The sequence below is a fragment of the Amblyomma maculatum genome, chromosome 11 (genome assembly GCF_055883805.1).
Source record: "Amblyomma maculatum isolate TAMU_Amacu chromosome 11, ASM5588380v1, whole genome shotgun sequence".
Classification (NCBI taxonomy): domain Eukaryota; kingdom Metazoa; phylum Arthropoda; class Arachnida; order Ixodida; family Ixodidae; genus Amblyomma; species Amblyomma maculatum.
Genome location: NC_139354.1, coordinates 36,981,581 through 37,053,669, shown reverse-complemented (window position 1 = coordinate 37,053,669; position 72,089 = coordinate 36,981,581). Strand labels below are relative to the sequence as shown.

The 72,089-nt window shown below is 43.2% G+C and overlaps 1 long non-coding RNA gene across 1 annotated transcript; it reads right to left on the bottom strand.

The window, feature by feature from the left end:
- Positions 1–37,814: 37,814 nt before the first annotated feature.
- On the bottom strand, positions 37,815–69,103 carry LOC146173516 (uncharacterized). The gene is made up of 4 exons (XR_014702099.1): positions 68,874–69,103; positions 61,934–62,097; positions 60,550–60,662; positions 37,815–37,915 (listed from the first exon to the last, which is right to left on the bottom strand). It is a non-coding gene; the product is annotated as an uncharacterized LOC146173516 (long non-coding RNA).
- Between the last annotated feature and the right edge of the window lie 2,986 nt (positions 69,104–72,089).

Here is a 72,089-nt window from a genome sequence, read left to right as displayed (position 1 = left end):
TGCAAAATTTTTAGATATGTTGATGATTTTTTGGTTATTTTAAAACTTCCACCGAATGACTCTTTTCATGAGGTTGTGAACGACGTCTTGAAGGCCTTTAAGGCTTGCACTAACGCCCTTTGTTTTACGTACGAACTACCCAATGACCAAAAGATAAGATTTTTAGAACTTCAACTAACTTTTCTTGACGATGGGCATATCTGCTGGTGTTTTTTACCGAGAAGCAAGAAAGCGTTGTTACCGTACTCCTCCGCTCACTCTAAAATCGTTAAGAGAGGTATTGTTATGAATTGTTTTCGCAGTGCTCTAGAGAAAAGTTGTCACCACCAAATAAAAAGTAGCTTTGACAACCAGGTTGGCCGGCTGCTGGCCGCAGGATTCCCAAATGCACTTCTGAATGCTGTGGCAGAATCGCTGCTACAAAGAGTCAAGAGGGGCAATGAAAAAGTGCCCAAGCTTACTGAAGCTGAATGGAGGAATCTTGAGGTGATGCCTTACGTGCATGGACTTTCCCATAATATCAAAAAAGTTGCTGCGAGGCAAGGCGTTAAAGTTGTCTTCTCTGCTCCTTGCAAGCTATCAAGTCTTTGTTCCCGTGTTGCTCATGGCAGATCTAAGGCCCCTGTATGCTCGACGCGACATGATGATTGTTATATTCCTTGTGCCACACGTGTTATTTATAAGATCCCTCTAACATGCGAAAAAGTTTACATCGGCCAAACTGGCCGGTGTATTAATGATAGGCTGCGAGAGCATCACAACTCTTTGTCACACATCAGTGGAGCTAAAACTTTGTCTCGCCATTGTAGGGATTGCGGTTGTTATCCGCTGTTTTCAAATGTAACTTTTCTTGGTAGGGGCAAGGGTAAGGTAGAGCGCGAAGTTCTTGAAGCGTATCACATAAGTATGCAAGGAGATAATTGTATTAGCACAGCATCCATTTCGTTGATGCAGAAAGAAATAAGTTATTTATCTCAAAGACCCTAGTATCTTGGTTATCTCCGAAGCGTTTTTTTTGTCACTTTTATGCTTTGTGTTGGACGTCGAGCTGCGCATGCCTTGCAAGGTTTCTTGGGAAATGTTATTATTTCAATAAAGCACAGTTGTTAGTTCCAGCTTTCGTGTGTACATCGTCTTTCTTCGTCCTCGTCCCTTGGCTGGTTTTTATTCTTTGACTATGTACCAACTGACCCAGATTTCAACCCTCCTTAAAAGAGGATAGCTTGCTGAGCTCAGAATTGAGTTTGATATGCTGTAAGGTGAGATAGGAGGTGTTCGTCTGAATGGTGTAATTCAAGACATGAGTTTGTTATCGTAGGAAATGTCAAATGCTCTGGTGGCGTTCCACCCTACTGAAAAACCAAAAGTTCTACGGGGCAATAACCTCATAAAATCTCATGTAATCGCATAGACTCTCATACGGTGCACATCATTATCATAAAATATCGTACATAATTTATGATAATGTACAAGAAACTATGAGACCTTATGCAATTATATGCGACTTGTATGTGATTTCTTATGTGAATTGAGTGAGATTGTGTGAGAAAATGTGAGGTTATTGCCTCATACAAATTTTTCAATAGGGCAGTGTCGCGAGCCAGAGACCGAACAAGCTCAGTCATGCGGACTGCGAAGATTTAAATTTGAATTGGCGAGACCCTGGCAGCGATGCCTGCGTAGAACTCCAATGATGGTGGTGAAGATGTCAAGTTTACCACGGGAGGAATTAAAGGTGGGAAGCGTGACGTGGCACACAGCTCTGCGATGGAGCTACGTGGCTTTGGCCAAATCGCTAATGTTATTGAGCAGAAAGAAGCAGGTAAATCATAGTGAAGAGAGAGCATTCGCCTGGCATCGTATAGCCCAGGAATAAGAATATTGTAAAAGAAGGCTAGGTCGAGACGGCGAGGTCGTGACGACAAGGACAGCGAAGCCTTGTCTAGCGTTTTAATCCGATCACGAACCCAAGCGCGCGCCGGGGGGCCGGCGCCGCGGGACGATGATGATGGTATGTACAAATGAAAGAAGAAGATCATGGCATGTACAAATGAAAGAAGGTCCACAGAAGGCTCACACAATCTGCCCGGGGGGTCGGAAGCGGCCTGCCTGGCCGCTCCTAATCAACCGATGCACCGCGGCGCACAAACGGTTTCAAGCGAGAAACATGAACAATTTCAGTTCCACGGTGGCGTCGATCGGCTGGGGGATCAACAGGCGTGACTTTGTAGTTAACTGGAGAAGTTTGGCTGATGATCTCGTAGGGACCAAGGTAGCGGTGGTGGAATTTGTCACTAAGGCCAGGGGTGCGCAGTGGTGTATAAAGCAGTACTTCGTCACCGGGACGATAAGAGACCACGCGATGCGTAGAATCGTAGCGACACTTGCGGTCTTCCTGGCACGCTGCTGTGTTTAGGCGGGCAAGATGACGGCATCTGGCCACACGAGATAAGAACTGGGTAGGTACTGATGTGGAGTAGTCGGGCGTAGAGAAGAAAGAAGCGTCGAGAATTGTAGTGGGAGGACGGCCATAAACGAGGAAAAAGGGAGAATAACCGGTAGTCCGCTGTACTGCTGTGTTATAGGCGAAAGTGACGAATGGTAGAATAGTGTCCCAATTTCGATGGTCCGGTGTGATGTACATGGAGATCATATCCGATAAGGTGCGGTGAAATCGCTCAGTCAGCCCGTTAGTCTGGGGATGGTAGCTTGAGGTAGTCTTATGAAGGGTGGATGACGCGTGAAGAATTTCGGCAACTACTGCCGATAAGAAGGCCGTCCCGCGGTCACTTAGGAGTACCCGAGGAGCGCCATGACGTAATACAATTGATCGCAAAAAGAAATTTGCTACTTCTTGAGCGGAACCAGTTGGTACAGGTGCTGTCTCAGCATAGCGTGTAAGGTGGTCGACAGCTGTTATGATCCAATGGTTACCCCCATCGGAGAGAGGTAGGGGACCATATAAGTCGATGCCGACTACGTCGAATGGCGTGGCGGGACAGGGAACAGGTTGTAGAAGGCCAGCGGGTGAAGAAGTCGGCCGTTTGCGACGTTGGCATAGAGGGCAGGATGCGACGTATTTGGCAACGCTGGACGATAGGCCAGGCCAAAAGAATCGTTTTTTCACGCGGTCGTAGGTTTTGTCAACCCCAAGGTGACCTGCAGTAGCGTCATCGTGGAGAGCCGCCAGTATACGTTGACGAAGCACACGCGGCACGACTGGTATCCAGCGAGTTCCATCAGGGCAATACATGAAGCGGAGTAGGATGCCATCTTCGAGCTTGAAATTGCGAAGTTGTCGGCGAAGCCGAGCATTGGGTGGGTCCGAAGCGCCAATAAGGCGGTCGATGATGGGACGGCAGTAGGCATCGGCTAATTGCTGTGAGCGGAGAGCGTGTTTGTTCTCTGAGTCGTCAAATGAAACTGTTGTGATATACGTCGGGGAAAGAGATGGTCGGCTGTGGTCATAGGTGGAAATGCATTGGGAAGACAAACAGCAAGCCGATTCTGAAAGTGGACAGCGAGAAAGAGCGTCGGCGTCTTGGTGTTGGCGACCCGATTTATAAATGACGTCAAAATTGTATTCCTGCAGGCGTAGAATCCAACGGCCAAGTCGGCCTGTCAAATTTTTGAGCGAAGACAACCAGCAAAGAGCATGGTGATCGGTTACAACTGTGAAGTGCCGACCGTATAGGTAAGGGCGAAACTTTTGGACAGCCCAGACGACGGCAAGGCACTCCTGTTCGGTAATAGTGTAGTTTTTCTCAGCTGGAGTCATAGTCCGACTGGCGAAGGCAATCACTTTCTCACGAGAAGTTGCATCGCGCTGCAGAAGTACAGCGCCAAGACCGATACCACTGGCATCAGTGTGCAGGATGGTTGGAGCGCTGTCACTGAAGTGGCCAAGGACAGGGTCTGATGTGAGGGCGTGCTTCAGGTTATTAAAAGCAGCTTCGCACTGTTCAGTCCACACGAAAGGGCTGCGTGCTTTAAGTAGTTGATGAAGTGGAGCAGCAATACTTGCAAAATTCTTTATAAAACGCCGGAAATAAGACGCCAGGCCGAGAAAACTGCGCAATTCTGTAGTTCGTTGTGGACGAGCAAATTTCAAGACCGCGACGATTTTTTCAGGGTCTGGACGAATGCCGTCATGGCTGACTAGATGTCCCAATATTTTAATTTGCTTCTGTGCAAAGTGGCACTTCTTGGTGTTGAGCTGAAGGCCCGCTGAAGCGAGACACGTGAGGACCTCATCCAGGCGCGTGAGATGGTCGTTAAAAGTTGACGAAAAGATGACAATGTCATCCAAGTAACATAAACAGGTTCTCCATTTTAGGCCACGAAGCACAGTATCGATCATCCTTTCAAATGTCGCTGGTGCGTTACAAAGTCCGAAAGGCATAACATTAAATTCGTAAAGGCCATCGGGAGTTGCGAAAGCGGTTTTTTCTTTATCATCCTCGTGCATAGGTATTTGCCAATAACCTGAGCGGAGGTCCAAAGTCGAGAAATATTCGGCGCCTTGGAGAGAGTCAAGGGCGTCATCAATTCTTGGCATTGGGTATACATCTTTGCGGGTAATTTTGTTGAGTGCGCGGTAATCAACACAAAAGCGTACCGAGCCGTCCTTTTTTTTAACTAACACTACTGGGGAGGACCATGGACTTGTCGAGGGACGAATAATATTGCGATGGAGCATGTCATTTACATTTTCTTCAATTACGTTTCGTTCAGAGAGGGAAACCCGATAAGGCCGTCGGCGAACGATAGAGTTACCTTCAGTAATGATGCGATGGTGCGCAACACTTGTCCGTCCCAGTGGTGGGGAAGTGGCATCAAAGATGGCTTGGTGTTGTCGAAGCAATGTCAGCAGTTCTTGGCGTTGGTTCGGCGTGAGGTTAGGATTAATAGTCTTTGTGAGAACAGAAAGAGAGACGTCTGTCGAAACGCGGTGCTGAGGCTGAGGGGCGGTAAGCACCAACAAGGACAAAGGCTGAACATCCACCTTGCAGGGGAGAGAAGTTCCTTTTCGGAGCACGAGGGATTCACGTGAAGTGTTAGTGGCCGCTACTGTCGCTGAGCCGTTGCAGAACCTCACAAGACTAGACGGGAAGGCGATACCGCGTTCAAGATGACGATAAGATGGTGCGATGAGTACGTCCCCGTCAGCGATGTGGTCAGAAACAACGGTAAGCAGTTTTTCGCACTGAGGAGGCAGAACAGTATCAGCGGCGGCAACGAGGGGATGATGTCGTTCAGAAACTTCACATGAAAAATCGCTGTCTGTCATATGGATAACACGGTCGCCACAAGAAATTAAGGCCGAAGCGGTTGACAAAAAATCCCATCCAAAAATCATCAGATGCGCACATGGAGAGAGCACAGCAAACTGCACATGATGGCGGACGCCGTCAATAACAACTCGGACTGTGCACTTTGCTAAAGGGCGCAAAGGGACGTCGTTGGCTCCACGGAGTTCAGGCCCATCATATGGTTTGGTAACTTTTCGCAAACGGTAGCACAAATCAGCGTGAATGACAGAAATTGCAGCCCCTGTATCAATCAATGCTTCAACCGGTAATCCTTCAGCGAAAACAGAAATCACATTATACGGGCGATCTGGAGGACTTTTGGTAAGTTCGCAGACTGCAGTTTGACCTCCGGAAACTGCAACGCTTAGTTTTCCGGATGGCGGGCAAAGAGAGTAGTTGCGGGTCGGAGAGGGGAAACTGAGCGGCGGTATGGGGATATGGACCGACGTCGGGATGCATGGGTTCCACGAGGCTCAGACGAGGATTCTGGAGGTGGGGATGATCTTCGAGGTGGGCTTGGAGTAAACCGGCGTTGATAATATGACGTTGGAGGGATGTCACTTTCAAAGGTATCGTAACCACGGCGCTCATTCTGGAGGCGGCGACGACAGACGCGGGATATATGTCCTCGAATGCCACAGTAATAGCAAATTGGTCGGGAGGGGCGCCAAGGTGCGTAATAGGGTGGCGCAGGTTGAGCCGTCGCTATTGCATTGACGTGATTGTAGGTTGGTGCCGGTCGAGGCGGGGGAACTAAAGGAGGGGGGGATGCTGCGACGTGCGCGTAAGTCGGTACTGAGCGGGGTGCCGGAGGGCCAGATGTCATAGGTTCGGTGATTGTTGCCAGCTCTTCTTTGATGATGCTGCGGAGACCTGCGTCATTAGATGTTGCGGAAGAGTGATCGCACCCGTGTCGACAGACAGGCTTGAGGGCCTGGAGCTCCTCGCGGATGATGGCTCGAATAAGTGCCCGCAGGTCGAGATCAGCATAGGTCGGGCCAGTAGCGTTGGCGGGCTGCAATCGGGAAGACTGCAGCTGCTCGATGCGTTGGCAGGTCGTAATAATGGAATCAATAGTTGAAGGATTCTGAGCAACTAGGATGTTATATGCCGTAGAATTGATTCCTTTCAAGACGTGGTGTACTCGTTCATGTTCCGCCATGGTGGGACTAATACGCCGGCAGAGTGCAAGTATGGCCTCTATGTAAGACGCATATGACTCATCAGGATCTTGACGGCGTGAAGCGAGCTTGGTCTTCGCGATCTCAGTCCGAACTGCCGGGTCGGCGAAGTACTGTCGGAACTGCTGTTTGAAGGTGGTCCAGTTAGTTGTGTGGGGCTCGCGGTTGATGAACCAAGTCCTGGCGACCTCAATAAGGTAGAAAGAGATGTTGAGAAATTTCAGAGCATCGTCCCACCGGTTGTAGGCACTGCAGCGTTCGTAGGTGTCAAGCCAGTCATCGACGTCTTCGTCGCGACGACCAGCGAACAGCGGCGGGTCGCGCTGTCGTGTGGGCACAGTCGGAGGGGGTGGTGCAGCCGAGGTAGAGGGTCCGGCTTGTTCGTGGGTACTGTCGGTAGACATAGCGATGGCGGCAGTTGCCAAACGGCGACCGGAACGTAGCTCCAGCGAGAGGCAGGGCCCAAGGCAGCAAGGGGATCAAATTTCGCCTCCACCACTTGTAAAAGAAGGCTAGGTCGAGACGGCGAGGTCGTGACGACAAGGACAGCGAAGCCTTGTCTAGCGTTTTAATCCGATCACGAACCCAAGCGCGCGCCGGGGGGCCGGCGCCGCGGGACGATGATGATGGTATGTACAAATGAAAGAAGAAGATCATGGCATGTACAAATGAAAGAAGGTCCACAGAAGGCTCACAATATACATGGGAAACGAAATCAGTGGGTAGAGGAGTAGCACAGCAGCGGCATTTGGCCTGAAGTCTGGACTCAGGTTTTGTGACGAACCCAGTGTACCAGAAATAGACAATGTGTGAATGTGGGCGGCATATGATTGTGAGGCCGACAGCCAAAATAAGTGTGACTCCTACACTCCATATGTCCGCATGCTTGCATACATTTAATTATTTTTGTTTCTGACATAAGGTATTGGTGCAATATATTCTCTGTAGCACTTCCATAAATTGTCTCATATATTCCTGCTGGTTTCCTCATCATGAGCCTAATGTCATGTGGAGTCCTTCTGTCTCCACATACGCTCTCCATATGCCGCTTAGACTCCGTATTTTCAAGGTGGATTCGTGTGAACCATTTGAACATACATGGCATTAAAACACTGCTCGTATGGAAGTTTTGAGCAGAGATGTATGTTATTGTTAGTTACGCGCACAGCCACGAAAAATGGGTGCTCGCTTTTTTTTTTTTTTTTTTTGCGCCGGTATTTTTATGCAGATACAAAAAGATAATCTGTCGGTTGAAATTGAAGTGGTGCAATGCGTACTGAAGTAAACGTAAAAACAATAAGCCTAAATATTTTAGTCTTCGCAAAATAAAATACCGAGCCACCTCGGACGTATCTAAATAGGGAAGACTATTTGCGCTGTTATGGCCTATACCAAATGCAATCATACATTTTGAAACTAGAAACATATTGTTAATAGGAATCGCCTAAAATGCATTTTTGAAATATTCGCCTCCTAGAACTAGAGTGGTCTTCGTTTCTTTACAGTTAGGAAGCTCTCATCTGGCCGCTCTGAAATGCATCTCTGCCTGCTTTCGCCACTGAAGACAGAGAGTCGCCATAATTAACGCAAAAACCTTATATCGCTTACGAGACGCCAACTCTGAGGTCACTAGCTCTCGGTAGAGCCATTTTGGTAGGCTTTCCGCAAAATGTGTTTACGGAAAAAGGTCCCAGTAATGTGATAACAAGAGTAGGAAAGGAGGGAGGGTGTGATTGTGAAAAAGTGTGATGTTAATAAGGTGTGTAGTATAACTAGTAACTGTTGACGCCACAAATTCATTATAATTTCACGATATATGCCATGCAAAACATGATGTTGTTAGTGTCAGGACAAAACCATATGGCAAAGTCGAGTTCTAAATAAATAATTGAGTAATGTCTGAACAAATAATTGATACTCAGATGACAGTCTCAAGATAATGATTACTTGCAAAAAATGATGAATCAATACTGTAACGGCTAAGTCATATGACATGTGTCCTTTTTAAAAGAGTGAATTCTATTTCAAAGATAAAAAAAGGAGAAATGTCGTCATAAGGCCATAATGACTTGCACAAAAGGTGATAACGTCGCCGTCATACGATGAGGTTATATGGCGAGAATGACTAACAAAACTTGATGACATCATGAAATTACGTGAGTCACATCATCAGGACGACTTCCAAAATGTAGTCACCAAGTAACAAGATCATGTTATATGAACTGCACAAAATGTGATGAAATAATTCAGTCACATAATCAGGCAGAGTTGCAAAAAGCAATGCCGTTATCAAGTCACAACACAAGGATGGATTGCAAAAAAGAATGTCATCAAGTGATGTAACTTGGGCAAAGATGACTTACAAAACGTGATGATGCCTTAAGTCACGTGGCAGTCACATAACCAGTATGACTTCAAAGATGGTGATAGCATCTTTAAGTCACCTGACAATGTCACATGACGAGGATGACCCTAATGAGTTATAACATCATCAATTCTCATGAAAAAGTGACGTCGCCAGGAGTCCATGCAAGAATAGTGATGACACATGTATGTCGTAACAGCAGCAGCAGCGCTAGGATTTTCGCGTTTCTTCAGTGCAGGCTCTGCAGCAGACATGGCAGTAATTGAATTACAGTAATGAAATTACTGTAATTTAATTACTTTTTCGGTAATTTGTAACGCAATGAATTACTTTTTCAGTTTGGTAATTTAGTAATGTAATGAATTACTTTTAGTACTAATTTCGCAGCACAGTAATTAATTCCTCTCGAAATTACTTTTACTAAAGTGCGCCACTACTCCTTCAATAGACAACAAAGTAGAGTGCGCGAAAGCAGGAACGACGTGCTGCAATCCGAAGCCAGCGTAACGGATTGGCAAAAGGAGACAGAATTCAGCTGAACTATAGTCAACTAGAATACTCTGGAGAACAAGTTGTTGTTTTGTTTAATAGCGTTACTTAGTTTTTGCATTTATGGAAACTAGAAAGCAATTTCAAAGTAATTGAATTACTCAGTAGAACTAATTGTAATGTAATTTCATTACTTTTGGGGAGCAGTAATGAGTAATGTAATTTGATTACTTTTCTGCGATTTTCAGCAAAGTAATTAGTATTGTAATTTAATTCCTTTTCAAAAGTAATTTTGCCATGTATGCTCTGCAGTACTCTCTAAAATTTTTATTCTCTTTAGGGCACTTGTTACAGCATAATGAAAAAAAAACAGCTATGATAGCAGCACCTAGCGCCGGCCTTCAAAACGCTCGCCGGCTGAGCGCTTTCTTCTATGGCTCGTTCAAACCGAATTTTCTGAGGACGGTGCCTAACCAACTCCAAATGCATTAGGGTGATTGGTAGTGCTTGAAACGGACGGAAACTATGAAAAAGTAAAATGCCCCGAGCCGGCAATGCTTTTATGTGGCCGAACTTCAGCCAGGCAAAAATGAATCACGTACAATTTCTTGGCAGGCAAAGGCGGAAAACAAACTTCAGCCATATGGTTTCTGTAACTTACTTTCCTTTCTTTGAATGGCACGCGATATTGTTTTCAGAAAAACTTAATTACCACCTGTTCCTCACCGCACTCGTGCCATTATACATAACAGGTAATGACAGCTTGAAGTTGCAGAACACGAACCACAGTTAGGTACCGATGAAAATGGTTAATTAGTTATAGTGCATTTTTCTTTCTTGGCCCAAAAGTGGCCCTGACTGGGATACACGAACAAAGCTTTCGTTGTTTCTTATTTCGTGGCCCTTCTGTACACCCTCACGGCACAGTGAGCGCCAGAATGTCAGAACTCCTGAGTTTGCAATGAACTGCACGAAAACCACCTTATTCTTAACAAGCGCACAGGTGTTTTTTGTTCCTTTACACTTAAGGTAACGTAATGCCAACATTCATAATTAACTACGTTATTCCAGTTTTGTGTACGCAGTTCACGGCTGAAATGCGTGCACGGGAAGAATAGTTATTTTAATACTCGTTCAAATTAATCGTTAGTGGTAATCGGTAGTCTAAGAAAGAGTTTATGGAATTCACAGCAAAGCAATCAAACGTCGTTTTTTTTTTTCGGTGCTCGGCGCACTTTGTATTCTATCTTTCTTTTCTTTGTGAACAGAACGTCAATAATCTGTCTGTAACCTGAAATCCTAGTAAAATACGATAACAGGCGTGCATTTGCTAGTAGGCAGTGAAAGAGCATACTTTATAAAAGAACCTTTGATGAAAGGCCTGCTTATTCTGAGTTGCGATTTAGTGCAAAGTTATCAATTTTCTCTCTATGTTGTAGAGGGGTTTAATTGTGCCTTTCCATGCAACAGATTCGTCTGGGGAACACGTTCCTGCAATTTTTTGATTGGCTAGTTTGGTTTGGGGGGTTTAACGTTCCAAAGCGACTTAGACTATGAGAGACGCCAGAATGGCTAGTAATATCTCTGTATTTTATTTTGCTGAAGACATCTTGCTTGTTTGTGAATCTTTGACAGCGGTGGTTTTGAGAGTTCCTACTATAGTCAAACAAGTCTGCCGCTAACGGGTATAGAAACAGCTCTTTGAAGGATAGGACGTTTAGGATTCGCCAGCTGAGCTGACGTGATACCGCTTTTGACACCTGTCTATTCCTCAAATTCTTGCGTTCAGAGAGGCACACAATTTGAGTAGTGTTAAAAGTTTTTGATTTCATAATAAATGGTTCACAGAAAAAGTAAGGCGCAGTATCTATTACAATTGTTCTGTGGATACCTGAACCGCACCGTAAGGGAGGCAGCTCGAAGGTGGGATTGAAGGCTTAGAGAGAGAAAACGGTGCCGTAGTTGAGGGCTTCGGAGTAATTTCGACCACCTGGGATCTTTAACGTCCACTGACATCGCACAGCACACGGACGCCACTTAGTTTCAGCTCCATCGAAACGCAGCCACCCGCGGTCGGGTTCGAACTCGGGTACTCCGAGCAGTAGTCGGGCGTCTTACCACTGCACCACCGCGGTGGGGCTACACTTTTTATGTAAAGCCTTTAATGGCTCATGCTGTCGTGGACAAAATGTGTCCCGCTTTTGCGGCGTTCTGATTGGACGAGGCGGGGATGACGTCATATAGGCCTTGACTAATCACTGCGAACTACCACAGCATGCGCGAATGCGTGCCTTATTTCCATGTTAATCAATGATCGATTACTAATAATATATTATTGATTACGAATTGATGACGAATTAAGTAATTCACTGATTAACTCAATAATGATACCTAAGTATTTAATTACCTACTTAATTACTGACTAGGTGATAAATAATTATTAACTAATTAATTAATTACTAAGTAGTGCCAGTTGCCTAGTAGAATGTGGCACTCAGGCTTTCGCCGTTCACTACTTTAGTCGCTAAAGTCGCTCGTAATTTTTATTTTTAAATTTAGTTAACAGGAAAGGAACGGCGCAGTATCTGTCACATTGTCTCTGGGCATTTGAACCATGCTGATCAGTTTGGTTTCGGCGAAAGGAAGGGCGCCGTACCTGTATTATTCTTCGGCGGATACCTAAGCGGATACCTAACCGTTCAGGTTTGTAATTTTAGGGACGTGTGTGTGCATTTTGGATTACTGTCGCAATTCGGCCTTCAACTTGAGTAGCAGATGCAGGAAGGCTTCACTACGAACGATTGCGTTTAAATTTCGACGCGAAATGACGCGTCCATTTTTCCGACACGTTGCTCTTAGTTTGGATTACGCAGGCGAATAAACGCTCGTGTGTTATGCGATGTCAGTTCATAAAAATCCGCAGGTGGTCGAAATTATTCCGGAGCACTCCACTACGGCTCCTCTTTCTGTCCTTCGCTTTTCTCCTATATTCCTCCATTTCCTTAAAGCGCGGGTAAAGTATTCCCGCAAAAATGTGAGATTTTTATTTACTTTCGTTTTTTTATTTGCATATTTATATGCTATAAAGCAATTAAAGTCTAGTTACTAAGGCGGCAACGTCGACGCTTTTTCGAGCAAACGGGCATTATACGCTTATCGTAATATTACGCTTGGACTATGCACATTCCTGTAAGCATTGATATCATATAAATGAAGCGTAATTTCCCAACCAAAGCTTTACATGTGGTGAGAAAATATGCAGTCGCATGCGGAAGTGAAGACACTAGGCGAATCGTTGCGTTTACTATTAACATCGGTAAAAGTCCAATCTACCGAAGTACATGCGTCCTAGGAGAAACGGCCTCTCCATATTTATAAAATAGCAGCCACATCGTCCCAAAGTGCTGGAATGGTTAACTTTAGATTTCCACTTTTTTTTTACAGGTCTGAGCATCACTGCACTTTTATTTTGTTTGTCTTCTTGAGTAGAGCCCTCTGTCTAGAACCCCATTTGGCGCCTGTATCCTACAGGCACGCTAGAGCAGCTGGCGCCGGCTTTGCGGATTAATGATGCTGAAGAGAACGTTCTCAGGAATAATAAAGGTTCCTCAATCCAGCGTTGCGTTCGCCAGCGCTATTTGCTCAGCCCTCTTGATCACTCGGCACTGATTGGATGGCTCTGTGCTGGCCAGGGCTTATTCCCAGGAAGATGTTGTGGGGACATTTATAGGTGGAACGCTGCCAGGTGGTGTTGCACTGGCCCAAAATGAGCGATGTAATGTAGCTCGACACTCGAGTACAGTCTCTGTTGTCGTCTCCGCGTCCACCGTGCCACCTCCGGCCCCTTTCTCTCTCTTTTCGAGACTCCTCCTCGCCGGGTCCGTGGCTTCTTTACGTAGTTCCAACACTTCGGAGATCCGAATGGTTCCTAGAAGCCGGCAATCCCTGCAGGCAACCGCTTCCTGCCACGGACAGTGGCCAGCTCGGATGACACGGGCAGTGCTCCTCGCGGGAGCCCATATATCCTTCCTCCATGCCGCCCTCCCGGCATACATGGCGAAATTACTTTTGAAAAGGAATGAAATTACATTAATAATTCCTTTGCTGAAAATCGCAGAAAAGTAATTAAATTACATTACTCATTACTGCTCTCAAAAAGTAATGAAATTACACTTACATTATTTCTACTGAGTTATTCAATTACTTTCAAATTACATTCGAGTTTCCATTCATGCAAAAACTAAGTAAAGCTAGTAAACAAAACAACAACTTGTTATCCAACATCAAATTTCTTGCCAGAGAGCTATTCCTTCCCTCTTTCCTCCAGCACTTGCCATTACAAAAACAAGTCAACAGCAAAAACCAACCGCAACAACAACAAAACCAGAACCATGCTCGAACGATCGAAAAATGACCAGCGAATCCTGCGTCTTGCTGGCCCGGAGGCTTATTTGGGTTTGCTCGGTACGGTGGCTCCGCAAGAGAGAAAACGACAGAAGAGACGAAGAAAGCGGGCTGTTCCGACTAGCATCTACCGCCCCCAGAGGCAGCGCAAGCGGTTCAGGGGTCCAGAGAAACAAACAAATACTGCGCCTTTCCCTTCCTTTGAACCAAATAATAGTAATATTAATTTATTATTATTATTATTATTATTATTATTATTATTATTATTATTATTATTATTATTATTATTATTATTATTATTATTATTATTATTATTATTAGAGGCTCTCAAGCTAGTGCCGCGTCCATCATGACGCCCATTGAAAAAGCATGCGCCATGAATCGCTAGGCTGCTCGGCTCCTTATTATTATTATTAATCGGTTCACAGGAAAGGTAAGGCGCAGTATCTGTCACACTTGTTTCTCTGGACACCTGAAACGCTTGCACTGCCTCTGGGGGCGGTAGATGCTAGTCGGAACAGCCCGCTTTCTTCGTCTCTTCTGTCGTTTTCTCTCTTGCGGAGCCACAGTACCGAGCAAAATACGCGGCCCGGAGCTGTGTCTGCCTTTTGAAAGGCCCAAAGAAGCTAGGTTGTTTATTGCTTCCGCAGTCCCAAGAATCGACGTTGGCACATTGTGCTCACTGCTCGGTAATGCTCAAGCTATCGTGGCTCACACCATGGACCCTTCCCCTTTCTCCCCCAAGCCCAATCCTCCTTCGCCCCGTGGTGACGCGTGTAAGCAGGCACCACTGTGCCCTAGAGCCAGTAGCAGGCCAGTGCATTTTCTTTTCCTTCTTCCTACAGCCACAACAACAACACAAGAGGGGAAAGGCGCAGTATCTGTCACACTTGTTTCAGTAAACACCTGAACAGCGCCGTAAAGGAAGGGGGAGGTACTCCCCTGATGGGGCTTTGACAGGTAGGTCACCGCCGCTTGCGGCGGGGGCTAGCCTGCTACCGAATTTTTATTTGTTGTAGGCCGTCATTGCACCCGCCACCGCTTCGGTGGAGGACGACGGCTGTTGCGGCGCGGGTCATTCTTTTCCTCTTCTCTATTTTCTCTTCTATCCGCACGAGGCAGCGAAGGTGGCTCAGCTACAGAGCCATTAGCAGGCCCGTACATTTTCTTTTCCTTCTTCCTACAGCCACAACACTGTGCCCTAGCCGACGCAACAGGGTGTGCCACTGCGCCGCGCTAACAACTAGGTTTCAACCAGCCTTCCTGCACCACCTCTCCCTTCGGCATTCTATTGGTTGACTGCTGCTTGGAGAATGTTCGCCATGGGATAGCCGCACAAAGTGACCCTGCTACACACGAGTCATCAGACGCACAGTTCTGCTGAAGTCTATCTCCTTTTGCCAATTCGTTATGCTGGCTTCGGCTTGCCGCACGTCGTTCTTGCTTTCGCGGCACTCTACTTTGTTGTCTATTGAAGGAGTATAGTGTCGCATGTTTGTAAATGTAAGTTTGAAAGGAAATTAATACGTTTGCTGCGATATTACTACCAAAAAAGTTGTTTAGTTACTGTAATTCAATTACTGTTATGTCTGCCTCCCGGTACTGGTCCTAGGGTACCCACCACTGCTTCACTGCCGTTGTTTCGGGAATGCGTTTAGTTCGTAAACGGTTGACAGAACGCACGGGATACACACAAACACACAAAAGTGTAACCGTTTGTTCTGCCGGTGCTGGTAGTAAAAGAGAGTGCGTATGACAATTCGTAAAACTTCTTTTCTGGGTTTTACGTTGGAACAAGTGGATATCTAGATTTTTGATAGGACGTGAGATAGTTGTTCGCAGGTAAATTGCATGTATGAGGACAATTAAAACACAAAGCGAGCAATAAAATACTATTTTTAAAACGTGCGACATTTGCAAGGTATGCATACAATATTCTAAAAGGACTCAGGCTATGAGACACACCGTAGTGGAGGGCTGCGGGTAATTTCGACCCCTGGGTTTCTAATAACATGCGTTGACATCGCACAGAGCACGAGAGCCTTGCTTTTCGCCTCCATTGAAAAGTGGTCTGCGTGGTTAGGGAGTCGATTCCGCATCCTTGGACGTAGCTGTCGAGAGTGCTAACCCCTGCACCACCACGGCAGGGCTTGTTTTCAAGAGTTGAATCTTCTACATTAGGTTGTTACTCGCCAACATAACCGCAGTTAAATTTCTGAGGTAAATTAGTTGAAAGCCTCAGTAAAACGCAAAACAAAATTAGTACTCTGCACGCAGAGCCCATGCTTAGTTAACTACAAAAAATGTGTTAGAACAATTTTGATGCTATGCTAAATGCTGGAAGACCAAAAAGAATCAGATGCAAAGTATTTAATCAGGTTTCTTCTCATAATATTTAGATTAAGAGCATCTGTTTTTAGAATAACTAACCGGACATAATTAATGAACAACGGAAATGTTGCCGGTTTATTTTTGGATCAGCGTACCAATTTATACCACCTTCGCCCTTCGTGATATAACTACAGACTAAATCCGCTATTGTCAGGTATAGATGTTCCACATGCTTTTAAGAACCGCAAGAGAAGGAGTTATGCATCACGTGAGATTATCACTTTCAAGCTCTATATAGGGAACGTTGGTTATTGTTTAAACAGTTTATTATATGTTAATGTAGGAAATATGAAACCTTTTGAGCTGACACGGTGCTTTTTGATTTGAACACGTTTAGTTTAGCTGTGAAATAAGGCTGATGAGTTCAACTTTAGAAGGCTGCTCCACGTTTCAACTGCGAGCGAAAACTAAATTAGCACTGTCAAATTTGTATTTCACCATACATTGTACTGCTCGTTTGAATTTTATTAGAATTAGAGAAACGCCTCAATTGTCTCGCTATATTTTGCGGCACCTCCCTCATTTGCACCTATAGCTTCCACAAAACATGTAAAATAACGAAACTAAAACCCTCTAGATGCCAGAACATCGATAACCTGAGAAATAAAATATAATCACATATCAAGCTACCTTTATTAGAGTATAACTTTGAAGAGTAAAACCTCATCAGCGAGATCGCTGCTAATTAACGTGATAATAAAAATCTTTTTTTTTTCCCGATTTAATTTTAATATGCAGATGTTTGTGCAGTATTCACCAATTAGCAGCACTAGCTGGGTAAGATTGAAAAGAAAATTAATGATTTGAAGTATTTTTTTTTCACCTACAAAACATTGTTTTCCTTGGCATATTAGTGTGTGTTTCAGAAGACAACACTAATAAACAGATGCAAGAAGCAAGTATGAAACATGAACCTACATTAGTTTATGTAAATATGGCTGTGAAAATGGTTCTTTTGTGCGACAAGACACTGGTCCACTGGTTACTATTTAATTTGTAACTAGACACTGTGGTAAAGATAATTTCCCAACAATGAGATAAAAAGATTTGTTTGATTTACTAGTGCTAGACAAAAACATTAAATATGGCCATTTGACACTGCTGATATTTTCAAGGTTTTGTTGCGGCTTGTAAGCAGCGGGAATCGCGGCTTCCAAACAAGACGAGTCAATTTATTCTGACCATTAGGATGTTTTTCTAAAGTCGTGGGCACGCAGATCAGCACTTTGAAAGTGGAATTGCCTTGTACGACATTGCAGTGAAGCAATGAGGAACTGTTTTTCTGTACACTGTTCTGGCTAAGTACGAATAGTTCGAAAGCTTCACTTTACGTTGTAATTGGCTCCTTGAAAAAAAAAGAAAGAAAAGTTGTAAACATTTAATGGTCTGAAAGCTGCACGGAATTTTAAGGTAGTGATTGTCTCCGTGGAGACCAGTTAAATCAGGACATGATATCGGGTTATGGACTCCCTGAAGAATAAGATAAAAGTATTTCAGTGAACGTTTTAATGTCTTGTTATTTATGAATATTATTTACAAAAAAGTAACATTTTACACATAAAATTTAATAAAACATTTAGTCGTACTGCGTTAACATAATATCACGAGATATGTGTTAGAGAAAGTGTGTAAACTTTGTAGCTTTTGGGACGCGAGAACCAAATTACGCTCAGTTTACACAGCTCTTTCGGTGGTGAAGGCATCGCCATAACCCAGAATTGAGAAAAACTGTGTGAAAGAATACACGCACTACACATTAATTTGTATCAAATTGTGGCGTAAACATTTTTTGTGCAGGTACTAGATTGGTTTTCATGCCTTATCACTTCCCAGTTAGCACCCATCTGCTCGCCAAGTTGGAATCTAGTTAGCGATAGGGAGTGGAACTGACAATATATGCTGCTCAGACAAGTTTTTGTGCACACTGAGATGTGAGATAGACACTGTACCTTCTTTTTCCCAGTAAGATAACCTAAATCAAAGATATAAAAATATTAGGTTTATTAAAAGACGGTGTTAAAGAACTACGGCGCCCACTATTAAGGCGAAGCTTGAGCATTCCCTAATTTTGAATGTGCTTTTGAAGATATTCAAAATGTTTATCTCGTTTTAAGCAGTAGAGATTTGACAATAACAGCATATCTCTTGCGTCGGCGCCTATTGGTACAATTGGGTTTGTTTCTGGCTCAATAAAGGAAGCCATAATCACGTCCTTTGATTTTCATTAGATAGTTTTAGTTTACCGTGACCCGCGATCCGCCACCGTGACCCTCTACCATGCGTGGGTGGGGTGCGCAAGCTGACTGGTCCCGACGCGGCAGGTCTATGTGCCGACTTCCAGTATGTGGCGCCATCTATCGGCGTCAAGGGGATCTGGGCATGCGCAGTGGAACGCGCGGTGGCGTATCACTGCAGCGGATCGCGGATCACGGTAAGCTAAATCTATCTATTATCTCTGGTAAGACTCGGATCAGAGAGTAGTTAACTTCAAGCGCCTGCATTCTTTGAGGATGTGTGACGTAGGCACGAGCCCGTCCCTTTTACGCCTGTCGTTGACTACTTTTCTCAAAGTAAACCAAAAAGTTCCACTGTGCAAATGTTAAGAAAATTTGATGCGAAATACGGACGAAGAAAAGTGGGAGTAGTGATATAAGATCCACACTTTAGCGAAGGTATTTGCCACACTTTCTCAAACTTTTTATAACGTATTGTATTCGTGACATGAATTGATTCATGCATCATGAAATACTGAACACCACGAGATCGCTGACGGTACGTGGCTTGAGACTTGAGCAGATGTACTACTTCCTAAGAGGCGAAATGAGGCATTGTAATATTCGAATAGGTGTTTTTTGTTGTATGCATAGCCAACATCTTTTTTTGCTCCGGTTGGCAATTGGGCATCTCAATATACTGACCTTCAAGTATTTTTTTTCTTCATGGGGCTAGGTTCGGGCGATGCAGTGCTAGATTCAAGTCCAAACGAAATCTTTTTTTAAATTTCAGCACTACTACCCTGCTAGTTGACAGCATCGTTGACTCTTTTACGCATTTTGAGCTTTTTTTCCGGGCTAACCAATAAAATGGTTAAAGAGCATAGTTGTCCAAGGCTAGAACAGGTGGTGTTGCGATTGTAGGAAGGAGAAAAATAAAATGCACGGTCTTGCAAACTGGCTCTAACTGAATCACCACTCCTGCTTCGTGCAGAAAACGAAAAATTGAGAATTAAGAAAGAAAGAAAGAAAGAAAGAAAGAAAGAAAGAAAGAAAGAAAGAAAGAAAGAAAGAAAGAAAGAAAGAAAGAAAGAAAGAAAGAAAGAAAGAAAGAAAGAAAGAAAGAAAGAAAGAAAGAAAGAAAGAAAGAAAGAAAGAAAGAAAGAAAGAAAGAATCGCGGCGACTTCAATGACTGCCTCCACAAAAGATACAATACATCGGTGGAAAAGGAGCCCCCACCACCGAGGGGGAAGCCACATAGATTTCCAGTTCCAGAAGGCACGGAGCCACCACCCCCCCCACTTTGCCACTTGGCCTTTGCCACTTTGAAGCCCCTTTGTATTCAGCCATCACATCAGTAATCACACACAACTTCACTGTGAATCAGTGTAGGATGTCGACCTACCCACAGTTTCCACATCCGGCCGGCTATTGATCTCAAAGATCGGATGTTATGGCTTCCTGCATTCATAAGCCGTATATCTCAGCGCAGTGGCGGTGGTCAGAAGCGACAGATTAACGGTACCAGGTTTTGGCCACGAGAATAGCGTAACACCACCTTGGCTTGAAACAAATCGTGTGTCCAATGTCTTGGATGTGGGGCCATCGTCCTCAGTCGCATGACCATAACGATTAGCTCACGAAACCCTAGCCGGACGGATCATGCAAGACGGGCTTATTAGACCCAAGCTTGGATACAAGCCGTTCAAAAACCAAGACATCGGCCGTCGGTGATATGTGTTTGCCTTGCGGGCAGGGAAATAGTCGGTTTGCGTTACACCACCAGCAACCACCGACATAGAAGTTGACCGTAGAGTTGCAACAGTCACTGTCATCGTCGCATCGTCGCCTGTGGATTGACTCATGCGGCAGCGTGAAAAGGCGCCAAAGCGTTAATCTTACCACCCATTTTACCGCAACACGTTCTGACCATATTACTTCCTGTAAAGCGTGCTCTGCCACTACATTGGTCTATGTGAGGCAAAAACAGCAACAATGAATTCAGGGGGCAGTGTGTCAGGTAGCGGTACCAAGCTGATTAATGTAAAGATATGGACAAACTTCAATCAAAATCACAAGATAAAAACAGCCCGCTAACGTTATTTTTAATTCGGAGGAACAAAATCACACGGGCAAAAACCGCGCAATAATTTTCAAGGTTTAATTAGAAGGGATGTGAACGTGGTTTAAACAGAGTTTATATCTCTGATGTCAATTGAATACAAACCAGGGTAAGAATATGGGATGAAATGATATTTTGTTTAATTAAAGTGTGTCCTTTTTCTTACGCACGTATCTCCGAAAACAGTTAATGCGAAGGAGGAGGAGGAGGAGGAGGAAAGGCAGGGAGGTTAACCGGTAAAAGAAACCGGTTTGAGAAGACTTTCAGTTATCTCAGTCGAGCAAAGGAACTGGCAGACTAAAGTATTAGAAAAATCAAAACTGCTCGAGAAGTTGTTTTTGTCTGGCCTGTTAAAAAAATAAAAAAAAATAACATGACATGCCTCCGAAAGTCGTCTGAGATACGTCGTGGAGGAGGAGTACGATTTTTTTAAACATGTAGCTTACTGCTATGTGCACCACAATCTCCCAAACCGCAAGCATTCTCACGTCTCTGCAGCTAAAAGCGACAACCAGTACGAGTAAAAGAACGCGTGCTCCTGTGGAGCAATGTAAGACGAAGCGAGTGCGGCTGGCCTGTTTTCTAAATAAACACTGCGCACGCATGTATGCAATATTTGTTCGATTCACAGACGGGAGCGCCAAAAATATATCTGTTCAGAGTAAAGAAATGCCCTTAAATCAATATTTGTGAAGAAGTGAGTGCAATCCCAGTCGAAAAAAGTTACGGAATATTTTTTGTTGTCACAAATAATTTCTGTGTGGCTTTTGGCAGTGAACTTGTGAGAATCGAACTTGCAGTAGTAACGTCAGAATTTTCTGTAGTTGCAACAGAAAAATACTACAAAACTACTGACTGCACAAATGTACGACAGAACAAAAATACAGAACTAGAATGAACTACAGAACTCCGAAATTTCTGACGTTTACGACAAAACTACACAATATTTTATCGTATTTTTGACGCCATTATGCACTTTTTTTCGTGAGTGCAATGAAGTGAGTGCAATGCCAGTCAGAAAAATGTAAAGAATATTTTCTGTTGTCACAACAAAATTTCTGTGCGGTTTTTGGCAGTGAACTTGTGACAACCGAAATTTCTGTACCAACGTCAGAATCATGCCACTCCATCATTTGTAGATGTAGTAGGCCCCGTACAATTCAGATTATAGGGCACGGGTTTTTGAATGCTCCTTCAATGTTCAACAAGCTGAACAATACTGTTTATACAAGTGAATTAGTTCATTACACTGCTTTTGTATAAACAGAATTATCGCAGGAGCGTCTAACTAAGCTCTAACTCTCAACGCCTTATCTCGTGGTTATACACAACAGCTCTAAGGGCTACAGCAAACAAAATAATGGGCACTCAAGTCTGACACAGGCAAACACGGACATCGGCTCTAGAAGACAACCTTTGTGATGAAGCACAGTAATTGTAGCGAACAGATACCGCTTTGAAAGAGATGATACAAAAACACTGATGTGTTTCAAAATCCAGAAAACTGTGACGAATACGACGAAGAATATCGCGCAAGGTCAATTTGAAGCATTGCGAGTCGCTTCTTGTCTTTACTACAGAAACGTAAGCATGTTTGTTCAGCTTGAATTGAAAGAACTCTCGGGTGAGAGGTTTTCTGCGGTGTAATGGGAGTGTCTATCATTAACTATAGTAGATTTGTTAGGATTTGCAAAAGTTCTATAATAAATTCCCTAAGGGAAAAAATTCTATGAGTCACAATAACCTCAAATTCTCATACTAAACTCCTACTAAACTCGTACAAATCTCATATAATCTCATACTAATCTCATTCAACGTATGGAAATATATGAGAATGTATGACATTTGTATGAGTTTGGTATAAGAAATCTGTATGAGGTTATTGTGACTCATACGGGCTTTTCACTAGGATATCTTTGAGAACTACACGGCCTGTAGCCGCCTGGATTCTGCGTATCGCAATTTTTCTTAATCGTTGTTCTTAATTGTGAATTTAGTGATGCGATCTTAAGACCTGTGGTGAAAATTTGAAGTAGAACGGGGCATTATGCATTTAAAAGGGTAGGATTCAGCAGAAAATGCATGCGGCCCAGGATTCATAGAATATGACAACTGATCAATAGCATACAGCACTTGGACTTAGAAAAAAATCACGTGTCATCAGCACTCATCATCTGAAAGTAGATACACAGGAAAAAAAACCTGCCTCCTCCTCCTCAAATCAGCAGTGTGGGGCACCCAATTGTCATATTCACCTCCATTTGGTCTAAAAAAAGCTTGAAAAATGATTTAGCGTTTCAGGATATGAGAACAAAACGTTGTGGTGACACACAGATCCCTGTGAGCTGCATATCATAAGGGTGCAGACAGAAGGTGCTTGCCTTGCCAGTGCGGTATCTATTTATTTTTTTATATACTATAATACGTACAGCGCCGCAAGCGGCATTATATATAGAGGGGGGGGGGGGGGGGGCAAACCATCATTTGCATCACAAAAATGCAGCAAAAAAAAAGAACAATGTAAACGCGAAAGCCCTACATCTCATGTATTGCATATCTAAGGAGCAACCACATAAGATTCGCAGGACATAATTGAAACAACTACTTCGGACAGCCTATTCCAGTCTCTGATCGATCTTGGAAAAATGAAAACCTTTATGTATCAGTTTTACAGTCAATTTTCTTGACCTTTATTGGATGGTCAAGTGGTCAAGCTGGCATTCAGCCCCCTAAGCAGGAATTCAATCCCCCTTTAGTCAAACTATGAATTGCACGGGTTCAACCTCTGCTAAACCATAATTGAAATCATCATGACAATAGCTAGAAGGAACAGTAAACACAGAAAAAAAAGTTAATTGAAACCCTATGCTTTATCAGAGCTTTCGGTTACATGCGCTCCTTCATGTTTAAAAAAAAATGCAATCAATATCTGATCTTTTCCATTCTTTTTCATGAACTGTCAAAATTCTTTAGGGCGCTGTTTTTCCCGTAGATGAAAAGAAGAGAAAAAGAGTCCTTTTCGTGCTTAACCACTGCCTTCAACTCACCCGTCACGTATTCTAACTTTTCTTTATTGTGAACTGAATGATCTTTCTATTATGCCTTGAATGCAACCTGCCCCATATTTGTAAGCCTGCGTAGAGTTTTGTTGAACCATGGCTTGCTTTCGCTTCCCCGTGACGTCAACATCCAACTAGAGACAGGCTAATCTCTCAGCTCCAAAAACGCATGTATATATAGTCATTGTTTCAGATACCGTTTCAAACACATTAAAGTGCAATTCGAGAGCGGTGGAAATATCAGAGACTCTTGCCTTACTGTAGCTGTATATCCTACGCTGCCCACTTTCACCGACTGTGGCTTACTGATCTTCATTTCACACAGGATAGATGAGACCCTAGTGAAACAATTGTATGAGGCAATAAACTCACATTTTCTCACACATTCTCACTCATTTCACGTAAGAAATCACACAAAAGTCGCATATAATTCCGTAAGATCTCATAGTTTCTTGTACATTAACATAAATTATGGAATATATCTTATGATAATGATGTGCACCGTGTTAAAGTCTATGTGATTTTATGAGATTGTGTGAGGTTATTGCCCCGTAAAATTTTTCGTTTTTCAGTAGGGTGGTCGCTAATGCCCAGTACAAAATAGGTGCCTGCACAGCTTTCGGAATATTGGTTAAGGAAAGGTCTAGATTGTGACTTCCGCGCGTTGGCTTGGTCACGATTTCCGTGAAAGCAAAAGAGGTGCGTAGATTTAGCATTCCTTGCGTTGGTTTGCTGCCATTACTTGCGAACCTCCCCGATTGTGACCAATCAATTTCGTGTAGGTTAAAGTTTCCGCCGATGACCATATAATCTTAGTCCACCAATTCCACGTATTTTATAAACTCGTTTAAAATTTTAATTGTACTTACCGGTGGTCAATACAATGAACTGTTTTTAACTGCAATAAACACTTCATTATCGGCAATGTCACCATGCAGCCGTGACTCGCATCTGAGAACGAAGGTGGGTTCTCTCAGCTCAACAAGAAAGAAAAAGTATTTAGTTTTATTCTTGATACTACGGAAGTTAAAGAAAAGTATCGATAGACGCGAATTATCAACGTTCTGTCACGTCACACGCTTCACTTGCCTTTGGATTTTATCGTAAACACACCTTTCATCATTTAAGCATAAATTATTATATCAAATCGCAGGGCAGTCAGATTCGCCACAAATGGTCTTCGCGTAATCCCAGATTATTTTTCGTTTCTTTCTAACGTTTTCTGAAAAGTCATCCGATATACTGAGGCCAGTATATTTAGTGTTTTTTTCTTTAGCGAGTACGCCTAACTCTTCTTTTTAAAAATGAAGTTCACTATTACCGGCCGCTGTTTATATCGGCTAAGCTTTCCAATACCATGAGCTCTTTCGAATTTAATAGACTCAATGCCTAAATATTCCTTGCAACGTGATCTTCATTTCTTGAGTGAGGTTCATGCTTATCTGTATCTTGGATGCCAAAGAAAAGCATATTGCAACGCCTACTTCTGTTTTCAACGTCATCAATTTTTGCCCCTTGTTGCAGCTGATTTATTTCAAGACATTCCACCACAGAGCTGTTCACCTCGTCAAGTTGGCCAATCTGCTGTTCAAGCTTTGTCAAGCGCTTGGTAAGACTCAGCATAGCAGCCTTATTTTCAGCATGGTATTCCTCAGTTGAGCCCAATTTCTGCTTAATTTCAGTCTGGCCATCCAGCAGCTGCTGCAGGACGACTTTATGAGGCCCTGAGTTAAGTTCGGCTTCTCCACATAATAAGAGCACCAGTAGTATAAAAAATGCAGCCTTGCGCATTTATGAAGAGCGTCGGCTGCGATAGTGCAGAACACTTCCCACCGAAGATTGATAGCACACACGAGCAACGTAAGATGGGGCGGAACCAGCCACAGCGATGAAACAATGGTGCATTCCACCAACCTGCATGAACAGCCATAACGTGAGCTGCGCTGCCATGGTCGATCCGGTTACACGCCACAAAGGAAGACTGACGTGTCGGCCCATATGCAGCCCGCAGTGGTTCGCAACGATGGTGCAGTGTTGAGAGAATGGCACCGGGTAATATTCATGTTCAGCACCGCAGCACCATTCTGTGATAATGTGATCGTCAGGAACGAAAAGTTGCACGAAATCACTTGATGTTGTGTTCAATGCTGACGATTTCATTATGCTGATAAGAAGGCCGCCACGAAAGCATTGTAACAGGAAAGACATGTTAAAGATCTGCATGAACAGCCTTAACGTGAATGGCGCTGCCATGATCGCGCCAATTACGGTCTTACGGATACAAGTCTACGTTTACTTCTGCCATGGTTCTGTCCAAAACTATCATTACGCTCTTAGACGCCGTTAAAGTGTCCTATACCAACCAATGCTGCTCACAATCGAAAACAAAACAATATTATAAATGAGACCTATGTTGTTCCCTGATTGTAAAATGCAAGATAATTCTGCGTGAATATACATATTCAAGTCGAAATTATTGAAGTGCTTCTTGATAGAAAGAGAATCCCCTTTCTTATTAATAAAACACCGGTGGCAGAGAGACCCATATAGTGCGACATACAAACTTCATATAATCCAAGAAAAGACTGTTGGACTCATTCAGTTCCCTCACAACTCTCGATTTTAGACTCCTATGTGGCAACAGAGACAAGCCTACTGGCCGAAAATAGTAGAAGCAGCTGTACCGGTTTAGATCGCGTACGTGTCGCACACATGTTTAGCGCTGCGAAATTCATTCTCAGAGTGGTCGCTATTAGGAAGAACTATAGCAACTAATTCAATGAACGAGGTTAGGTATAGCAGCTAGAGGCTGACACCCCTCTATGACATTTCATTATTATTTTGATGTTTTCCGCCGAAGCTTATGCCTGGAGCAAAAACATCCTCATCTTCTTCAGAATACGCACAACTAGACTATGTCCGCATCTTTGAAGAAATGGGTGCAACACGAGTGCAATAGCTTGTCACTTAGACTCTCGACTGGCTGTGAAAACTGCACTAGCCTTCCGACCGTTGCGCAGTTGTTCCACTAACATGATCAGCGTCCATCAATCAGCAAGGGGATGTCTCAGTAGCGATAACGTGATACGTGAGGATCCATCCTGGACACAAGAGCGCAAAAGGCACACGGACATAAAGAGAGAACAAGGCAATGGCTGGTATTTTTTGCCTCTATACGTTCGTGTATCTTCCTTGTACCTCTGTGTCCTCTTGAAAGCGCAATAACACGCCCAGCAACAAGTACTTATCAGATGGGAATCTATGGCTCTGTTCGGCGCAAGTGAATGCCAATTCAGTGAAACCGAAAGTTAGCCTAATTGGTACAAAACTCTCAAGAAGACAGCCCCACGGACAGAGGGCAAGCTAGGAGACGGGGAAAGCGCTGACTATAAAATGCATATCAACTATCAGCAGTTGATAATCAGGGCTTTTTTCGCCTTCTCGCTTGTCTTATGTTCGTTCCACTGTGAATTTAAGAAAGAGCTCGTCAGACTGACTGAGTGCCAGTTGAGTGCTAGCTGCGTGCCTTTATGTATTCATATGTGTGCTTTGATAAATTTATTTATTTATTTCCAAATACTGCAGACAGCAGCGCTGCCCAAGCAGGAGAGGGGTTACATGTTCTGCAATAACAGTTCAGCAAACATATTTTCATTGGTGCATTCAACAATAAATTGAGGCAAACAGTTCCACTGATGTGTTGTGAGGGGAAAGTATGAATTCTGGTAAAGTTTGGTCCTGGCGAAATATGGGCTTACTACTTTGGAGTGGTTCAGTCTACTAGATCTCTGGGGTGCAGCAAAAATATAGACATCACGCGACAAACCAGACTTGTTGTTATACAGCATGTGAAAGAATTTCAGCCTAGAAACCTGACGGCGTACTTTAAGGGGTTCAAGCTTAAGCTGACTCAGCATGTTAGAGACCGAAGATGTTGAACGGTAATCAGAAAAAATAAATCTCGAAGAAAAATGCTCACAGACCCTTTCTCTTCGCAGATACCCGCAGTAGACCCAATATCACAGAACAGAAGCTCTCTTTGAGCACACTGAAACAAGATTATCTACAGCAGCTTCAGCGTCAGTAGCTGTGCTATCTTGAAGCGACCGGTTGTAATTCCCTACTTCGATGGGCGCAGGGACTCACAGACAGTGAGGACCGTCCAGAATTTCAATTGTACTCATGAATTGTTTCTGCACTAAGTTGTCGGCAGGATGAAGTCCACCTCGAAGCTTGCAAGTATAGGCCCAACTATGACAAGAATTACAGCCTGGAGTAAGGCAATGGGGACGAATGTGGACGACGTTGAAACTGCAGATACACAAGGGCGGCCTTCTGGGATTGAAAACAACACACCGAATTCCCTACGCAGTTAGTAGATGGTCGTTATCACTGACAGCGACACCATCCTCAGTATTGACAGCCACTATTCGATACGGCACTGGATAAAAGGAAAAAGCATACAATGGCCGCCCCTTCGTGCTTTACCGTCGTTCAGGGGAACTGCGATCATTTCAGAAAAAAAAAAGAGGTCAGCGTGATCACGCGGTTTCTCTGCGATGGATGCTCGCCAGCCTCCATCGTAATAGCCTTGCAGGAGGTCAATGACCGCCATTTGAGAATTTCTATTTATGGCCGTTATGTAGAAGGCACACATGCAGCCCTTGCTTTTCAGCACGTTATTAACGAGGCGCGTAGGCTGGTCACTTGTCTACACAGGTAGGCGTGTCTTAATACCCTCAAAAGCAACAGCGGAATAAACGACCTTGAACTCGTGGAGAGAGAGAGAGAACTTTATTTCAAAAAGAAAAAGAAAAAAAGAAGAAAAAAGAAGGAAAAAAAAGGGGGGGGGGGGGCAGTGAGTGGAGTCTTCATTTCAAGACCCTAGTGGCCTGGGCTGCCGCTCTTGCCTGAGTTATCAGCCTACGCTGGGTCTCTAGATCAGAGCATAGCAGAGTGGAGACCCACCGAAATTCAGCTTTGCCTCAAACCTCTCACTCAGATAGGGACATTCGCGCCTTACTGGACAACAACACTACCGCGCTCCCCTCGACAGCGGACCACCCATGCGGTTACTCCATTTTCACAAATGAAGGGGAGCCGTAGTGGAGGGCTACGGAGTAATTCCGGTGGTCGAAATTACTCCGTAGCCCTCCACTACGGCTCCCCTTTCTCTCTTTCCACTTTCACTCCCACCTTCCTCCCTTCCCTTACGGCGCGGCTCGGATGTCCACAGAGAAAGTGTGACAGTTACTGCGCCTTTCCCTTCCTGTGAACCAATTTAACTTTAATCCTCCTCCTGTCGACAAGTTGCCAGCAAAATTCGAAAAGGGGATTTGCGCAAATCAAGTGACAGATTATGTGCACGTCTTGGTGAGACATGTACACGCAGGCTACTCTCATACAAATGACAAAATTATATTTCAAAGCTGTTGTGTAACAAAGACACCAAGAAGAGAAGGAATGTGGCTGGTGTCCAGAAGTGACCCAGCAGCACAGCTCCCAAGCGGAGCTGGAAGTCATTAATGACTACTTCTAAGAGATTGTAATCAGAGCTCGAAGGAAACACCTGTCACACAGGTGTGCATTAAGTCGCGTTCGGCGCGCAGAGGGGCCGAAACTGCCAAATGCTTCAATGCTAAGCTGTGAGGCCTCTCAAGCGGTTTCCGCTCTCCGAGTACTGGACCATTAGGTCCTTAATTGTTGGCTTGCCGCACACAGCGATTCACCGTCAAAGCAGCCTTGCTCACTTGGTAGAAACCTGAAGCCGGTTTTTTAGCAGGCACACAGAAGGCAAAGTTGCTTGGGTTTGCCCTAAGTACGTTTTTAAAGAGGAGTGGAATGAGCAGTTGACACGTTTAGAAGTTTTGGCTAGAAATTAGAGGTATATGTAAGGGATTGTTAGTATTCAGCCACCCGTGAAGAGTCCCACAATGAGAGTAGCAATACGAGATAACAATAATGGGGTAAGAGAATAACATGGCACTGCACCTGTAATGGGCTCAGAAGGATCGGAACGCGGCAAACAGGTTTGTTTCTTAACAAATTCTGTCAATATTTTTTTTGCTGTATGGCACATGGCCATATCCTGAGACAGGTAACGCAGAAAACGTGTCAGTTATTTAATGCCACGAATGGTTAGCGACAGCTTTTTATTAAATACTAAAATACTTCATTCAAAAGCCTAATCATCAAGACCATTCGGCGAAGGTCGCTTTACGTTACGGCTTCCAAAGGAAAAGAAGAATTCGGTTTGTTCTCTCTCTATTAATATCATAGAAAATAAATAAATAAAAACGCGAAATAAATTAAAAGCAGCAGAATTTTAGTATTATGCATACCGAACGAAAACACATAAGAACAGTGTACCAGAAGTATTGAAGTTTAAGGCAATGATGCAAGGATATATTAAGTCAAAGGGATTAATGCGATGAAACTCCGAAGATATGTTCCGCTAATTAATCTAAAATGTTTTGAGCTGCCTAAGTATTCAAACATTCACCTCGGAAGGATATCTTGGGATTGTTAAAGGGCCACTGTCCAGGGAAGGCCCTTTTAAGAAAAGGAGCCCAGTGTTTCGATCAGGTACCGGAGATAGTCTGTGCAAAATTCTACAGCGACACGCGCGCCGCAAAGCATCGAAAATACAATTCAAAGCTCCCTCATGCTCTCCTTTGAGATGCCAGCTTCACCGCTTCCTGCGCTGGCCCGACGGGCCCCGATAATGACGTACGTACCGGAAACGACGTCCATTGGTCCGTCTCGCTGACTGACGGGAGAAGGATGGGTGTCTACCGCTCGCAGCGCGCTTTTCCCTCGCCACGACCAGACTGAATCCAGCGGCGCGCGCTCCCTCGACAGTTTTTTTTTTCGCGCTCGCGGAGAGCCACGCCCCACCTCCCGTCAAACGCGGAGGAGGAAGGGGAATTTGTATTGCGGAGGCTAGACGACCTCGGGCAGGAGAGTGAAAAACCTTTGCGAGGGAACGGAAGGAGAGAGGCAGGATAGAATCGGGTGATTGCGGTGGCTGTAACTGCGTTATTAGTTACTCTTTTAAAAAAACATTTTGCGGCCTTGCGTTCCAGGGGCGAAGTCTCACAGTCACCGGGGAAGAAAATATTTTCGACCGGAGGGTGGACAGTGGGCCTTTAAGCGGGGATCCAGGCACTGGTAGCGGGCACTGGTAGCGTGCAGGACCGGAGCGGGGGTGGCCCAGCTTGCAGTCAGTTGGTACTCAAAATCACTTCCTCTTCCTCTTTCTCGGCGATATGTCCACCTAATCTGAACTTCTTCTTTACAATCTGGCCCCCGCAGAAAAGAAGAGCCATCCTGGCGACTCAAGGAGACGAAAGGAATGCGGGATCGTAGTAAGGCTTCAAACGGTCGACGTGAACAATCTCACGCCCACGGCGGCGAAGGTCGGTGGATGCGGCTAGCGGTTCAACTAGGCAATTCACGGGAGAAGTCTGTTGGAGCACTAGATAGGGTCCGTGGTATTTGGAAATAAACTTGCCGGTCAGAACGGGGGGTGTCGATGGGACCCAGAGCCACACGTGAGCACCGGGAGAAAATTGGTGGACAGAGTGGCTGCTGTCGCTGTGCGCTTGTTTCTGGGCTTGCTCGTCCGAAGTGAGTGAGCGAGCCAGTTTGCGACATTCTTCAGCGTGCCTGGCAGCTGCTGAAAGCGATGTATACTCTGAGATATCAGGACGGTAGGGAAGCATGGTGTCGAGTGGAGACGAAGGTTCACGCCCGTACAGCAGAAAAAATGGCGAGAATCCGGTAGTTGCTTGAACGGCGGTGTTGTAGGCGTAGGTTATAAATGGGAAAATCTTGTCCCAATCGGAGTGATCGGAGGCGATGTACTTGGACAACATGTCACCTAGTGTGCGATTGAAGCGCTCTGTCAGTCCGTTGGTTTGAGGGTGGTACGCGCTGGCTGTCCGATGGATGGTTTGCCATTCGCGTAGGAGCGGTTCGACAACCTCGGATAGGAAAGATTTGCCTCGATCACTTAGAAGTTCACGGGGGGCCCCGTGCCGCAGAATGAAATTATGAAGAAGAAAGGAGGCGATAGTGGGTCCGGTGGCATCCTGAAGTGCTGCTGTCTCCGCATAGCGAGTGAGGTGATCGACGGCTACAATTATCCAACGATTTCCTGCAGGTGTGTACGGAGGTCCATACAAATCGATGCCAACACGATCGAATGGTCGGTATGGGCACGGAAGGGGCTGCAGTGGAGCCGGCTGATGGAGAGGAGGCGGCTTGCGACGTTGGCAATTGATGCACGAACGCACATACTTACTGACGAAGGTATACATACCGCGCCAGTAAAAGCGCTGTCGCAACCGTTCGTAAGTCTTAAATACACCCACATGGCCACACTGCGTATCGTTATGGTAAGAGGCGCAGATATCACTTCGGAGGTGGCGAGGTACGACGAGCAGCCACTTAAGGCCATCTGGCATATAGTTGCGTCGATAGAGAAGACGGTCACGAAGGGCGAAATGCTGCGCTTGACGACGAAGGGCGCGAGGAGCCGGTGAAAGTGACGAGTTCGTTAGAAGATCGATTAATGATGTAAGCCACGGATCCTTGCGCTGTTCTGATGGCATGTCATCGATGGACAAGGAAGCCAAGGCGGAGCTGGAGGCAGGGGAGAACGGAGCGTCAGGCGACACTGGCGAGCGAGATAAAGCGTCTGCGTCGGAATGCTTACGCCCTGTACGATAGATGACTCGGATATCATACTCTTGTAGTCTAAGCGACCAGCGGGCAAGACGGCCGGCGGGGTCTTTTAGTGAAGACAACCAACATAAAGCGTGGTGGTCCGTAACAACATCAAATGCGCGCCCATACAAGTATGGCCGAAATTTCTGAAGCGCCCAAACAATTGCCAAGCATTCCTTTTCTGTCACCGAGTAGTTGGTCTCGGCCTTGGTCAGCTTTCGACTTGCGTACGCCACAACGTATTCATCAACACCGGGTTTTCGTTGGGCAAGAACAGCGCCAAGGCCGGCGTCGCTGGCATCGGTGTGCACTTCGGTAGGAGCAGCCGGATCAAAATGGCACAATACGGGGGGAGAGGTAAGTATCGTGCGCAATTTTGTGAAAGCAGTGTCGCAAGCCGGCGACCAGGCAGAAAGATCTTTGTGGGCGCTGAGAAGTCGCGTCAGAGGAGCAATGATGGTCGCAAAGTTCTGAACGAAACGCCTAAAATAGGAGCATAAGCCTATGAAGCTGCGCAGTTGCTTGATAGATGTTGGCTTCGTCAACTCAGCGACAGCGCGGAGTTTAGATGGATCAGGAAGGATGCCATCCTTGGACACTGAATGCCCTAAAATAGTAAGTTGGCGAGCGGCGAAATGGCACTTTTTCAGATTGAGCTGCAGACCAGCGTCGCTAAGACATTGCAAGACAGTTTCAAGACGAGTTAGGTGGGTCGCGAAGTCGGATGAAAATACGACGATGTCATCCAAGTAGCAGAGACATGTGTGCCACTTCAAACCGCGGAGAATATTGTCCATCATGCGTTCAAAGGTGGCGGGCGCGTTACACAGGCCAAAAGGCATGGCGTTGAACTCATAGAGCCCGTCGGGGGTGACAAAAGCCGTCTTGGGGCGATCGCCTTCAGCCATTGGAACTTGCCAGTAGCCAGATCGTAAATCGATTGAAGAGAAAAATTCTGCTCCATGCAAAGTATCCAGCGCGTCGTCTATGCGTGGTAGCGGATAGACGTCCTTTCGTGTGATCGCATTAAGGCGGCAGTAGTTCACACAGAATCGAATAGACCCGTCTTTCTTCTTGACTAAAACGACCGGGGACGCCCAAGGGCTACTGGAGGGCTGAATAACACCTCTACTGAGCATCTCATCGACTTGCTCATCAATAATGCTGCGCTCTGAGGCTGATACACGATAAGGACGTTGGCGTAACGGGGCATGCGTACCAGTATAGATGTGGTGGGCAACAGTAGATGTCCGACCCAAGGATGGCTGCTGGATGTCAAAGGAAGTTCGGAATCGGTTCAGCAAGTCGAAGAGCTTGGCGCGTTGATCTGGAGCGAGAGCACTGTCGATGGCTTTGTCAAAGGCAGCAAGAGGCGATGAAGGAGACGAGGAACGAGGTGGGCTAAGGGCACTTATGCTGTCGGAGAATGTGTCGGCACAGGCGGAAAGAAGCGGTGGGACGGTAACAAAGTTTTCTGATCGAACAGGGTCGGCATGCCCAATGCACTCGCCACATTGCAACGTGAGTGGATAGAACGAATCGTTAGTAATGGCTAGTTCGGTGCGGCCGCTTCGTACACTACGGACGGCGCAGGGTAGGGGAAGACAGCGTCGCGAGACGAAAAGGGAAGATGGGGTGAAGAGCACTGTACAGTCTTGAAGAGAGGGACAGCTTATAGGCACAATAGCGGCAGATAAAGGCGGGATATCAGTAGCATCCGCAACGTGGAATTTGGCTTCCCCAAGAACGTTAACGGCGGTCGGTGCGGTGCTCAGCGGAGAAAGCTCTACCTCGGCACGAGCGCAATTAATTACGGCGCGATTGCGACACAAGAAGTCCCACCCTAAAATTATGTCATGGGAGCAGTCACGGAGAACGATAAAACTGATGACCTAGAGAACGTCCTGAATGGTGACTCGAGCAGTGCAGGTACCGAGCGGTGCGATGTGCTGAGCAGTGGCGGTGCGCAAAGAAATCCCAGAATACGGCAAAACAACTTTTCGTAATAAGCGGCACAGTCTAACGTTAATAACCGACACAGCAGCACCAGTATCTACAAGCGCAAGAGTACAAACATTTTCAATGGTAAGTTCGATTAAATTATTAGGTGACAAAGCAGGACTTTCACTTGTCGACGAAAGCGCAGTTCTTGCCTGCGGAACTGCGTCTAGTGGTTTTCCGGTATTGGCGAGGTGGAGCTACGACGCATCGGTGACGGCGAGCGACGACGCGGAGAGATTGAGCGGCGGTCGTGCGAGAAGTGGTCAAATTGAGACGAGGGCTGAGGTGGCGCACGGGGTGGGGACGGCGGCTGTGCGTAGGCAGCCGGGCTCTGATCGAAAGCGTACGGTGTCGGACGACGGCGGCACAGGCGTGCAACATGGCCAGGGAGACCACATGCAAAGCAAATTGGCCGGTTGTCAGATGTGCGCCAAGGGCGTAGAATAGGTGGCCCACGACGCTGAGTGAAAAATGCTCGCTGAAAATACAAAAGTATTAAATATGCTCAAGTGCAGGAGTTGGCACACTCGCAACTTGGATCGTTTAACTCGACACTCATATGACAATCCTAAAAGAAACTGCGGCCAAAATGGCACATTCTCAACAGCTCTGTCAGGAGCGAACGGAAGAAGCCGCCGTTAAAAATAGGAACTGATGCTCTCCGGAAATGTCGCCCAGTGGCAGTTGAGCGTTTATCAGTGTTTCGTCTCAAAGTCGAAGCCCTTTCAAGTTTCCGGCGTGTCACACTCCCCACCAGGAAGTGTCTGCTGCGTAGGAGTTCCTAGAGAGGCGGAAGTCAGGTGCAATTCATACTTGTGTGCGCAGTTCACGGCAGAAACATGCGCGTTGCTTAGGCTCGATAGTTTGTGTCTGTTTCTGGTTTCCCGTAACATAGCCACCGGGTTTTCTAAGCTCAGTTAGCGAACAGGTACAGTTCAGCGGCGCCAGTGAACTTTGTTTGAATGCAACTAGCTCGAAGTTTTTTAATATCCCTTCCTTTTACCAGGCCAAGGCGAAGGAAGGGATAAGGCTCTTCAAAAAGATTAACTTCTTGAAAGATGACGATTTCTCGCCTTATTAATGCGAAAGCATTATGGCTTCCTGTCGCCGAAAAGTGTCTGCAAAATGCATTGGGGAAATTTGTAGGTGCGAAGACGTCACCCCATATAGATGAATGATTTGGTTTGATGGATTAGTTTAATTGAGCCAGTAGTTAGTTAGTTTAATTGAGTTAGTTAGTTGAGCCAGTAGCAACGCTCAGCTTTTAGTATTTCTCCACTGCAGATTCTACAGTGCTCTCGGAATTTTTTATCCCTTCCATTAAACGATACTTTCCACACTTTCTGATCACTTTCAGCGGTTTATTCGGCTCATTTATGTCGGAACACGTCCACTAGCGGTTTTTTCGGCTCGTTCATGTCGAAACACATCCATTTGCGTTCTTTGGCTCATTCATGTCGAAACACATCTGGTTTTGTGACATGACACACTAATGTCACACCATGACATCTTATCCCGACGTCTTCATAACTATGCCACTTTTCCGACGTCCTCATCAGTCATGTAACCGGAAGTGAAGTATCATGTGATAACTTTGAACGTCACCTTTACTCCGGTTGGCTATTTTGACATCCGATTGACTTAATTTTTTTTTTTTTTTTTTTTTTTTTTTTGTACGCAAACTTGCCATAAGACATATTATATAAACTCATGTAAATGGTTTTCCGTGAGGAACTTAATTGGGTTTAATAATTAACTAATGTCACCGAGCGCGCCCAATATTTTCCCTGATGACATGTTTTCATTCCCTATCGGGTACAGGCATTCCTTTTTTTTTTTTCTATCGGTCCTCTCTTCGACGCAATCCTTCCAACAAAGTTCTGGTGACGTGCTCCTTAAACATCGCCACTTAATGCTTACGCATTAATAGGAGGAGCCATATTGCTCATTTCTGAATCACTTATGACTGTGCGAATTTTTTAACATGACTACTTTATTGCTTATGTAAATTAATGAGAGGAACAATAATGCTAATTTTTGTGAATCACTTATGGCGCCGTGTGACTTTTTTTTTTTTAATTAGACCTCTGTCCAATATCGGTCTACCTTTCATTCAGGTGAACATTTCGAGCCTAAAAGGAACACCATAACTTTGTGGTCATACCGTATGGTGCGCTCAAAGGTCTACTGGACACTCATTTCCACCTACTTGTGGCATGAGTGGAAAGAGGAGGGCAATAACAAATAGAGAAACTACTGATCAAAATGAAGGGACATAACTGATCTTGCTGTCTGCTTTCCCTAAAATGTAACCTCGTTTAGGAAGCCTCGATTATAATGGGGGCAGCAAACGAAATATAACCAGACCCGGCGAGAGCATTGGTTTTCAAAAAATAATCTTGGAAGGCAATTTGCCATTCCCAAAAGCTATTACTGTTCTTTCCACGGGCGTTTTCAGGAAGTCAAATACCAATAAAGTGAGGCTGACTTGAAAGCCATTTAAAAATTAGGTTTTGCCTCGAATCCCGACCTGACAATGTTTTTCCCCTTTTCGTCGCGCAAAGTCTGGAGCAAAAAAAAAAAAAAAAAGAATTCACGTGAAATATGTATTTAAATATGGCAAACTGCAAAATGAAGGATATTAGTTCTAGTTCCATTCTCGAAATTAGGGAAAGAAACGGAGAGAGGACTAAGCCTAACTTTCAGAACAATAAAACAAGTGCCCCATGTGGCATTCGTCTGAACATGTACGCGATATACTGGACTGTAACGTGCGTTTGAAATCCAGATCTGCACTGGCAACCAGCACCTGCAGCTTGGGAACCGAGGTATCACGTGCGGTCTAGAATCAGTGGCCCCGTATATTTACCAGCTAGGAAAGAAATGTATCGCCTGAAGATATTGCACTCTTACCTGACCTTCAAAGTTGATGAGCAATTCACTTCAGAGCTTAAGCTATATAGGATGGGGGGGGGGGGGGGGGGGTAGGCAATACCTTTATTGACTACGGCAATTTCACGCCTTGAAGTTACAAGTACCACATTGAAAATGTAATCTTATATATATATATACATATATATATATATATATATATATAAATATATATATATATATATATATATATATATATATATATATATATATATATATATATATATATATATATATATATATATATATATATATACAAGGAAAGCATTGGGTATTGTACTTTGTCTTTTATTGTTTTAATTTTTACTCCGGTAATCACACAAATTAGTAATGTAATCTGTTTAGGGGAAAGATAATTAAACACAAAGTAGAAGGAAAAACAATGTGCCGATGGTGGGAACAGAATCCACGACCTCCGAATATAGCGTCCAGTGCTCTTCCAACTGAGCTACATCGGCCGCTGTCCCACCTGCTACTTTCTTGGGTATTATTGTTGTCTTGAGTGTGTTCGCCTTTAGACTTTAGAGTGTATATATATATATATATATATATATATATATATATATATATATATATATATATATATATATATATATATATATATATATATATATATATATATATATATATATATATTAATTTCATTCTTCCCGTGCCGTATACAATTATCGGGAACATGTTATTCTTCTTTCAGCTGATGACATCCCAACTTTATTCTGAAACAAAAAAAATAAGGTACCAAATATGCTCAAGTACAGGAGTTGGCACTCTCGCAACTTGGATTGTTTAACTCGACACTCATATGACAATCCTAAACAGACTGCGGCCGAAATGGCGACATTCTCAACAGCTCTGTCAGGAGCGAACAGAAGAAGCCGCCGTTAAAAATGGGAACTGCTGCTCTCCCGAAATGTCGCCCAGTGGCAGTTGAGCGTTTATCGGTGTTTCGTCTCAAAGCCGAAAAGCCCTTTCAAGATTCCGGCGTGTCACACTCCCCACCAGGAAGTGTCTGCTGCATAGGATTTCCCAAACAGGCGGAAGTCAGGTGCAATTCATACTTCTGTGCGCCGTTCACGGAAGAAACATGCGCGTTCTTTAGGCTCGATAGTTTTTGCCTGTTGCTGGTTTCCCGTAACATAGCCACCGGATTTCCTAAGTTAGTTAGCGAACAGGTAGAGTTCAGCGGCGCTAGCGAACTTTGTTTGAACGCAACTAGGTTTTCGGAGCTCAAGGTAATAGGATTTCCGAGAGCAGTGCAGAATCTGCAGTGGTGAAATGCGACAAGCTAAGCGCGGCTGCTGCACACGGTACATTGCGCGCTCCTAGTCGAACAGAACCAGTGTTCCGTGTGAATAAATTAAAGTTCAGCAGCGTTCTATAATTTTGTTTACAGGTGCGGTATCTGTCACTTGCTGAATTTCGTTGACACATCTAGCGGACAACAAAGCAACGCTCAGGCTTCCGCATTTCTTCTTATTAATTTTAATTGGTTAACAGGAAGGAAAAGGCGCAGTATCTGTCACACTTGCTCTGTGGGCACCTGAACCACGCCGTAAGGGAAGGGAGGGAGGCGGGAGTGAAAGTGCATTTATCTAGTTTCAGATTATCTGCAGTGCTCTCAGAATGCTTTTACCTCTCTTACGAACTAATTAAATTTTTATTTCAGTAATTTGCACTCATTACACTCTTCTGGTCACTATTACTCTCCTGTTTCGCTAAATATGTCAGAGCCCCATCCACTTCCGGTTGGCGTGACGTCATACACCTTGGACGTCGACGTTGGTCGTATAGCTATTTCGAGTCTTCCTCATCGTCCTCTATGAACTGCAACCATTCGTTTTTACTAACTGTTTTAAGAACGACACAACTGCTGCGGACACGTTCTCTACACGCGAACTTGCAGACATAGCTTAGTAAGGCTTTCACCTCAACAGTCGAGAATTAACGCTCCTGTGGCAGCTGACACCCCCATCCAGAAACACAAACTTGGAGAAGGTCGGTGATTATTCGCTGTACTAAATCTCAATTCTGTTCGTACACTCAGCTTCCTCTGTTCGCATGATCAGTGTCCCGTTCGATGTTTCCTGCGTAATATGTTCCCTGTATAAAACATACTCTTGGCAGTGCCTCCTGTTAAAGAAATTTATTGCATGAACGGCCATATAATTATCCCGAGACAATGCCACTGGGATGAATTTTCCTCGTCTTTTAATGAGTGTGCTTTCAGCCGCGTTTGCTGGTTCTTTGTTTGAATGCCAACTAGTGTTTGGCGACGCAAGTCTGATCTAAGAGATAGGCGATAAAATTAACGCGGTCCTATATCAGTTGATGCATTTTTGTAATTTAGTTCACTAGCTCCTGTTTTAGTTTTGAACAAACTTTCTTTTTAAAACGCCGCGTTGCAGGGAAATAAACCGATTGGTCATTTTGCTATGCATTATACTCAGTACTACTGCAGCATTGAGCTTGAAAGTGAAAAAGTGTCTAGACGGCGGAAATTCCCTGAATAATTTACACTTCAGCAGAGTTAGTTCTAGCAGCTGTGCAGAAAAAAAAAAACAAAAAATCTATTTCCCCCCCCCCCTTTTTTTTTCAGGAAAATAATTACAAAGGCTGAAAATTTAGATTCTATTTTTGTACGACATATTAACCAAGTTTACAGACGATAGCAATGTGCCGTCCTAATCTCACTCTTTGCAAAGTGGCAAAAAACTCGTGTTCGTATGGCGATCCAATCATGGAACTTCTTGACAATGCATGCGAATGGATAAGCAGATGACTCGACCTCGTCGCATACGTGATAAAGAGGTAGGATGTACGTACTGATGTGCATGAGTCGCAGTTATATTCTGATTGAGTTTCTCTTCAAACGCTGCAAAAAGCGCCCCTTCAAGCCGAGTTGCGGCGAAGCAGTGGCGGCAACGTTGTACACAACGCCCGTATTCCGAATCTGCGTCATTTTCAAAGTGCTACTTTCTTCATTTTCGGCCTTATCTCATTGGAGGAAACGCCGGAACAATAAGTGGTGGTGAACGTTCGGACATCTGATTCGGGCATTTAGACCTGTCGAATGACTCGAGGTTAGGGCGATAACGACACTTCTGAAACGGAGCTAACTCGGAACACGTATCCAGCTTTGTTTCTAGTCAGTTTATCACTCAGCTTTGCGCCCGTGGTAAAAGCAAGGTGAGGTGCACCCTTCTATTGTCACAATAGAAACACTTTGAGCTGCATTGCTCTGCTGTTTTAATCATAAAGAATATGATATAATCATGTCATAAGGCTATTTCCAAGTATTTTTTGCTGTAATGCAACCACAATGAAGAAAACTGGTTGCACAGAAGCTGAAACACGATCAGTATGTCATCAACTCTGGCAAACCATGAAGTTTTAAACTTCAATCTGACCAGAACAGGATTGTTTTTCTATTTCACCATAGAATTTCCCCCATCACTGCTTCTTAACCTTACCAGCCTGTCCTATGAAAATAAATCCCTTTCTTTCGCTTATATAACTATTCATCGTTTACAAAATAATATAAAGAAACAGGAGATTAGCAGTATGCTATTTCAGAACGAAATCGTGGAAATGTCACCCAACTTTACTCTTCAGCCGTCTTTCCAAAAAGTCGCTTTACTTGCTACACGGGAAAAGAATAAAAAATGAGGGTAAATGGATCTGCACACGCTTTATTGTTGCGCTTATATTGCGGGGAGGAGCACATTAAAAAGAAATTCGGCAGCTTTATCTCTGACATTTGCTGCAGGTATAGAATGAATCTGTGATAGAAGCTGCCTCCTTTGCAACAAAGAGAGCGCTGGTAGATGCCCACCATGCTCGAAGTCGTTAGTTAAATTTTTCTAACAGAGTTGTAAGTTATTAGAATTATTTATAAATAATAGATTTGTATCTACATATAAATCGTATGATCCTTTACATTCAACAAACTTTTAATCCGAACGTTGCGTCATTGCGTCTACACAGTGCACAATCTGCTGCCGGCGTTTATATTTAATGCAAGTCAGTTTGTTTCTTGCATTTAAGTTTTATGGGACGTGGTTACCCATATTTTTGCAGTCTTTCTTTGAAGCCTTCTACTTTGATGAGCCATTCACAGCCTTTTAAATCTCCAGAGCTATATTTGATGGTGCGCGGACTTAAGAAAACACCATTGCATATAAGTACAGCTAGAAGAAATATGAAAGGGAACACGGGATCGCGGGATCCGCGCTTTGCAAAGTGTTGCCATCAATACAAGACAAGAATGGGTGGTATCAAGGGAAGGCTAGGAAAGAGCAGCCAACCAAGCTATGTGTCTTTACCGCTGAATCTCATCACCTGTCGGTGACAGCACATTTGAAAGTTCGGTGGAGGCAACGCGCTCCCGTGTTTCCATTCATATTGCTTTTAGCTGTACCTCCCTATTAGGCTTCCATCCCCGCATGGTACATTAAATGTGTCGGTTGCTGTATACGACACCATGGTACCCTCACACCCAGGCTTAGCCGTGCGACCATTGACGTGTCCGAGCAAAAGGGGATCCTGCGCTGCGCAACATTCTATGGGTATTATCGGCTCGTGCTTCGTGGAAAATAAATGTACTGTATGAATGGCCTAAAAAAGGCTCCTAGAGGCATCTGAAAATAAATATTTTGCTTATTTTTTCATACGTGTGCTTGCAGCCACGTGTGCTTTTAGCCCTGGCTCATAGTTCGAAGCCATAATTTTATTTTCGGGGACGTATATGTGAAGACAAATCATATGTTTTGAAGTGAGCATTTTCCATTGCGCGTTCTTGTACTTTTTAATTAGAAACGGTAGGCACTGGTTATTTTTTAACAAAGAAAGTTCTTCCAAAAAAAGCACGAATCTGAAGGAAATAAGCTCTCAGGTCTCTTTTTATTTTATTACATTCGGCAATTCTTTATTATTTGTTTGTTTGCTTGCTTATTGTGCTTAATACAATACATAAGTAGGGCAAATGGGCAGAGGAAAAAGGCGATAGCAATGATCGCCTATCTGAGACAATGTGCCTGCATAAACTTGCAGCACAGCAGCACAACACTCAGCAATGAGTGCAAATAAAGCAAATATACGCATGAACAGAGAAAATCTTGATTTCAAAGGAATAAAAAAAAAAAAAGCGGCGTTCAAATCAGCGCTAGGTAATCAAATTATACAATTATGTTTCAGCATAAGTACAGAACAAATTAACAGTTGGAGTTCAATAGTAAAAAAATATACTTGTAGTTTAGCTTTGGTTCACCCTAGTTGAATTGCGAAAGCCACGGCGGAAGCTTCTTTGCCTGCTACATTACTGCCCTATCACGTCCTACCAGTGTAAGGTGTTACATTATTCGGCACACTTAAGCTCATCCTTTAAGGATATGACGCGAGAGCGTGAGCTACCAGCCCACATATAAAGTCACGCTTCAACCAAGCAATATGGACGTGCCTGCGTGTCGTAGGGGTAACGAGAATGCAAACGGTTCTGGCAGGATGATTCTGTTATCACCCTCTCGTTTGAAAGGAACGACCCGAGTTGGCAGTTCCTACCCATGGCGTAGGGGTAACGTGAATTCAAATGTCATGGCAGGCTGATTTCTTTATGAGGAGATCGTATCTACGCCTCTTTATGGCGTAGCTGCGGACACACCTGAGGTATCACTTTTGCTGTCGAGTATTGCTTTCGCAATAATACAAAATCAATTAGTAAGAATATTTCCCGCAGTGAAAAATGACAAAATCACATAACAGCACTGGATTATCATATGCGATTGGTAAGCAGCATCACTGACCAAAGCCTGTTGCTATGCTTACATATTATGCACAAAATAAGCTTTCTCCTTTTTCTTGAAGGATCGAAAGCAGAGAAGAAGGATAATCAATGATTTTAAATAAAGGCGGGAAAAGGTTCTAGCAGTCAGGAATTTGCCAGTTGAACAGTTGCTTACCATTATTAGCCGTAATGAAAGATTTCAAGAAGGAGTGCCGTCTGAACGTGTAGTGGGGCATGCATTCTTAGTGTAGGTAAAAAAGGAAAGTTCGCTATTTCTTCTCACTTCTAGATGGATAGTTTCGGAAAGGCGCTGGTATTACAAGGCTTCAATTTTAATAAACCGTCTTTTACAAAGTATTCCGACACGTGATCATAAGACGATATACCAGGAATTAATCGTAAACCTTTCATTGCATCAGATATAATTTATTAAGGTTTGATTTTGAATTGACACCTCAAAAAAGTTGATGATCAGGTAACCGGGAATGAATTAGGACGAAATATTGCTCCCGTTTCAAGTTGTTTGGAAGGTATGGTTAAATTCAGTTCAGCAGCTCTAACATTTCAGCAATACTACTTTTAATGAATTCACGTGTTTTGACCTGCGAAGGTTTTTATGAAATTTAGCCCCTAGGAATTGATGCTCCGATACTCTTTCTAAAGTCTGCAGGTTATTTCAGTTACACGCAAGGTTGACCCGCTTATTTCTAGATCTAAATAAAATATTACTTTTTTTACGTTTAAATTAAGGTAATCAGTTTGAAGCCACTGAGACAGATTTTAAAGCCACAATTTTGAGGGCTGGGGAAATGGATGTTAAATAAGAAGAATAATCAGCTGAATAATCACCCAGCCCGCATTGTAGTTTTTTCTGGTAGTTATTTCTTTTTCAGGCCGCAGGATCACCGGTTAAAGGCTGAGAAATACGTGCTGAAGAAACATATTTTTAATTTTTTTTTCACTCGACCTACTTTCATCTCAGCCACCCTCCCCTACCGCTCTCCTTGGCCTACTTTCTTCTCACCCATCCTCTCCCTCCCCAGATTTTCTACTTCGGAAAGAAAATCGTATTGAAAGCCCTGCCGGTGATGATCGCTCTACTCAGACGAAGACAAGTCCACATGTAGAAACGTTGGCTCGATCTGCGAGCTGAGGCTCCCCCACCTCTCTACCCTTGTTCAGTTCTCTTTCACACTGTAGCCGTCTTCTTCCTCTCATTCTACTTGGGTCTAGAAGAAAAGAAAACACTTGTAACATTCGGATAGAGAATAATATGTTGGGTGTTGGAAAGTGAGACTGTCATTTATATAGATAAGGAAAATTACAGGACCAAGAATAGAACCGACACCGAATTTTCTGGATCCAGTGTCTGAGACTGTGCTGTTTATTGTAAAATAATGCTTACTATTTGATAAATAATGCGTATGAATTTACGTGAAAGCCTCGTATGCCATAATGAGGTATTTTGGTATATAATTTGTCGTGCATTTTGAAGTCAAATGCCTTTCTAAATTCTAAAAATATGCCTAAGGTGCATAGTTGTTGCTCAGTATTATTGACAATTTCATCTCGGATTTTTAGCAGTGCAAGGTAAGTGCATTTTCTTCTCTGAAATTAATATTGACACTATATGATATTAAACTGCGGTTATTTAGATGATTAATTATTCTGATGTGAATAGCGTTCTCTACGACCGTAATTGTCAAGACGCGCATTAATGGCCGAAGTCGACCGAAACATTCGTCATGCAGGAGCGTTGTTTGAATAGATGCGTTATAAAATATACCTCTCTCCCCCCCCCCCTCTGAAAAGAATAATTCAAAGACTGAATACTCATGCCATTTTGTTCGAGATATTAGGGCAGGTTTACAGACAATATGACTCGGTTTTCCTCGTGCTATTCCTGCGGAAACCGCAAGAAAAGATTATGTTTTATGGCGACCCTGTTATGCAGGCTCCAGAGCATGAAATAAAGTGCATAAAATGAGTAAGAGTTTGGAGGCTGCACGGCAATTAGTTACTGTGATTTTTTTACTGGGTTTTTCTTGAATCGCAGGAGAAAGCACTGCTCTAACCGACCTTCGGCCAGTCTAAAGCGGCAAAATTGTGTTCAAGGTTGTCTCTTCCTACACTGAGCTTAGCACTCAACTCTGATAAAATGGTAGAATCGCAGCAAGCTGCATTATTCTGCTGCCTTAATCTAAAGAATTATAAAATAAGTATGCCTAAGACTTTATACAAGTATTTTTCATTAGAATGCAATGAAGAAAACGAAAATTCCTTATCGAAAGCTGAAACACGACCGGCATTTCATCAACTTTGGAAACCTGAGAAGTACTGAACTTAAATCTGACGCGAACAGGATTCTTTTTTCTTTTTCACCTTAGAATTTTCCCTGTCGTTCTTTCTTCTTCTTTTTACAAGCTTTTCCACTGCAGATAAATCCCTTTCTTCCGTGTATATAGCTTTTAATCCTTCTGAAGTAATGTAAAAAAGCGAAAGCTCGACAATTTGACCTTCCAACGTAGATCCTTGAAACCATACGCAAGTTCTCGTTCAGTTCTTTTTTTCTTTTTTTTGCAAAGAATCATGTTTAGTGGCCACAGCGGGAAAAAAATAAAAAAACGAATGTTAACTCAAGAGCAAACGCCTTTTCGACTCCGGTTATGTTTCAGTGAGATTACATTGAAGGAACATTCGACGACTTTAGCTCTCGTTGTTGCTGCCGCCATGAAATGAATCGATAATACGAGCGCCATCTTAGTAACACAGAAAGGCGAGGAGATGCCCACCATGCTCGGCAAAATTACTAATGTCTTTCTAAGCAAATTGTGATACCTATTGGTGTTATCAATAAATAATTGATTTGAAGTTTTCCATGAATCTTACTAAGACAGGTACAGTGAAGAATGGCGCACAACAAGACCAACTAGGTAAGCAATTTACTCACTTGCACTATTCCACATAGATCATGTGGGCACTCACGTTCAAAAATGTTTATTGCGAAACCTGTATCGTTGCTTGTACATGGTGCGCCGCCACCTGCAGCTGGTGCTTTTTCCTAATTCGACAATCTTTCTTTCACAATTATTTTATGAGGCATTGTTAGCCAACTTTTTCTTGCCGACTTTCTGACAAGCCTTTGATGACCCATTGTCAGTCTGGGCTCTACTTGGTAATGCTTGGTCGTTCCGTTAAGAGAACACAATTACACCTAAGTATATTCTAATAATCAAATCTTTCGACCCTGCAGGAGACATCTGTTAAATAAGCTTTCTGGAGTGCTGTGTGACACTACGCACAACGAGCACCCAAACTCAGCCGTGCGTGGCACCGCCGTGTCCCGGGTAAAGCGACTACGCGAACCTTTAAGGCCTCTCACAGAAGGCAACACACCGATTTGGCCAAATTTCCCGCAGAGGGCACCTCCTGTCTGACCCTACAGAAGGAAATTGACAGTCACCTTTAACCCATCTTTCGCTTTCCAGTAATCATTTTTTCAGCTCTCCCATCGTCTCCTCCTTTGTTTATTTTTTCTTTGCGTCGAGGATTAATGTGGCTAATCACCTTGTGGCTGTGTGGCTAATCACCTTGCACTATGCAATATTTGGTTAGTCAGTGCGTACCACAGGCGTGAACATGAGTCACAGGACTTGCTTGTAAGTTCCTATCGCATCACATCATTGGGATCTGAGGTGGGTGGTTGCCACTCCGGCCGAAAGAAATGATTTTAGGGTTATTTCACTTCTTTTGAATGATCACACCCCGAAAAGAGGAAGATCCAAAATAAATTCTGTGTTCTTTTGGAAAACAAAATAAACACCCCGCACAAACATTTTGTTTAAAGTGAACCTTAAGAAAAATCTTCTCGCGTCGTGTTACCATTTATGGTTCTTATAGAACCCTTACTGACAATATAGGTCATGAATACAAAGTCAGAAAGTTGCGAAACAGTTACCTACTCTTGGAAATCCTGTACAACCACCGATTTGGAAAACTGTCACGAGCAACTTCACTCCGAGAAATTCTCTTTTCTATCAAACCACACCTCTCTGTGAATACTGTTCAGGGTGTGATCTCAGACTGTAATCTGGTGCGCTAAACAGAGGAAGAATACTTAAAGGGCTACAAAAGCTCAATTTAATCTTCCAATGTTTGTTCTTGAAAATGCACTTATTTTTGTTTTCAACTCTTTTAAGAGTAGCGCACTGCCCTAAGATTCGAAGGTCATCAAAGATATATATTGTAAAAGAAAGTTCTGTCTGGTAATCACACGGGGATCGGCTAAGTTAATGAGGGAATGTTTTCCCTTATCAGCATTTTAATGACTTACTAAAATTCAATAATGTGGTTTGGAACGCCCAGAGAACTTAATGAGCCAATAAAGAAATGTGAATATTTCTCACTCCTATTCCCCTGTTAACGAATTAGCAACAAGGCTAACATGCCAAAATAGCGAGCAAAATACTTTAAGCTAAAGCTAATTTGTGAATTCTTAATTATACCGATGGTCATGGTCGAAAACATGCAGCTCTCCTGTCTTATTTTTCTATGTTAGTGCCGCCGCTGGATAATGCACAGTTGGTATGTCTCTTCGCCTCTATTTTTCCGAATTCAATAGTAGCTTGAAGAAGATTTTTCAAAACCCATATTTCCCTTCGAAATAAGCTAACAATAACAAAAAATTCATAAGTGCCCCTGGTATGTTTCCTAAATGATCATTTATGATAACAGCACACATACTTCACAAGAAGCTTATATTATAAAGAATAAGAATAAATAGATTCAGCTCGTATCTTCACTGAAATATTCATTATGAAAATGCCTCACTCATAAATTAAAACATGCATATAGCTTTCATGGTAGAGATTCATATGGTTCTCGCTTTCAATGTGATCTGCGTTATTTTCCTGTGCACGGGCGCTTTCTCAGCATTCACACACTGAAAAACCATACAGGCTTGCGTGGTGCAATATGCATCCACGAGATTTTATAGCATTTTGCGTCGACGTAAAACAGAGATCGGATGCAGTTTAATTTTGGTCCGGCGGCGTTGTTGTCATCTTACTTTCGCTTGCAATAAAACACAGCAAGTTTTCATGAAATGCTATTGTTAACATCATTTTCCTGTCCGGATTTCCATTTCACAATGCTGGGTACCCTTTCGCTGCAGTGAACGTTCTGCTTTTTAGTCTGGAGAGTCTGGCTTCATTGCCGGAATGAAAAAAAAAATAAAAATGGATAGAATTACGACCTAACCTCGGCCTCGCTTCGCCTTTGCTGCGGCCTTCGATGGGGTGCATCAATAAGTTAGCGGAAATGAACTCTTCTGGCACTTATACCATTCAAGTTTCATTCTAGTTCCGAGGGCTCTTTTAGAACACAGCTCTTAGCGGCCATTCGGCTGTTGAGCCGCGTCGAAGCTCTTGTAGGCGGAATCGGGCAAAAGAGATTTATCTCATTAGAAAAATAAAGGGTGCTTTTGCCACATCGCCCCCTGGTTATCGGTGTAACGGATATAACGAAGGGAAAAAGTCACGAGTCGAAGATACATGTATGTATGTATGTATGTATGTATGTATGTATGTATGTATGTATGTATGTATGTATGTATGTATGTATGTATGTATGTATGTATGTATGTATGTATGTATGTATGTATGTATGTACGTATGTGTGTATGTATGTATGTACGTATGTGTGTATGTATGTATGTATGTATGTATGTATGTATGTATGTATGTATGTATGTATGTATGTATGTATGTATGTATGTATGTATGTATGTATGTATGTATGTATGTATGTATGTATGTATGTATGTATGTATGTATGTATGTATGTATGTATGTATGTATGTATGTATGTATGTATGTATGTATGTATGTATGTATGTATGTATGTATGTGTGTGTGTGTGTATGTGTGTATGTATGTATGTATGTGTGTGTGTGCGTGCGTGCGTGCGTGCATGTATGTATGTATGTATGTATGTATGTATGTATGTATGTATGTATGTATGTATGTATGTATGTATGTATGTATGTATGTATGTATGTATGTATGTATGTATGTATGTATGTATGTATGTATGTATGTATGTATGTATGTATGTATGTATGTATGTATGTATGTATGTATGTATGTATGGGTGTATGTATGTGTGTATGTATGTATGTACGTATGTGTGCGTGTGTATATGCATGTGTGTATGTATGTGGGTGTGTGGGTGTGTATGTATGTATGTATGTATGTATGTATGTATGTATGTATGTATGTATGTATGTATGTATGTATGTATGTATGTATGTATGTATGTATGTATGTATGTATGTATGTATGTATGTATGTATGTATAAATACGTGTAACAAATGCCATGCTGGAAAAATATCCCGAGCGCGGCACAGTTGTTTGATTCAAGGGATGGAAAGCCGATTCCCGGTGGAGGCCGGTTTTTTTAGCAAGAGCTACATCGGCTACAGTCTCGCCATTTCGCTGTGCCTGTCCGCGCCTGAGAAGAAGAAAAGAAAACTGAATACTTGGTAGAAGGCGAACGACAACAGCGAGTTGTAGGACAGAAGGTTTGTTCGAACGTTGTGAAGGCGGTGTGTCCCGGAGTTCGGCGTAGAGACGATGCCATACAATTAGAAGTCTTCTACACCCGAATGAAATAGTCAACTCAAGGAGAATTAAGATGTGCGTTTCGGTTAATGACGTCATTTGATGGACAGCTATAGTGGGACAGGACGCCGGACGCCGTGAGTGTGCGGCTTTAAAGAATTTCGCCTTAATATAGGCCCAAATTAAGGTATCGGTGATTAAAGGAGCAACAAATTGTTTTATAAGAACGAGGATCTGAAAATGGAGCAGTAAACAAGAACCAATAATGCTGACGCGCCATAACTTTAAAAGCGAAATGTAAATGTGCCTTATTTATATTTGCATATTGTTATCAGTTGATAGCATTGAAATTAGACGTCATCATGGGTATATTTTGGTCGCTTCTCCGCCAGTTTTGACCACCTCTGATGTTATAAATCCTAAAATTTACAATGTAATTAAACAGATTAACAACGAATTGACGGAGATTCAAGCGCACAGTACAATGGCTGGTCGTTAAGCAGTAAAACATTGCAGCACATGTGCGAAAACAGCCCTGTAGGAAAAAGATTCAGCAAAACTCATATTCTGTACGCATTTAAATAAAAGCTATGTAAAATATTATCTCATGCAGGTTATATACTCGTCTTTAAGAAAACGCATTATTTAGCCCTCATATTGTTCAAGGGCGGTTAAGCAACAAGTAAAAATGAAAACAAAATAAATTATTCAATCAAACTATCAAAAAGACATAACTGTAGAAAGGAATGTTACTTAATAAACAAACGGAGGTCAGCGTCAGTGCAAGTTTTTGACGATAAAATATGCTCTTGCACAAACACAGTAAGAGACAATGGTAGAACCTAGTTATGAATAATACTAAACCACGTTTCTTTCACCAGGAACCGACACACTATTTATAGATAAAAAATCATTTTTTTCCTATGGCAGAAATTTGAATATGCTCATTCAAACATAATATTCCTGGCATGGAGTTCAATAAAACCAGTTAAAATAATATTTTTATTCAGACTGAACGAATCTGCTATTCAATGAAAATTGGCGTCGATTACGCTACTTCTTAATAGGACATGTATGTACAATTATACACAATTATTTTATTTTTCACGTATATTTATTTAAGAAACACTTCACTAACAGTTCTTGGCTGTCATGAAGGAAGCTTTGTGGTCGCGAAAATGAAGAGAACAATTAAGTTATCGGAGGTTGTGGAAGGCAGTGCGCGGGCCATGCTTTTCTCTGTGTGTGTGTGTGTGTGTGTGTGTGTGTGTGTGTGTGTGTGTGTGTGTGTGTGTGTGTGTGTGTGTGTGTGTGTGTGTGTGTGTGTGTGTGTGTGTGTGTGTGTGTGTGTGTGTGTGTGTGTGTGTGTGTGTGTGTGTGTGTGTGTGTGTGTGTGTGTGTGTGTGTGTGTGTGTGTGTGTGTGTGTGTGGTTGGTTGGTTGGTTGGTTGGTTTGTGGGGTTTAACGTCCCAAAGCAACTCAGGCTATGAGAGACGCCGTAGTGGAGGACTCCGGAAATTTCGACCACCTGGGGTTCTTTAACGTGCACTGACATCGCACAGCACACGGGCGCCTTGCTTTTCGCCTCCATCGAAAAGCTGCCGCCGAGGCCGGGATTCGATCCCGCGTCCTTGGGAACAGTAGTCGAGCGCCGTAACCACTGCGCCACCCCGGCGGGGCAGTGTGTGTGTGTGTGTGTGTGTGTGTGTGTGTGTGTGTGTGTGTGTGTGTGTGTGTGTGTGTGTGTGTGTGTGTGTGTGTGTGTGTGTGTGTGTGTGTGTGTGTGTGTGTGTGTGTGTGTGTGTGTGTGTGTGTGTGTGTGTGTGTGTGTGTGTGTGTGTGTGTGTGTGTGTGTGTGTGTGTGTGTGTGTGTGTGTGTGTGTGTGTGTGTGTGTGTGTGTGTGTGTGTGTGTGTGTGTGTGTGTGTGTGTGTGTGTGTGTGTGTGTGTGTGTGTGTGTGTGTGTGTGTGTGTGTGTGTGTGTGTGTGTGTGTGTGTGTGTGTGTGTGTGTGTGTGTGTGTGTGTGTGTGTGACGCGAAACCCAGGAACGGACGCCAAAGAGCTGCGTTTTAAAAAGGTGTTTCGGATATAACATTAAGAGAAGCACAAGAGAAGCAATGCCTTAAAGTAATTAAGCTGCAGGTATCGCTATGCCGAACTGCTAAATTAATAGTTTTATCGAGTGTTTTACGTCTAACTTCTAGTTTTCAGTCATTTGCCGGATAGAATTTGATGGTCGCCTATTCGCTCATAACTGATCCCAGCAGGACTAATGGGATCACAGGCAACGTTTATGCGCTTAGTGGAGACACATACAAAATATGTATTACAAGCTTCCTCCAATGCCTTTCGTATCGCTAATGACTGTCATCCGACGTAATAAAACTAGGGAAGTGTACAAATGGAGAGCTTGAAACTCTCGTTTGCTATACAGTAGGCCTCAGTTGGGGCCGCACTAATATTTAAAACCTATACCGCAGCACGAGCAGGTGGTGGTTTTAGCCATAACTCCGGCAAACTGCGAATGCACTGGCGTCTAGACGTTGATGCATAAAACGTACTCTCGCCCTAATCAGCACCAATCGCTTTCTCGCAAATAGGTGCCCCCCCCCCCCCCCCCCCCCCCCCCCCCCCCCCCCCCCCATTGAGTATAAAATATCATCTTTCCGATGTTCTAGCAGGTTAGCGGCTTTAAATAATGCTTCATCTTTGTTGTTGTACTAATTGTTTGCTCATCGCACTTTGGCTGCGTGCCTGGAGCATCTTGAAAATAAATGGCACAAGTGGCGAGGCGTTGTTGGTATTTAATCGCAAAAGTAAAAAAACTTTCTAGATCCCCGTAGAATCTGCACTGGAGAAATGTGTAAGCCTAAGCGTTGCTGTGGTGTCCGCGAGATGCGTCAGCGGGATTTTGCCAGTGACATGTACTGGGCGTTTCCTTTCCTCTAAGCTTCTAAGCTAACGGTATTATGTAAATGCGAATTTGCGCCAAGTAGCTCGATATATTGCGTGGAATTCTGTGGCGCGCAGAGGGACCGCAACATTTTTTTTTTATTTGCTTATAAGCAGCCTATAGCTCTTCAATGTAATTTAAAGTAACAATTACTCAGTCCTGCAGCACCGCTAGCATAATATCAACGTTTTTCTTTTTTACTGCGGCAGTCTCCGCGACGTCTACCAAATCGCGATATTGAGTATATAAAATTCCATGCGTACAAAAGTCGCGTTAGCCGATCGAAATGTGATCCGATAGGCTGGATTTTCATGGCTTCTAATTTGTTCACTACAACTGAGGTGTTTATCAGGCGCAATGAGTCTGCGAGGTCCCTATGGGCTACCTGGGGCGAGCACACAGATGGATAAAGACAGCATCGTGTTAGAGCGCTGTGAACGCGCCGAACGATGCAACTAATACAATCCTTTCGTCTATCTACTGTTCGGAAGCAAGGTTCTCTGGGCTGCAGCATCCACTACGGTACGCTCTGTGCGATGGAAGGGCAATGCGTGCTGTTTCCGCAGATTAGGTGACGAACTCGGATAAGAGTCTATGTATGAAGGGGGCGTTTTCGTTGGTCGAGATTGCAGGTACGACAAGGTAGCTGAGAATTCTCTGCAGGCTAGTTTGCGAGCGCAAACGCATACGTTTATTTGTATTTCTCATGCTTGAATTTAGTGAACTGTAATTACAATCCACAAACGTTTTGGATTGCCTTGTTGTATGGCGGACTATTCTTCCATGAGCTCTCCTGACAATCACTGGGGTCACAGTTGTGTTGACAATGTGCATTTAATCACTGACTATTCAGAGCAGGGAGCTAAAATGTATGGTGTCACCACAGTTTTCACATCTTATACCTTAGTTACCTTATATCGCCTTATATCTTAGTTATGTTATATACGGTGTTACTGGCTCTACACAGCAGTTGTTTTCGGAGCATGATGGGCTTGGATGCCTATGCGCAATATAAAAACCAACACAACACACTTAGAGCAGTATCTGACGTACATGTGAACAAGAATTAAGAGCAATACATGCAAATTCTTCTCTTTGATTCTTTTTCATGTGGGTTGAACTTTAAGTTGGAAATCATTCACACTGCTATTTTGACCTCCCTTTCAAACAGGAGATGCAGGAACAGAACTGTTGTGGATCAAGACAGGTAAATGGGCATGTAATCAGTAGCTTCTTTTGATGCAGTTTTTTTTAACTAAAATCGGCAGTCTAATGATATATAACATTGTTTTGTTTAGGACTTCCAGTTATTAATATACAATGATTCATATAATAATGAAATTATTACACTTTGCAAGCTGAAAAGCAACACCGGATCAGAACGATATCACCCATGTGAAAGGTTGATGGTGCGCTTTATATGACAGACCCTCAGAATATTTCTTGTCACAATTAACGGGCTCGTTCATAAATGCACTTTATCCTGAAGGACGTTTTTCTTGACGTGGCGTCTTTTATTATGACAGTGTGCTCGATTTTCTGCACCAAAAATGGCAGGTATGCCATCCCACAGTGAGGACGATCCACAGTCGCGTATACAAGAGCAGCTGTCCAAACCCATGATAGTTATAGTTGTGCAATAAGAATGCGCCATTTATGCTCAAAGTTTACCATGAATATCTGCTGATGCCAGGAACTTTGTGCGCGATTGACAGATCTGATTCAATAGTCAGTGATGAAGCGTGCTCTGTCGTGTATTTATATGCAATGCTTACTGAAGAGTGGAAAAACAAGACAAAGTGTATAAGCTAATATACCTCAATCTATTCCGAGGAACCGTAATATTGTTCTGACAGAAATAACAATTGCACTAAAAGAGCATTGCTTGATTGTCTTTTTGTTTAGCCAGTTACATTGCTGGCAGTACAGAACAAGTAGTGTGATGTATATTAAAAATTGCTGCGTACTAGCCATAAAGCAAGAAAGCATGGGCATTTATTGAGAAACGCATTTTACATTTCGTTGGGTATGACAGCCTAAAATTACCTGACATCCTACTTCAAAACGCATTTCCTATAAAATAGTGGCATTCAGATTTCTTGGTTATATCGATATGAATTGTTTGCAGATAATCTGCTGTAGCTTATTTTGTTTTCGAACCTTCTCAGGCAGGCTTTGAAATGTCATTATGATCCCACTTCTAGAATCGCGCTTATTTAAATGAGCAATGTCTTAAACACTGAAGCATCTTAATGCACACTTTTTTTCTGACAGCAGATCTAGAAAATAAGGGAACTGCATGCGAAAAGCAATCACGATTAATTAGTAATAACATGGAGTGCTGTTTTCTGATGCTGCAAATATTTTTATTGCACATCAAAGCACGTAAGCGCAAATGAAAGATCAAACTACATCTATCGTATTGCACATGCTGGCTTGAAGTCGTTGTCGTCAATATATCCCTTTGAGGTTTGGCGCATCCGAAAAGGGCATTGTGACGAGGAAGGAGTGCTAAGAAATCGCACGTCACTCGTAATCCCGCTTGGTGAAGATCGATTTCTGCATGCCGCGTTCCATTAGGACATTGCGCTTCCCTCCCGTGATCGACAAATACAGTATCTGTTTCCATCTGCTTCGCTTCCTCTCTTCGACTTGTGCCGGCGATATAGTGCCCAGTCCTTTGATAATTTGCGACTGAAAGCTGTCCAAGACTGGAAGGAAATTGACACACACGCAGAGACGCAATGTCGCAGTCACGTCAGGCGTTACTAAAAACAAGCTTACGAGCGGACTAGGTTTCCTTTGGGAATTCCCTTACCACGTTGAGAGAAAGTTCATGCAGTTTTCCCAAACGGGCGAGAAACTTAGTGATTGACGCGATGAAAAGATGTAGCGCTTGCATGGCTACCCAGCGGAGCCGACGATATTCACTGTCGGGCTGCTCCGACGCCCCCGCACTCTTTGCCGGCGGCATCACTTGATGCCTATCACGATAGACTGCTTTCTATGGCGTTGTTTGAGTTTAAAACATATCGTGGGCCTAACACGAGACACTTTGATTGACTTACAGCGCATATCCGCGAGCTCAAGTGTCTGTTCACTTCTAATTGAATGTCCTAACTGATCGTTCTGCCGCTGGTTTCAGTTCTGAGATGAGTGACAAGAGAATAATATCAAATGAGGCACCAAACATTAGCTCCGCGTTTCTCTGACAGCAGAAGTATTTGGTCATTTACTGTTTCTTTCTGTTTAAAGCGAATTGCAGGGATTGTCACGAAGTGAATACAACCTGGAGACATTCTTTATTACCACCCCTAACACGATACGGTTAAGAGAACTCGCGAGGCGTCCTTAAATTGGGGTCATTCTGATTGAACAGGAAAGGAACTTGGTACAGTAAAAGGTAGTTGTTAGAATATGTTAGGTTTGCTACAGTGGCGAAGCTGACATTTTCGAAGCATAGAGAATGCCTGGGAAGAGCAAGAATTAGTCCAGGGTGGCAGGCATTCATTCGAAGTTGTGTGAATTAGTCTAATCAGCGTAGTTTTTACGAGCCGCACTACCGCAACGCAGTAATAATACGAGGGACAGTATCTGAGAACTCGCTTAGTTCTTGTTCAGTTCGAAATATTCGGTATATTGACAAGAGGAAGAGGGCGTCGTGGTTGCGACACGCGTCTACTTTGGCCCAAGGAGCCAAATGGTCATTTACGCCAGTTTAAAGAAACATTTCGGCCTCGAAAACGCATTTTAACCCAACCGTGGTAACACAGTGCACAGAATATATATGTTAAGTGTACATGCGGGCCTGAAAATGGCGTAGAGCTGTAGACGCCACTTATAAGCACATGATAGTCTTTGGAGGGCGACTACGGGTGTTCAAGAGGCTCTATGATGGTTGGCGTATTGTCTGCTGTAAAACAAATTGAGTGTGACTTTCTTTCACTGCGTAAGTAAATATTTTTGGAACAAAACGGACCAATTTTTATCCCTAGTACAGATGCACACCCAAAAAGAATTTTATCTGAGGTGCTGCCCAGAAGAAGAGGGGAGCGCTTTCACCGAATTTTACAGTATTAGACAACTGTGAAATCTGTTCGTGATTGCCAGTTAATTAGAGCTACTGAAATCGAGCTTGCGAGTGGGATTGATTGATTGGTTTCCCTTCCTATAAATCAATCAATCAATCAATCAATCAATCAATCAATCAATCAATCAATCAATCAATAATCAATCAATCCCATTCGCAAGCTCGATTTCAGTAGCGCTAATTAACTGGCAATCATGGACAGATTTCACAGTTGTGTAATACTGTAAAATTCGGTGAAAGCGCTTCCCTCTTCTTCTGGGCAGCACCTCGCCCAAAATCTTTAGCACTCTCCTCACTCAGCTAGCAACACTGCCAGTCCCATCCAGTCCAAAAATATACTCTAATCTCAACTTCCGGAAACATCACAAATAAAAACGTTAATTGTATTCCGGGGGGGGGGGGGGGAGTTTTGTCGGCGACACGTTGAATTTGGGTGCCATCCAGGGAAAGCGCTAAACTTCGTTTTTCCGGTTATTTTAGCGCGTGAGGTGGTGGTAAGTGGGGTGGGTGCGCTTTCTTGGTATTTTACGATAGTTAATGAAGACCAATGTAGCGTTGGCACATCTCACTGCGATGCTCCAGTGAGCGGACGAACTCGATCCAACGAGGCGCTGCATTCGGCCAGAATGAAAAGAGCGCCCACGTCCTATAGAAATTGGCACACTGACATCGTCGCAGTGGCATTACGGGTGAACTGTGATTTCGTAGGACTTGTCGTCGGTCCAACTTCCTCTTCTCGGATGCACTAATTTCGAAGGAATGTTTGAACTGAAGGGTCTTGTGCCCGCATTCGCAATGGAAAACGTTTGTGTAAAGACTCTTGCGATTTCAGGTTCAATCAAAAACAATATGAGCATTGGCAAATCCAATATTCTATACGACGACTGAACAATAATAATCGGAAATAGGCTTTGAGCTGCTGATAATATTTTGTTCCTCCAATTTTTATTCATTTTCTGGCCTATTCTGAGGCATACATATAAGAATTTTATCCTTCAATATTTGACCTTTGGTTACAGAGGTCAATGTGGCCCTGGAAGGGCATTCATGTATACTTTTACAAAATAAGTTAAAATTAAAATAATTTATTTAAAAATCTCAAACTTATTCGAGAATCTTGATGTCAAAAACAACTGTAAAGCAGTGCGTTTGTAATTGGCTTCAAGATGCTTTTAATTCGTTTAGGCTCAGCTGTAAGCCACAACAAACAGTAAATAAAATTTCTTATAAATAAATGCTTTCTTTTTGGTTTCCAGCTCGTCTCCACGCAGCTTTTTGAAGCATCAAAATAACTACAATGAAATGCAACCAATGCAATCGCTTATGTATATATTTATTCATACTGTTGGCCCTTTCTGAATGCCGTGACAGGGGGGAATCAGCAATACATAGAAAAACAATAACACATACATAGTTGCAATGAATGCAACTGCACTGAATCTACGCTCTATGAAATCTATGAAATTGCTTTTTGATGTAACAGATTGAGAAATACTAAAATTTAACTTTTTCTTTGCCCGGCCGCAGCGGCGCAGTAGTTAATGTGCTCGACTACTGAGCCACAGCGGTGGGGACCTCTTTTCAATGGAGGCGAAAAACAAGGCATCCGTGTACTGTAGAATGTCAGTCCACGTTAAACGCCCCACGTGTTCAAAATTTCTGGAGCCCTCCACTACGGCGTCTCTCATAGCCTGATTCTATTTGCGTCGCTAAACCACAAAAACACAAGCCTTTTTTTTTACAGGTTTCCCCTGCAGAGCAATGTTCTGCAAGCACTATCAAGCACACACGACCCCTGGGTGCTATTGTAATCTATGAAACAGCACATGCATTCTTTTATCCCGGCGACTTCATAGTGAACCTGGTGTATAGGATGGTTATTGCTGTGTGCACAACTGTAACTTTCATCAGACTGGACAGGTGGTTTTTTCTCCTCGACTGTGATAGTCCTTACTGGCAGGGGGGGAGGGGGGGGGGGTCATACCTATCGTATTTGTTGTAGATTATGGAGCACGGTCACGGTGAGAGGAGTTTTCTCGTGCAAAACGTCTCACAACAGAAATTAAACTTTTTTATTATGCTGTTAAATGTGAGAAGAGAAATAATCAGTTGGTGTGCCAGCCAATCGGTATTCGATCTCTGCTTAGTTGGGTACTGGGGTCCCGGTCGGGGCACACCGTTATCACTTCTTTGAATTCTTTGAATTTCGACATTTAGCAAACTAATAGACTTTATTTGTTTTACTTGAAATTAAAAGATTTTTTTCCTAAGTTGTGATTTCTTTACCTTTGGTGTCGCGGAATTCATAAGTGTTTTTGTACTTTTTTCTGTATTTAGCTGTTTTAGTAATCCCTTATGTAATACCCCAATGTGGGGTCCTTAAGGTAATAAAGTGAAGTGAAGTATCTAAATCTGTCGGCAATGCACTCTCTACTATGTATTTCGTTATTTATTTTCAGTGTTGCTTCATGAATGTTCTTACAATAATAGTGTTCTCTATGTTGCCTATCGAAATCTATTACCATGGGAGGTGCCACCTGCGGTATGTACCATGGGACCTCTCGCTGTTTATTTTTGTAAGTTGTTTTTGATTCAAACATAAACTTTCAACTTCAACTTCAACTTCAACTTGGCTGGTCGGCGGCGTCCGTTTGACCTCTAGCCAGTTGGTCGCCGTTGTGGAGTGTGTTGCGGTGATGTATAATGCCTGCAGCGTAGTAGCTCGTTCTTGGCGGCATCAGAGGAGGATCTTCATTTTTTCGCCGTTGACCAATCTCACTTTCAAATGTTGCTATCTTCAGTTTCCCCGAAGGGAGCAAGGGGAGCTTTTTCTCGAAAGCATGTGTATCTCAATGGCGACCGGTACCGACCCTTGACGGCACACACTCTCTGCAGCGCAAATAGCTGTCAGTCTTTCGTAGTCGTTCACGGAAGCGGAGTCGTGTAGTGTCGATTGCAAAACCACGGAGGCCGATTCGTCTGTACGGCAGGGGCGTAGGATATGACCGGGCTCATCGCACTGGAGAAAGATTGGGCTGTCATTCGCAGTCCCCCAGACGTCCCATTTCCTTAGGCTGGAGGGCCAGCTGACGTAATGCAGCAGCATAGTTCATCGCTATTGCTTCTTGCGTTGGAGCCGTCTCGTGAGGAATACCCAAGGCTCACTGGGCATCTTTAATGATGACGTCCGTAAGCGATGCCCCCTGCAGCTGCTTCGGCGATGGCAGCAGTCGGCGCAGCTTTTCTCGAATGATGTCCCGAATAGTCTCCAATACGTTATCTCTGCTTGCAGCGTTGGAGTCGCAGATGCTTGCAGAGAGCACTTGAGAGGCCGATTATTCTTTAGTAATCGTGGGCAATCAAAAAAGAAACAAAAATAACCTTGCACAGCCCGCACCGCCAAAAGCACAACGGGCTTAAACAAACATAAAATAAAAGATGGGCAATAAGGATATTTTGCATTTTCGATAAAATAAAAAACAACAAAACGAAGGAAAAAAGAAAGTGGGCATTGTACATTAAAGCTACTGCCGAGTTCGGTAGCCTAGGGCTCGTTCTATTGAGCACGCTTTCTTTTTGAATCCGGCCACGGTTTCGGGGTGGGTTTCCCCACTAGGCGAGCTAAAAGAGATTAATTTGCGCCTCACATAAAAACATTCACTGCCTTGTCCTCAGTCATTTCATGGTCTCCACAGCGAAATAGGCTTCTAGATTTGTTTAGCATAATATATGCCGGAATGACTTGGGAGCTTGATCTCGCTTTGGAGTAAATTTGGCTCTTTCGTTTCGGACGGCACTTCTAAAGGCCACCAGAAGCCCTGCGTTAAATGTGTCCCAATCTTTCAGAAAAATCTCATGATTTTCAAACCACACTCGGACAGATGGTTTAAGTGCAAAATATACTTGCCTCAACTTTATAGCGTCGTTCCACGAGTTGTATTTTGCCATACGGTCGAGGATTTCAAGCCATTCTTCTGCATATTAATCTACCGGCCATGGAAGGTCGGGCGGCCCATGAGACTGCACGAAAACAAGAAACTGTGTCTATTCGGCTGGCTGCGCCTTCAGAGGCATGGTCACACTGACTGGGTTCAGCGCCTCCACCATATGTCACGGGTTAGAGACTAGACCGTAGGCGCAATCGCGATACTTCCATTGCACTAGATTAAAGTCATTATTGGACTAGCTTGCGCCCGCTATAGAACTAAGCAATTCGGCGGACGTCAAACAACGATTCCCGTTGCAGTCGGCAAAACTTAAATTTGAAGTCAACAAGAAGCATCTAGTTAAACACGCGAAATATAGCTAGAACAACCTGGAACATTGTGGAAATGGACGTGAGGCTGGAATCGTTCGAGATCCACCTCGGCGCATCTTGCGGGGCAAAGAAACTGATAAAGCTGCGTCTCGGTGACACTGAGTACGAACAAGATCATTCCGTGCGTTACTATTACAGTGATACGGCTGCGTGCTGGCGGTAGTTGAGAACAACAACAAATACAGCTTTTAGCGATTCGCGGCAGTATTCTTAAAATTACGCATCCTCGTTCTACGAACATCATACACTTACCTATGTGGAAACAAGGGACTAACAGAGAAGCTTCCTGACAGTTTTATTACGAAAGCAATAAGTATGTCTCACAGGCACAACAGCTGGCATGGGTGTTTTCCACTGATATCAGCCGTCGCGCAATATTGACATGATGGTAATGCACCAGTGTACCTTGTCTCGGAACTTGCGATTTGACATGTATACATAGAGTCATGATTGATTAAACGTAACGTACTAAGGTTCTTTAAAATCGTTGCACAGACAAATGTCTTAATGTCATTACTCAGTGTCATATGACTCATATTTTACAAAGCAACATTATTGAGTTTGTGCAGACTTTACACAGTCATTATTGATTGTAATAGTTTATATTCGTCCTGCGACTCACAGTTTTGAAAGTAACGTGAAGTCACTGAACCCACTACCCCACCTAAACACGTCCTAAGTGCTCTGCAACATTTTTGGACTGCAAATGCTTTACCATCCCAATCAGAAAGCTAGAAATTCCGTAGAAAGCTACCGGGAACTTTCCATATGTAGAGCTTCATGCAGTCACTTAATTGTCCTCAAAAACTCGCTGAGATTGCTGCATATCAGTATGAACTATGCAAATAGGCTAACTTAAAATGTTTTCACGTTTTTTTTTATTTTCTGCGTACTAATTAACAAAATGCGCAACATAATAAAGGCAGAACTTAAGATATTAGTCATTTTATTCAACAGCAACGTGCTGGTTTACCCGAACCCGGATCCGTTCCTGTACCCTCAGAATGGAATCACTGACTTGGTCGTGTCAGACTCTTAAAGAGGGAGCTTAAAGTGTCCTCGAATTTTGGACTCCATGTGCAGAACTGAAGAAACAGATGCGAGCGCTGAAGAGTTGAATCACCGAGTTGAATCACCCTGTGAATCACAGGACGCAAAATTCAGAGGTCATGTATTTGGCTAGACCCACTTGGGACACTTGGCTGCATATTTCCTACTTTTGTAATCGCTAATTATATTCCCGATTACATTATTATGTCGCATTCATCAATAACAATACCACTTCATTGTTTCCTTGGTGCTGGTGAGTGTTGGCTCTGACAGATCTCGAAAAGAGCCCTTCATTTCCATACATCCGTTTGCTTGCCGTAGGTGACGTAAAGGAGGGTTATCGCACAGCTCCCATCATCCGCGCTTCATCCGATTTCACGTAACACATGCGGTAACATAGGATGGTGGATGGCCACCACACTAGACGAGGGTGGCAATAGTGGACACTCTTACGAATAGGGCCCACGTGACGTGAATAACTAGTAGAATATTGAACAGCTGTCACCGTAGTTCCGGTTGAGCACACTGGAAGCGAATTTCGGAGGACGTGCATTAGGATCCCAAGGGTGTCATGCGATTGCGCCTTCTTGTACTTAACAAATAAACTGTCTCCAGGACTACAATATTATTTCACATTATTAAACTACAGCAAATAAATTCATGGTTCCATGCAGCTTCCGACGCGCAGAGAATGCTTTAGCATTCTACGTTTTGTTACCCTAAATGTGATAATTACCACTGAGTTGCCCACAGTCAAATTAGGTCGGGCATCATTGGTAAAATTAGGACAAAGTTGAATTTCGGGAATTTGTAAGAGCCACCCTTGAACTTCTAAGGCACCACTGAATTGGCGACAGTGAAATAGTAAATTAATTTTGAGCATTCCGGGAAGGAAACATTCGGTAAGTGGTGAGGCGATGCAATTGGTAAAGGAATTTATGTATATATGAGAGGTAGTGACCACAGATATAGGCCACAAAATTGAAGCAGATGCAATTATTTCTTGTTATTTGCATTATGATGACTAGCGTTCGGACAAAACTCGGGCTATGAGGAACGTTGTAGTGAATTCTCCATATAGTTACGACCGCCAGGGTTCTTTAACGCGTAGTGATATCACAGATTCGGTAGGTAGGTAGGGACGGTAGGTCACCGCCGCTTGCGGCGGGGGCTAGCCAGCCACCGAATTATCTGTTGTAGGCCGTCATTGCACCCGCCACCGCTTATGTCGTCGACGGCAGCTGTTGCTGCGGCGCGCGTCTTTTTCTCCCTCTTCTTTTTCCTTTCTTGTCTATTTTCTCTTCCGTCTGCACGAGGCAGCGGAGGTGGCTCAGCTACAGAGCCAGTAGCAGGCCCGTGCATTTTCTTTTCCTTCTTCCTACAGCCACAACAGCTCTAATGTGTCATTCGAATGCCAGGTCAACCGTAATAGGCAGGAGAAAACGTCAGCTGACAGCTGGTCCAATTGATCTTGCAAAAGTTATCGTCAAAAGTCAAGCAGAATTGTGCAGTAGTTAAACCCGCGCCCTCAAGATTCCTGCGCGAAGGCGCCCGTTGCAATTCAGAGCATCAGTGCGGCTTCTCATGCGATGAAAATAGAATAGGACTGGGAACCGCACCCCGTCGAGGTGGTGCAGCTGATAAGATGCCCGACGGCTGTGCCGGAGTTGCGGGGTTGATTCCGACCGCCGGTGGCTGCGTTTCTGTGGAGGCCCGAAATTAACAGACATACATGTGCTGTGCAATGTCAGCGCACGTTAAAGATCCCCAAGGGGTCTAAATTACTCCGTAGCCCTCTACTACGATTTCTCTTCCTCTTCTTCTACTTTCACTCCCATCCTCCTCCTTTTCCTTACGGCGTGGTACAGGTATTCACAGAAACAAGTATGAGAGAAACTGCGCCTTTCCCTTCCTGTGAACCAATTATTATTGGGAGCGGATAAGCTATATGTCTTCTATTTTCGAAAGCATCGCACACCCATCCAACGGAGCCCATGTGTGCGTGTTGTTAAATAAAAGTTGTTGAAGTTTGTAAAGGATTGTCCTTTCTTGAGGCTTAATTATTTCGAAAAGCTAGCAAGCCTCACCATTTTCTAAAACAAAGCATCTCGGACTCGAAAAAGGAAAACACAAGGTGCACAAGGTGCAGCGGTCTTCTTTATTGTGCGGGAATATATATATATATACCGGGTGTCCCAGCGAACATGAACCAAGGGGTACAAAATAATATATTTGAGGTAGTTCAGTGAAACCAATTGCATTCAACTGCCAGCCTCCTTGCGCACTACAGGCAAGTTTTTGTTTTCCAATTACTTAATTAGCTAATTACGTTAATTTATCTGATTTATTGAATATCGACTTTAGACCAAACATGCAAATTGGAAAGTTGTAGAGCACCTTTAGAAACCCCCATTTCATTAATTGCGATAAAGAAAGTCTCACGTGTATCTTTTTTTCCGGGCTCAGAAGAAAGCCCGCGAAATACAAATAATACCACGTGACTAGTGCATTTGTGCGCCGCGATTGTGGTGCTCTCAGTCGTGGTTTGAGCGAACGAAATCAGCTGCGGCCGTGTCTTCTTGGCCCCGTTAAAGCGGCAGGCCGATATGCCTGCGATGGCTTCTTCGCCCGCGTCAGGTAGCCGGCCCACGTGACGGTGCAGTAGCAGTGAGAGCTGCGAGCCGACACCACCGACATTCTAACAAGGCCTCCTCCTCTCCCATCAGCGGACGTCACGACAAACGAATGAGCAATAAGGTATCAGCCACTGAATCTGCGCATATAGGCTAGGGTAAAGGGGCGAGATGTGACTCATGTGACTCGACTAAAATTAGCGCTGCACCTTCATTTGCCGGTTCTTTATCGCCAACCGCCTGTCTGTGATGTAGGCTGCTGCGGTGCGCAGGCCAGGCCAAAATCGCGGTGGCGACAGGCCAGCTCGAGCTCGCTCGAACCATCGCCAACATTTCTGCTTGCCGCTGCAACGGGACCATCGGGTCACGGCCGCAGCTTATTTCGTTCGCTCAAACCACGACTGAGAGCACCACAATCGCGGCGCACAAATGCGCTAGTCACGTGGTATTATTTGTATTTCGCGGGCTTTCTTCTGAGCCCGGAAAAAAAGATACACTTGGGACTTTCTTTATCGCAATTAATGGAATGGGGGTTTCTGAAGGTGCTCTACAACTTTCCAATTCACATTTTTGGTCTAAAGTCGATATTTAATAAATTAGAGAAATTAACATAATTAGCTAATTAAGTAAATGCAAAACAAAAAATTGCCTGTAGTGCGCAAACAGGCTGGCAGTTGTATGCAATTGGTTTCACTGACCTACCTCAAATATATTATTTTGTAACCCTTGGTTCAAGTTAGCTGGGACACCCGGTATATATAGATAGATAGATAGATAGATAGATAGATAGATAGATAGATAGATAGATAGATAGATAGATAGATAGATAGATAGATAGATAGATAGATAGATAGATAGATAGATAGACAGACAGACAGACAGACAGACAGACAGACAGACAGACAGACAGACAGATAGATAGATAGATAGATAGATAGATAGATAGATAGATAGATAGATAGATAGATAGATAGATAGATAGATAGATAGATAGATAGATAGATAGATAGATAGATAGATAGATAGATAGATAGATAGATAGATAGATAGATAGATAGATAGATAGATAGATAGACAGACAGACAGACAGACAGACAGACAGACAGACAGACAGACAGACAGACAGACAGACAGACAGACAGACAGACAGACAGACAGATAGATAGATAGATAGATAGATAGATAGATAGATAGATAGATAGATAGATAGATAGATAGATAGATAGATAGATAGATAGATAGATAGATAGATAGATAGATAGATAGATAGATAGATAGACAGACAGACAGACAGACAGACAGACAGACAGACAGACAGACAGACAGACAGATAGATAGATAGATAGATAGATAGATAGATAGATAGATAGATAGATAGATAGATAGATAGATAGATAGATAGATAGATAGACAGACAGACAGACAGACAGATAGATAGATAGATAGATAGATAGATAGATAGATAGATAGATAGATAGATAGATAGATAGATAGATAGATAGATAGATAGATAGATAGATAGATAGATAGACAGACAGACAGACAGACAGACAGACAGACAGACAGACAGACAGACAGACAGACAGACAGACAGATAGATAGATAGATAGATAGATAGATAGATAGATAGATAGATAGATAGATAGATAGATAGATAGATAGATAGATAGATAGATAGATAGATAGATAGATAGATAGATAGATAGACAGACAGACAGACAGACAGACAGACAGACAGACAGACAGACAGACAGACAGACAGACAGACAGAGAGACAGACAGACAGACAGATAGATAGATAGATAGATAGATAGATAGATAGATAGATAGATAGATAGATAGATAGATAGATAGATAGATAGATAGATAGATAGATAGATAGATAGATAGATAGACAGACAGACAGACAGACAGACAGACAGACAGACAGACAGACAGACAGACAGACAGACAGACAGACAGACAGATAGATAGATAGATAGATAGATAGATAGATAGATAGATAGATAGATAGATAGATAGATAGATAGATAGATAGATAGATAGATAGATAGATAGATAGATAGATAGATAGATAGATAGATAGATAGATAGATAGATAGATAGATAGATAGATAGATAGATAGATAGATAGATAGATAGATAGATAGATAGATAGATAGATAGATAGATAGATAGATAGATAGATAGATAGATAGATAGATAGATAGATAGATAGATAGATAGATAGATAGATAGATAGATAGATAGATAGATAGATTCAACGAAGCGCTTCCCAGGGGTATTGACACGTGTGTCTTCATAAAAAAAGAAATTACGTCCTCTGGCGAGAGAGAACAGGTTCGCACCGGATGTACTACTGTGTTGGGGAGACGACCTTAATAGCAAATGGAAACATCCCTCGGCTTTTGCTGGTAGCAAGAATTGATGCGTCCGTCTTTTTTTCTTTCGCGCCTATTAGGGTTTGGAGGCTGTACACGTGGCTTTTCGGGCGCGTGTATCACTGATAGATGCGATGCAATCTTTCTTCTTTCTTGCCTTATCCCTATATGAATGTCGGCCTCTAGGCATCTGCAATATTTTCATTCTGAGTTAGCCTTCGAATTTGACTCTATAGTAGAGTAAGGGAGTAAATTAAATATACTATAACAATCGGTAGCTTTCAGATTTTGGAAATATTGTTGGAAAGGGGGCAAAAGCAGAGCCCATGATTAACTACCTATTCTGTGCACATGTAGCATAGATAACATTTAATAATATGAAGGCAGCCATACACTCCAACCACTGACCAAAAATTCTTTTACGAACGTTGTTTGTGGCATCGCTGTTATTGTTAAGCTGTATAAGGTGTATCGTGAGGACACAGTCGTATGACCTCGCGCACCTATATGACGTTTCAAATACTTTTATGGAGCATTAAGCGATGTACTGTTCTAAGTATTTCTGCATCTTGTTTAAGAAGTGAATAAATTAAGACTCATTAGCGAATGACTGGAGAGCGGCCACAATTAAACCTGTTCATAAAACTGGAGAGAGAATATATATTCTCGATTATAGTCTCATATCATAAAGCAGAATCTAAAGGCTTAGAATACATTATTCATAAACATGTAGCAACTTGTCGGTTGTCTTTAAAAACAAAAAAGCGGGTTTTGAAGTAATTCACAGCACAGCTTTAGCCGAGCATGTTCCACTGCTACTCAGCTAGCACATAGTAAACAATTTTATACAGGTAATAAATGAAAAAAGTAAGAATGACGCTATATTTACGTTTTCGAAAAAGCATTTGAAGCTTCGGATAAAAATATTTATAAATTAGGTAATAAAATAAAGAACCGGCAAATTACTGGTAGGGATTGCAGCCTAATTATGAAATCGTCGTCAGGATGCAGTGAGAAATACTCTTGTTCTCCACTTCCTTTTGATCTTGGCGTTCCCCCGGTTCTTGAGTGATTTGGTTTCTTGATTTTTACTGATGTTTTCACCAGCACCTCAGTTTCTACCTCATTGTGTGGTGACGGGTGCGTACTGCATAGAAACAATAATACTACTGTGGATCAAGTCCAGTTAAATAACACTGTCACTAATGTCACACGATGTCACCAGCAGCTACTGTGTGTTAATTATAATAAAACAGTGTTAATTCTGTAAATAATAAATATAAGGCTATCTTGTTTAACTGTACTAAAAGAAAGCAGTGCGGTAGGGCAGTTTACCTATAACTCATACAGCCACACATCTCTCAGTGCTCTTCTTGATCAAAGTGGTTTGCTTGCAGTTTCTCACAGCCATCGCATATGTCGTCTAAAAGTCTGTCTTTTTTTTTTTTTCAATTAATCATGGATGAAAGAAATATTGATCTATCCAATATTACATCGTTCTCCTCTGGGCAAAACTCAAGAGAAAGACATGATTTTCCACTAACATTATTAAGCGCATGAATTGAGATATATGTGCTTCTTTTCGCTAGAATGATTGCAGACTCAAATGATTGCACCAGTGATGCAATAATTGGATGCAATAGAAACACCTTTAATTTTCCTAATCGTTTGCATCGCTACATTCCCTATTTCAGTTGAACATTCGAAATTGTTTTATTTATATTTAGGACCTCCATTTTGTTGTTTCCAGCATTCCCGTACTTCTATATTGTGCGTCCATCCTGCTAAAGATTTGTAAAATATCGCAATATCACTAAATAAATAGAGAACGAACACGCTGCGTACTCACTCGTACTTGAACAACACTTCGATGCTATTGTTTATCTCCTCTACTAAGCAACCCTCTTCCTTGTTAACGCTGCACTAAGGATGTTCGAACGCTGGACCACATCGTCAATAACTGTTTTCTTGAGGACATCAGATGCGGAATCATAAATCATAATCACTTAGGTTTAACGATGGCAGAACTGCTGACGTCATGTACCGACGACGTGGATGTTAGGCAGCCATGTGAACCGTCGGGAGGCCGAACAATTTTTATGCAATCACATTCCCTAGTGAAAAACACCGTATGAGTCACAAACTCGTACAGATTTCTCATACTAAACTCATACAAATCTCATTATTCCTCATATATTTTTCATATGATGAATGAGTTTACAATGAGATTGTGTGAGATTTGTATGAGATTAGTATGAATTTAGTATGAAAATTTGTACGAGGTTGTTGTGACTCATAGGGTTTTTTCACTAGGGTTGTTACTGATACTTCACACCTGCAAGCTTTTTTGCGAAATATTGATTACCGGCAATCACTTACTTAAAAAATGTATTTGAATTACCGTTGACTGTATCAAAAAGTAATATATTAAATTACAAAAGTACAAAAATTTTTAATCAGAAGTAAATCAATTAGGTACAACAGTGATATGTTCCATGCATGTGGTAATAAATGTACACTGGAAACGCCTAGAAAAAACAAAGCCGACAAATATTTGTTGCCTTGACTGTTATAGCATGCATCACGTAGTTTGAATATTTGCCTTTGCTCCGGTATACGACTCCCGCTGGAAAAAAAAAAAGGGGGAAACAAGAATTATTTACGTCTTCTCCTCAATATCGGCCGCATGGGTATTTAATGCATGTACTAAAACTGAGTTGTCTTCTGCGTTCTATGTCTTCTTAGGAACACCTGCGGGATTAAAATAGTCATCACGCACCAGTTTTTCGATACTGCGAGTACTTTTCCATTCTTCTGTTCGTTTCTATATCTTATTGAGACTGACTATGTAGGGTAAACCTTACGTACCGTACACTAGAAAAATGACCTAGAGATTTTACTTCCCTGTTTGTTGGATACTCCTAATTGCATATAAACGAAGGCGCTATCTCATGTGTCTAGTCAAAATACCAATCACTTCGGAGTGCTTCTACTTAGTATAGTCAGCAGAGACTAGTCGCCTAATGAGATGTGCCGACATAGAATGCTCCAGGAGCTTCCAGTAATGATCATTCGGTCGATATGAGAAGGAAGCTCCCTTTGACTAATGGTCTTTCGCACTCATCAGCCCGGCATAAATATGTCATTGCATGTGATTAATAGTTACAAAAACGACAAACCTTCAAGGCATGATCGCAGCCTACTCGTTTGAGTGTGCGTCGCATTGCAGAAAGAGCGGTGTGCGATCCCTAGAATGGCATTTTACCCATCAGATTCCAATGGGTTATGCAGCTTGGCTTAATCTGGCCTAATTCCCCTAGGGTGCTTGGATTTGGGGGTTAAAATGCGCTAAAATGTCTAACGTTATTTTTGCGACACAAAATTATTTTTGGCTACTAACTCGCCATATATTATTGCAACTGAAGTAAAATACCTTTCAAATAAGGAATAGCTGTCGGCCTGATAGGTAACAATATGCAAGTCTTTTAAGGAAAAAAATCTCAAACATTATTTTTTTCACCGCCGAATATTATGATTCCTAAAGATCTTAAAGCGGTCGATAACAATAATATTTAGACATCCCAATTACCAAATTAAAGTATTAAGAAACGCAAAATGGCTGTACTTCAATATGTGATCTCTCCAGAAATTCTAAAGAGAAATTTGAAGAGTAGAAGTAAGAACAAAATGTGTCAGTGAGAAAAATGGCAGGAAACAAGCTTACCGCTTGTTTCCTGCCATTTTTCTTGGCCTTCACCGATGACAAAGAAGAGCATCCCCTTTGTAAAATGGAAACTTGGAGATTATAGCTTCAAATGAAAAATCAGGTGTCGCGTTGCGCAAAAAAATTACAAGACTCTTTGGCGACTAAAGTGGTGAAAGGCGAAAGCCTGAGAGTCGTATTCTGCTACGCATTTGTTGTGAATGTAGCGGTGAATTATGCTTCGAGTAAAGAGGGTTAGCACTGTTCCCCATTCCTCCCTTCCTTTACGACATAGTACATGTATACGAGGTGCATTGTGACAGATACTCCACCTCTTCTATCCGGCAAATCAGTATCAAACGCCGCTGGTGCCTGCTGTACTAACGCTTCCTAGGAATCTAGGTCTGCTTCTGTTTGCTGTGTGGCGCGGAGTTCGAGGAAGCGGCAAATGAAAGGTACCGCACGGACGTCTGGATCGAATACCCGGCGGGGTCAGCTTCGTATATGCGTGGACAAATGGATGACAACTTTTACTGTCCACCGTAAATAGAGGCCTCTTATTCCTCACCCCCGGCACGCAGGCCTGGGGGATAGGGGCTGGAGCCTCCGCGACTAAAGGCTAACAAAGAGATTTTGTCTCTTCGCGGCCTCGGCCACCAGACGGACGGCTTGTTGCTGCCGAGCGGGGTTTTCTCTCCGCAGCAGGGCTTCCCACGCATTCCCATATAATGTGATCGAGAGTACCCCTCTCTCCACTTCCTTTACAAAGATCATTTTCCTGTTCCCCTGGTAGTACCCTACTGAAAAAACTGTAAGGGGCAATAACCTCACATTTTCTCACACAATCTCACTCAATTCACATAAGAAATCACGTACGAATCGCATATAATTGCATAAATTCTCATAGTTTCTTGTACATTATCATAAATTATGTACGATATTTTATGATAATGATGTGCACCGTATGAGACTCTATGCGATTAAATGAGATTTTATGAGGTTATTGCCCCGTAGAACTTTTGGTTTTTCAGTAGGGTATGTGTTCCGGGTAACCGTAGTACCGCCGGATTGTCAGAACCTAGATGAACGCGCGAACATATTGTGAAATTGTTGAGAATTATTGATTAAACAGAAAACTACTGCCACCACCGGATAAGACACTAAGTAATAGAGAGGCGAGCACATGGCGGCGACTGCAAGCTGGAAATTTCGCTAACACAGTATTGGACTTTCACATACTATCAGGGGAACAGGAAAATGATCGTATATGCGTGAATCTCTTGGCGACGTCATCATCAGTCATGACGTCATGACCGGATGTGATGACATTATCACTTCCGGCTTTTAGGTATGGCTGGATGT